Genomic DNA, 72,089 nt, shown 5'->3' on the forward strand with positions numbered 1-72,089 from the left:
CAAACCTGTTAGATTAGATAACTAAAGTAGATAACTAACTAACTAGAGATTGGCTATCATTTAAAATAAAAAAATTTAGTCACTTATAAATTAGACCTGTGTTATATATATACAATACATAAAGTAAGCACATTCCTCAGTTAGTTTCAAAATTAAAAAAACTCTTGTTCAAAAAAAGTAAAGTTCTAATACAGTGCACCCTCGCTTAACCAGTTCCTCGCTAATCTGGGTTTTAACCTAAGTGATTTATTTGCATGAAGCTTTGTTGCTTTCAACATTATGTAAATAAATTAAAAACGTTAAACTTAATTGTATTTTAAATAACTTCATAAAAATCTTAGAATATTTTTAAACTCCAGTAGTTTAGGTATTATCATGTATTAGAACAAAAAACACAACCGATGATCATTTGATATTTATTTTACTAGTTTAGATAAGATAGATATATTTTTCAAAAAAATAAGGATTTATTTTTAATTTGGCAACCAAACAATTTTTTTTAGCCAGTAACCGGATTCGACCTTAAATCGCATTTTTAGTTTCCGGACCGACATGATCTAATATATAAAAGTGTATAAACGAAACCAGATCTTAATTAAAAGAAAATATCCGATTCCGGTCGGATCTGAAACTTGTGGATCCGGTAGATTGTTGAATAAATATTAAATTAAAACAAGTAATTTTATAATTACTTAACAAAACTTTTTGTTATGTTCGACAACAACTTATTGTGTATTTCTCATGCGGAATATTACTTTTTGCAGAAAATTTAAGAGACGTAAAAACACTGTATAAAAAATTTTATATTCATGATAAAATTTCGATACATATCAGCAAATAATTTTAATATTTAAATAAATTGCAATATTTATTATTTTAATAATTGTGCAGCATAGCTTGATTTAAAGTTTTTTAGAAAAACATTGTTTTTGAACTAAAAATAATTATTAATATTAAAACTCTCTGCAGTTTCCATAGAATAGTTTTTTTTTTGTTTTAGTAAGTCTTTGTCTGTTAAACAAAGTTTTAAACTTTTTTTATTTTATTACCAATTTTTCTATTTTTGTAAAAACTTTTAAAATTTTTTAGATGTTCTCATAGGACTTTATATTATAGTGAACGTAAAAAATAAAGGATGGACTCCTTGAGAAACCATAGAAATTAGCAAAAAAAAGAAGAAAAACAGTTTTCAATGAAATTATAGCTTAAAATATCTTCTGATGAATTATTTTAGTCAAAAAAACGTTTGACCACTGCTCTGAGATTTCAGTTAAAAAGGTATTTATAAAATAAAACAAAACACTGCAAGGTAGTATATTGATTTCGTTGCCCTATAAATGCACTAGACTTTTTAGGCATAAATCTTTTAATGTATGCTTAGAAAAAAATGTCCTAAAGTCATTGTAGTTGTTTTATAGTTTTGTTTTAGTAATTAAAATTAATTTAATTTATCGTACAAATCGGATACTAAGGGAGAAGACAGTTTGGTTTCCATGGTCAATATTGGCAGTAATGGGTTTAAAAATGGTTTAAAATTTACTTGATTATTTAAATAAATGAAATTGATATAGTTTTTTATAATAAAATTAACTTAAAACAGTGTAAACAAGCAAATGGCTTGTAGCTCGATAATCAAATAATTTTTTCTCACCAATTAATCATAATTGTGAGCGTTCACACTTTTCTATATAACTTCTTTGGTGTTTTGCTATGCTTTTCTTTAACCAACAAAATGTTAACTATAGTGTTTTTAGAAACTATAAAACTAGGGTAAAGCTAGTTTTTCACATATATTTTAGTGTTTATCATAAGTCTGTAATATATACAAAAGCTGCTTATTTTTGAAAAATAAAACTGAAAATTGCTACTTTATGTTTAAAACATCTTAAAACTAGTTGTCAAATATGAACTTAATATATATTTTATACAGCTTTAAAAATAAAAGTACTTATGCTTGTCTATTTTAGTTATAAACCTGCTTTGATTGTTTTGGCTTAACAGATCCCAAAAGAGTTTTTGTTTGAACACGTGATTTTAAGTACTTTTGTTTAAGTACTTGATGTCGCGAAATATTTGACTCTAACTGAGAATCATCAGTTTAATTGTTTTTAAAAGTATAAAATTAAAAATAAATTTCAACAGTTAATAAACTTAAAGATAATTTAATAAATACTACATGTCATTTTCAAAAGGTTTAAGACCATTTCGATCATCAGGTTTCTAGCTTCCGGTAGACTGAGACCCGGGTTTCGTTTAAAACTTGTCAGTCGCAACCAAAAAGCAACTTGCAGTCGTCAATCTACAATGACGGTTTATGGTGTTCAAATTAAGCTTGTCTCACGCTACACGTAAGACCAGAGTAAAGCACAATTGAATTAAAAACAAAAATATATCCATATATAATGCTTAAACCATATATTGATTAATTTGAGTCTTTTTTTGCATTTTTCTATAAAACTAATCACTAAAATAGTTTATTTAAGTCAAATGATCGTTTTATAATTTTACTACGCTTTTTTAAGTTGGGTATCTGTTTTTTTTTTTGCTGATAAATAGACTGCTTTCTATAGAACCAATAAAAACACTTTTTCAATTATTTTAGGTATATAATCTAAATTTTACAACATTTGTATAATATTGTGTAAATATGTATTTACTAAATAAAAAATAAATGACGATATTGAGTATTTAGTCATTTATATACGTTATAATTTTCTTAAAACTTGTATCATAAACAGTTTCTCGCTAAATGTGCTCCTTAGTATAAATAATCTGAAAAAGCACTAAACTAAATGTTTTTAATAGAAGATAAAAATACGGCTAAAAATAAAAAAACTTAAAAAAAACAAGTTCTAAATAAAACAAGTAAATGAAAAAAACAAATTCTAAAACTAAAACAAAAAAAAATTAATCAACTAATGTTGTTTAAAATGTAGACTTTAATAGTTGGTTTCAACTCTTGGTTCTATTTTTAAAACAAATTAAAATAAGAGATATAAAATAAACTAATAAAAAAACAAACAACTAGATTTTCCTAACTTAAAGATATTATTTAGTGAACTACAAAAAATCAAGTGTTCAAAAGGTTTGGTCCAATGACCTGATAAATTAAAATAAACCTTTTGGTAATCGAGTCATAAACCACGAATTTATTTCAATAGATAGAGTTAGTATACAGTAACTAAAAGTTAAAAAATAAAAAACACTAGTTATAGTTTTGAAAAAAGAACTAAAAACCCGAGATAACTACAAGTTATGTGAAATTTTTCGGTTACCTATTAATACTTAATTATAGTTTATGCATTTTATCAGAAATATTCTGGAAACAAAACTGTAGTTTAGCAGAAGACTAAAAATAAAATCATTTGTAGCCGGTATAGAGACAGCTTAGGGTGATAATGTCTTCCAAAACAATACGCATCGCAAGAATAGAGTTCAGTTTTAGTGGCAATGACTAGATAAAAATAAAAACTTTTTATACTTCACCAAGGCGATTCTCCGTATTATGAAACAAGTTTTGTCTGTCAATACTGTGAGGAAAATATTTTTTTAGAAAAACTCATGCTTGATCGTTATCATCATAGTAAAATTTATGCTCTTGAAACCTCAAACAGTTGAAGCAATATAACAAATTCCGGAAAACGACCTAAGAGATGGAACAGAATAAACAAAAGATATTCCTTTGATACCAAGAAAAAAACGAAAACCCCATTATTCGTGTAAAATAAACTTAAATGAAACTTTTATTCTTTTTAAGACGGATGACAATAAAGCTTCTCAAACTGATTTGAAACAAAAATCAGCTTGTAAAGTTTGATACTGTTGACAAAGAAAGTAAAGTTTTGAAAATATTCGAAGATAACAAATGTTCTGTTTGTCTCAATAACTCCAAGGAGATTATTGAAAAAGATCTTTACATTTTAATTCCATCCTGTTGACCTCCGTTATGTAGTGAATGTTTTGATAATTTTCTTGACAGTGAAAAGAAAGAATGTCCACAATGAAGAGGAAGAACAACTGCTCAGTCACTCAATATTATGAAGTTTAATGCTGATTGAGAGATAAAAAACATAAGCAAAACATGTTATTGTAAAACCTTAAAATATATTTTAACAGAATTTGCTTAGTGTTTTACTTACTTGTAATAAAATTCTTAGAAAGAAATTTGTGTTGTTTTATCTGAGTAATATTTATCTAGAATACACTAATAAAACTCGAAAATTTACTTTTTTTCTTATGACGAAGTTTTAGTCGTTAAAGCTTCAGTTCTCAAAAAAACAAAACTGCCGGTTGCAAAGCAGAAATTTCTATTTAAGTGTTTGTTTGTTTATGAAAGACAACAACACGTTTACAACACGAGAAATCCATCATGTTGCAGATATAACTATCAGCAGTTGATTTAGTTTTTGAAATTTTATGTTAAAAGATAATTTTGAAACGTAAGAACAGTAATTTCTACAAGCACACAAAATACAAATAATTTTTGTTTTATGTACGTAAAAGTTTTATTATATTTGTATACATATGAGTATCATGTACTAAAACATTTCTAAATCAATTGTTTTATGAATTTCGTTTATGTCTAATAAAAGTATTACCAAATTATAAGGTTATTAAATCAAAGCATATACATTGAAAAAAAATATTGAAGAAATTTTTCTTTTTTAAATATACTAAAAAATAAAACACAAATTACTTGTTACTAAAAAAAAGTTTACTTCTATACCTTGCTTATTGTTAGTTTTACACTTTTACATCATGTATCGTTACAAATAAAATAAGCATTTAGTGAAAAAATTCCAGGATTCGTTTTTCTTAAAACAAATAAAGGATACATCTTTAAATTGGTGGGTTTATTTTTTTTGGTGCGGAAAGATTTATAAAGAAAGCACACAATGTATAAAAAAGACAGCGATTTTTTAAAATGTTTACTAAGTAAATAAAAACATTAAATAAAGTTTAATTAAAACGCCTAGAAACTAATATTTACTATCAAAGAAAAAAAACTGAACACTTTTTGCCAAACTATGTTTTAAAACAATATTAAATTTTCATATTTGCACTGATCTCTCTTGTTAATTTCGCGGCTGAAAACATCCAACTCTTCCCTGATGAAGAAGGGAAGTATCACCCTTGTATCCCAAATTGTGGAAGTCATCTTGGTACCAAGACTAAAGAACACTGGAGATTCCACAAATCTTCCTCAAAGCTCTTCCATATGTCCTCCGTTCGCACTCTTCTCTACTGTTTAATCAGTTTTTTACTTTATTTTAATAAAATTAAAGCTGAGTTTTCTAGTAAATGTTCACGGAACATGTTTTATTTATCTTTTTAAGAGTTGCTTACTTTTTACATTTCATTCGAAGCAAATAAAGATTAAGAAATGTATATACAAACTTGAAATAAAAGTTAAGTATTAGTTTACAACATGACATGAAACTGAATTTAACAGCTTAAAATAAATAACAAAATTATTTATTTTTAATATTACTTATTAACTCTTTTTAGTATTAGTATTAAAATCTAAGATTGTTACTTTCATCACAGTATGCAAATAACCATTGATAAAAAATTGCTGCTCACCAGTTGCGGCGATTTTGATATAAACCTAAAAAAAAAGACTTAAGGTTCAAATCAAAGTGAGCAGATTATTATCGTGAGTTGGTTGTAGTAACTTGTTGCTTAACTGTAGCAGTACGCTTCTATATTTTCTTGCTGGTGTACATTGCAGAGTAAAATCTTCTATTACAACCTTCTGACCAAGTAATGTTAGGATACTCTTTGTACGAAACACAGTTTAAAAAATATATTTATATAGCAAAGCTTCTATATTAAACGCTGGTTTTTATTAACATCTAATGCAACATTGCGTTAAAAGTTAAATAGACTCTTATACTGAAGTTGCATTTTTAAACTATGGTTTTTATACATGTATCTATAATTTTAATTGTCTTCGAAATAACTTTATTACATTACTTAAATCATGATTTTCGTTTTCTACCTTTTTCATAACCATTGTAATAAACTTAAATTAAAATAGCCCGTAGTTTAATTGGAATAATCAAAAGTCTCTCGGTATTGCCCCTATGAAGACAGTTTTGGCTACAAGGGGCAATAAATAAGAAACAAAAAAGTAAATGGTTGTTTATTAGTACAGGGCGATATCTAACAAAGTGAAAACTATTAAAATGAAGTTGAAAAATACTCTACTATCCGTTATAATAGGTTCAAGTTATTTGCAAACCTAAAATTTAGAATTGCTATGCGTTTTAATAATATGCTTTAATAGCTATTTTTTATCGTATAAAAATTAAAAAATTTACTAATATAAGCAAATATTTAAACTTAATCTGTAAAGTTATGCTGTTTTATTATTGTGCTTGTCAAACTTTAAAAACTACGCTTTATTTGTAAATTTATTTTAACATAGGCAGTAGGTATTTTTTATCAATTTAAAAATATTTTTTAAGTTTACAACTAAAAATTCATTAACTTTGCTGCCAATAATTTATTTAAATTAACTATTTTGTCTGCTTTACTCCTGAAAAGCAGCTGTACTTAATTAATTTATTTTTATTTGGAAATCGACAAATTTAATTTTCGAAGAACTTTATTCTGCACAGAACTAATTATAATAAAGTCTTTATTTACTGTTTGATTACTAGGTAGTAAATTACCATTTTAAAACTGATTTTTTTACATTATATACGTTAAAAATTTCCTAAAAAACTGGTGATCCTCATTATTTCAAACATAAAATATTTGTTGTGATTTAGTAAGCGAAAACAAGCAACATACATTTTTTAGTAAAGTAGACAAAGAAGTATTTTAATCTTAAAAAATCAATAGAATAACTACTAAGTAAGTATTAAAAACCAGTTTTTAGATCAATTTTAGAGGTAGTGTCTTAAACATAAGTTATGGCAAACACTAAAAGTTAAGTAAAAAAAACTAATTGGCTATGTTTTTCATTCGAATTTAAAATAAACAATAGTAAGCTTTTTATTTTAATTAAACCTAGCAAAACTTTATGTGAAAATTACTAGCTAATCAACATTTTATGGCTAGTATACTTAAAGGTCAGTCTGAGCTCAAAAAAAGGCTGAGTCAGCAAAAATAGAAGTCTTTTTTTCATGTTATTTTCAATTTAACTATTTAAATTTAAGATTTTGATTAATATTTAAGACGTTTGGGTAAAGTGGCTTAGGGATAAGGGTATGAATAAAGATAATAATAATAAATTTTTAAAACTGATGACCTAGCTTTTGAACTCAGACTGACTTTAAGTATAATTTCCATAGCAGATAACTTAAACTTTCTTAGAAAGAACACTTTAAAAGTTTTGCTTTCTTTCAAGCTTATTAGTAGAGGTTTAATTTGTTTAGTTGTTTTTATGACATTTTTATGTGATGTGAGTAATAGCTAGGCTTCTCTTGTTCAGTATTTAAAACTTTAGAAGATTTTCTCAATAATTGTATACTTTCAAGTTTAACAATAAGTAATTCATTTGGTGCCAAATAAAAAAAACAAATTAAATTTTTATTATTTTTCTTTGGTTTGAAATGACACAAAAAAAATTTACATACTAAAAAAAAAGTTGTAGAAATCAATCAATTTAAAAAGCACTTTACGTTTAACCAATGCAAATGACATAGAAAAGTGTGTAAAGTACAGCTAATCGGCAGACCTACGTCGTGTGACGATTGACACATAAAATTTTTTACATACAATTAACGGTTTTTTATTCAAAAATTTGCTCTTTTGGTGTAATATTAGTTTGATTTTTCGAACACAGTAGTACTTGAAACTTTAGACTCAAAATTTGTATACTTTTTTAGTATTTAAAAGAAAAACTGTACAAATTTCTAAACTTACACACTTATATTAACTTTTAAAATTATAAACTCGGCCCAAAAACAAAATTTGACTAATAAAGTTTCTTATTCTTATTGTGGAGAACAAACAATCAAATAGCCTAGCTGGATCTATGTCTGTTAATGTCTTAGATCGGGCCGCTGGACCTCAAACTGTTAAAAATAAGGGCCGGATCTTGATTTGAAAAATAATTTCGCATTTGGCTTGACCCTACTTGTGGGTTTGGTAGATAACTATTTATAAAAAATTCTGTATAAATAAACGAAGTTGTATTAGATAAAGCTTATTCTTATTGTTTAATTAAAATATCAAGCATCATTTAAAAAATATAGTTTACTACTAAAAGGTCATTTAGTTTTAAATAATCGTTTTCAACTACTAGTTAGTTGATTTATAAGTTACATTTGACTAACATTAAACATAAGTTTTACTTTTCTAATTACTGTCATCATATTAAAAACTAATAATTTCAGTTTACAAAACAAACTTGTATGATTATCTTAAGTTTTTAACTGTGTGTGTTAATAACTAATCTCAGTCTCCTAAAACTTAAAGTTTTAAAATTTTAACTTAAAAAAACTTAATTCAAAAAAGGGGTCGACTGCAGTTGTAAAGTTTTAGAACCTTTTTTATTCATAATATTAGGCAAATGAGGTAAAGTGACTATATAGCAGTTAACTATTCAAATATAAATTCAAGCGTTTCTTAACTAAAGATCCTAGCGTAACAAGTTCACCGGAATATTTAATGATAATAAGTGATCCAGTATCCACTATTATTAGACTGACATGTGTTACTGTATCTTAAAAGAGTCAACTCAACACACTTCAACTGAGCTATGAAAATGAAGAGAGTATTTCATTCATTTTTATAGCTCAGTTGAAGTGTGTTGATTATTTAGAACATCTACACCCTTTTCCCTAACCCGCGTTTTCCAAAATTTTTTAATCTATAGCATTACTCACTTTACCCAAATGTATAAAAAAAGTCGAAAAAAAGTATTAATACTTACGACTTAAAATAAAAACTAGTAAAATATCAACCAATCAGATGCGACCTTAGAACTGCAGCCAATTAAAAAAAAAGCCAATTTCTCAAACAGAAATAGAATATGAACTAGTTCTTGAATTCCTTACTTTTATAAAATTAGTAAATAAACATAAAATATTGCAAAAATATAACATATTATAAAAAGTGCATAAAATGCAGCACTGATAATAAACTAGTTGAACTGGATATTAAGATAAAAGTGTTGCAGTTTTTAAAATGTTTCAAAAAGTTCAATTAACGTTGTATATACTACTGATATAGAAAATATAGAAAATATGATATAGAAAAAGAAAAAGATTTACACAAATACTTTTTTATTTTTATTACTATAGATATTTTTTAATCAGTTTTGACTATTTAAAAATAGTTCTCCAATGTTTCACCTAAAGCACGTTTTAAAAAAATTTGGTATACCATGGCAGGCTAAACCACTTGTTTTGTAACTATTGGTAAAATGTCATGTCAGTATTGTCAGTTTAATTGCTTAAAAACTTGACCTTTTTTTTGACTTTTTTTAGTATTTTTAGTAAAATTAATACAAACAACAGTTTTTATAATTTCTAATGTACAAGAATTTCTAAAAAAATTTAAATTTTTATTGAGCAGATTATTAAACTCTGAATTAATTTCTAAAAAAGCATTTGGTTTTTTGTAGGCAATGGGTCTTTGTTTTTCAGTACAAATGTTTTAAAGTTAATGGATTTCTAAATTAGATTATTTTTTTTTTAAGTAGATTTTATTAACTTTCATATAAATAATGTGCTTTTCAATTGACAAATTCAAGCTTTTTACAAACAGGTGAGTATATTTATAAGTGATTGGGGAATATATCTATAAATAAATAGTATTAATCAGTGTTGATGCAGTTAAATTTTTATTTGAAGTTAAAGGTAAAACTGAATAATGGGTGAGCTAGCAAGCAATCTGAATGTAAAATGTTAAATATGTTTGCAGTAGATTAAAAGCAATTCAAGTTTCGATAACTGAATTTTTATAAAAGTTTCCGAGGGCAATATCCAATAAAGTATTTCGAAATTGAAACAATATAAATGAACTAAAAACTTAATATCAATAGGCTACATAGCTTAAACCAATCTATAGAATAAACTGTTTCATATGGCTATCAGCTCAACTGTGTGCCAACCAAAAGAAGTTGGAGAAAATGTCAGTCTGAATAGGTTTAATTGAGGAAAGTCAGTATAAAAGTGCAGAATCCTGCTTATTATTGTTTGTGTTAAAAACTTTTCATAACTGGCACTGTAGATAGTTTACCTTTTTTAAATAACACGTAAGTTTGTATGTTACCCCCTATAAGTGCAAGACATACCTTCAATAATTATAATCAAAATTTTGTTTATCTAACAGGTTTCCATACATCAAAGACATTTTTAGGAAATTTGAACAGTTACAAACAAAAACTGACAAGGAGCAACCTAACATACCCTAAAATGATTTTTTCATAATTTTAGTAAAATATTTTAACTACTTAATATATATTTTTTTATATTATTAAATTGCACTTTTAAACTCAGAGAGTTTTCTCCTACCCCATCAGGCCACAAATTTTTGTACATCACTTATTTGCTTAATAACGATTTTCAAAGTTTGTTTTTCAAAATATATGACATACATGTTAACTAAATTAAATCCAACAATTATTTGTTCTTGGGGCTGAAAGCGTATCTTTTAGGAATTTTTTTTTAATTGACAAAGTTTTGATATAAATACCTTGAGATATTTTAGTCAATTTTAAAAGTTAAAAAAATTTAATTAAACGTCTCTTTTTTTTTGGGCCAGGTACCTAAAATTTTCAATAATGGTTCCTTGCAATATTTAGATACCTGCTAGAACTAACTTTTTAATAATTGAAAAATAAAAGGCCTCTTATAAAAGATCTAAAAGGTATTTTTTCTGTTGAAAAATAAACTTAAATGAATAGTTTAAAAATTCTTTACCCCATTTATAAAGATTACTTAGAGTAAGTTTTAAAAATATTGCTTTATAAGTGTAGAAAAATTAAATTTTTAGTGGAATCGTTTTTGGCCATTGTAGTCTTTCATTTCAATGAACAATCTGTAGAATTATCACTCAAACTTCAGTTGCCTAAATCTAGAAGTTATTTTGAAATGTAATCAACTGTAAAAAGTAACTGGTAGCTTAGTTACTTATTGGTGGACTTTAGTTCAAATTCAAAATATATTTAAAAAACCACAATTCAAAAAGTAAATTAATTTAATAAAAATACAAATTGCACTTTCATTCTGGTTTGCAGAATAATTTTTTTTTTGAGATATAGCTAATTTAAGTTTTAAAACGTAGAAATATTTATTTATTAAAAAAAATCTTTTTTTAGACACTTCTTTTTGATTTTTTTTACTATCATAATTATTTTGATTAGACCTACATGAGCATTTTATTTTAAATATATATTAATTTATGAGTTGTGGCCACTTAGATATTTGTTTAGAATTTAATTTGTAAAAAATTGAATTGTAATGTTACTGTTATTTATATTAAAAATGTGATTTTTCTTTTCCTGCCTATCCTATTAAGCCAGCAGTTTTTAACCTTTTTGATTCCTTGCACCCCTAATTTTTTTTAATTTGTTCTCGCACCCCTTGCAGTACATTTAAAGTACATATTAGCCTTTTTTTGTTTTGCTCTTCATCCAAAACTCGATTTTGTATGATTTGAATTGCTTCTTAGCTTGAAAAATCTATAATAACATTTAAGTAAAAAATTGTTGCCAAAGTTTGATAAAAGTCTCCTTATTTATCAAACAAAATACAGAAGCCGTCTTGCAACCCTAAAAGGTGCTTGCACCCCTCACTGGGAAACCCTGTCTTAAGCAATCTATATTAGTTGAGTTAAGAATATAAAAATATTATTTATATGTACAAAAAGTTGTCTGGTATTTGAAGTCAAGTAACATAAAAACTAGATCTACGTTCTAAAAGTTGGTACTTTTTTATGTTATAATTTCATTAAAACTTGTTTAGCAATTAGCTATTTACATGAAAAATATTTAGTTTAAGTTTGCATAAAAAATAATTATAAAATAATTTTTTTGGTATCATTTTTATAGATTTAAACAAAGTTGATTTTACTTTTTTTGCTTTCTTGTTTCTTCTTCTCTTAAACCTTTTAAATGCTGTTTAGTTCTGCTAAGTTACACAAACTATTGACATTTTAAATTATGTAATTATTAAATTACATATTTTACCTATTATTGACTTACTTAAATAGCAATAAGCTTCTGAATTGTTGTTCAAAAATCAATATTTTTTTATTTTATTCTTATAAACTTACCATTGTCAAAGCTTAATATAAAATTTTTTTTCTGAAATCTAGTGAATATTTAAAGGTGCATAACTATTCAAATTCTTTAAAAAGTTTAATGGTAAGAAGCTCAAAAAGTAACAAACATTAAAAAAAAATGTGTATGTAGGTCTGATTAATACCTACAAACAGTTGTTTTTCTTTGATTGTTTTTTTAATATTTTTGGAGATATGGCTTTAAACTATAGTGTTTTATAGTATTTTTAATTTTTTGTTTAAAATGTTTAAAACATTAAACATTTAAATAAAAAAGAAAATTACATGATGAATAGTTTTATTAATTTGAATTTTCAGAATTTAACATGTCCAAATTAGAATTGTCATATAATCGTTTTTTAGTACTCTGCAATTTTTAATAGTTTTTATTGTATTAAAGATGTTGTAAAACTTGATGTAAGTTAGAAGTTATCGTTTGTACTATTTTACAAAACTAAAAATAAATAAAAACATCATTTAAGTTTTATTCCTAATTTGCTTAACTTTCAAGTGTCTGTACTGATTGTTTAGTTTCTGAATTAGCCATGTTAATGCAATAAGAAAATTTTAAAAAATCCACATAAGTCTGTTGCAGCCATTTTGAAGGAAGCTGCATAAGTTGCTACATTGTAAAGTGATGAATTTCAAGTGTTTTTTAAAAGAATAGTGAAAAACAATAATGATTAAAAGTTATATATATTATCAATTAAAGTATGCAATAGTAACTTGTGTAACAATTAAATAACATTTTTATACACTTTATTTTAACTAGTTGGATTTTTAAATGTGACTCAAAAGAAATTTTTAAATGATTTTATTTCAAATTTTTTAAATTTTAGTAAAACTGTAGTGGGTAAAAAGTTTTAAACTTAATTTTTAATAATTCTTAGTTATTTTTGAATATCTCATTATGAAAATAAGTTTTTTATAGTACTTACTATAAAATACCATCATATACTCATCAATCAAATCTTTGGTACATTTACGTCATTGCTAAAATAAATAAAAACAATGTAGACTTTAAGTTTACTTATTTACTATAAAAATTTTAGTTTATATTATTGATCATAGTCTTATTAACTTGAAAATTTAAGTATATTTTTTAGTTTTTGAATTTCAAGTTATTGTGTTGACATATTACCCTTAATTTTTTTTAATTAGATTTTGAGTTGTTGTAATTGTGTATAACTAACTAAATTTTAGACCATAATATTTCGATTTAGTATTGAAACTAAGTTGAAAATTAAAACTACATATAACTAGTAGATTTAGGCCTAGGGGTGAACAATATTTTTCTTACTAAATTAATTTAGTAAAAAAAATTCTTGTACAAGTTTAAATGAGAAACTTTTTTAGAAAATATTAAATATATGTTTTTTAGAAAGTTTTTATTAACAAATGAGGTGTAGCAATTTTTATATTATGTATTTTGTAAAAAATGAAAGTTGCCTTATATTTTTTCTGTTAAGGTTTTTAAGCTGAGGGTTGTATAATTTGAAGAAACATTTCTTGCTACGTTTAAAACAAATTTAATTAATATTTCAATAAAAAATTTTACTTGAAGTTTATCAATTTGTTTCATTCAAAAGATGGGTGCACAACAATTCAAATTCCCACAATTCAAGCCCTTTTAAAAATGTTCAAAACTTGAAAACTAATAACTGGGTTGCCACTTTACCTGGAAACCTGGAAAAACCTTGAAAAACCTGGAATTTAACAATATAGGCAAAAATAACCTGGAAAAACCTGGAATTTGAGAAATTTTGAAAAAAACATGGAAAAACCTGGAAATTTGATCATAAAACCTGGGATTTTTAATAATTTTAACATGGTCAGTAGAAAATTTTTAATTTGACACAAAAAATCTATCATATAAATAAGATTTTTTTGTCATCATCAAAAAAAAATTTTTATTAAAAAACACAATTAAAGTAACTTCACAGTATCTTTTCAATGTTTTTACACTATTTAATACAGTTTTTTATATAGAAATTAACCTAAAACTAAAAATAAACCCAAAAATATGTACTTTTAAAAACCTGAAAGAAGTTTGGAAAACCTGAAAAAATTTTTGAAAAAACGAGTGGCAACCCTGTAATAAATATAAGAAAAAGTGGTTATTAATTAATACTAAAAAAAATATTTGCACTATATTTAATGTTTTATGAGATACGGCTAAAATAAGTTTTTAAATATAGTATTTTTTAGTCTTATAAAAATTCTTTTTTAACAAGTACTACTTTATTCTTTAGTTATCATACTCTTTTAATTAAATGTACAACAACTTTTTTTTGAGTTGTTCTCCTTAAAGCGTTTTTCAAGAATTTAAACTTTCATGTAGCCAAAGCGATAATTTCACTTATTGATATGCAAAAAGTTATTTTTGAAAAATTGAGGAAGTATTTTGAAATTAGATTTCTTTTTTACATATAACAGTTGTTTTTCTCTAAAAAAGTAATTAGTAAAATTATGATAACTTACACAAAGCAATAAAAAACCTTAACCCTATTTTTGAAAAGATATAAAAAAAGAGAGAAAGTTTGCTCTTTTAAAAGCATAAGTTTAAAATAAATTATTCTTCAAACTTTTTTTTTTTATATTAAGTGAATCATACTTTTTCATGGTAGAAGATGAATTTAAGATTATTAAATCTTAGCAGGGCAGTAACATTAGGGTGTATCTGTTGCCATTCAAAAATGAAAGTTTTGGAATTTCGCAAAGTTTAATTTTTTAACGTTGGGAAATCACATAAGTAGACAGTACAAAAAAAAATTAGATTCCTAGCTTTAAGGCCTGCCGGAGCAAATTACTGTTGAAAATTTTGCTTTATATCAGTATATTTAATAAGTGGAAAAAAGACTATTTCACTAAAAAATTATTTTCTTCTATGTATTTTGAGATAACTACCTCAAACGTTTAGGAAATGTTCCATGCCATATTCAGAAAGTTCTGTCATAAGAAAATTTAATAAATAAAAAATAAATTTTTCATGTAATAATTATGAAAAGAATTTAGTTAATTTTTTTTTATATATAATAGTACACAGTATACATATTTTATTACCTTGAAGACCACTGTTCTATTGCATCTGATAAGGGTCAGCACTGAATAATTTACTTTATTAAAGATATCTGAAATTCAAAAAAGCTTTCAAAGACGTACAGACTTATAACAACACTTTTGTTTCAAGCTTATCTGACTTCCAGAACACTAGTTATAAATTAAAATGAACAACTTAAGTTCTGTGTTAGAAAATAACTACAAAACTAAAATTTTTATCAATGTCTAATTCAGTTTTTATTTATTTTCAAGTTTCTCCCATTTACTGGCTTCATATTTAATGTTATTTTATTTTGACAAATTATTTTTGTAAAAGTTATTTTTTGTATTGTAAATAATTTTCATGTTATAATCATAACACTGATAAATTTGTAATTTAAATTCGATTAAATGATATTAAAAAGTTTTTCAAGACAATTTAGTAGCTATATAAATAATAATAATTTACCCAGCATAAAACTAGTTTCTTGATTTCATTTTTAATTTTTCTACAAAATCAATACAATATTTGGATATTGTTTGCTGCTGCAAAATGGAAATCGACAACTTTTTAGACAAAAACCTCCAGTTCTGCATTGAAGCTCTACATTACCAACCCCATCTTTTTACAGCAATAGGTAAGTAATTTCTTTTTGCAGATAACAAAAAGTAAACCTACGGTTAAAATTTTTACAACAAGCTTACACAAAGTTATAACTTTTAACTTTGATAAATGTTGTTATGCTAAACCAACTTGTTGTGTAACTTTTTATATTTATAAACTTTTTATAATCAACTTAGCTTGTGCAAAGGGTGTTTTTAAATAATACCAGTTAGTAGAACATTTTCAAAGCAAATATTTATGGTCCTACTCTTTTGATTTAAAAGTAAATTTATTTTTATAATAGCTGAGAACAGTTGCTATGAGTATTCTTAATGTTTCGTGCTCATGTAACTAATTAAAGATTTGGTGCTAGGTGCATTGAAGATAATATTTAGATATTTATTTAATAATTGATATTTTACAAAATGATCTAGCGATTATAAACAAACTGTATAAGTGACATATAAAAAATAATGTTATTCAAACCTTTTGACGTTTATAAGACATTGTTAGTGAAAAAACCTCTGAATCAAATAGCATTCAAATCCTTAGTCTTAAGGTTACTTCGAATTTTGTTAAGCAGTTAAAAGAGTCATTTAGCTAAAATAAAACTGAATAAATTAAAAAGTACAACTTGTAAGTCAAGGTAGACCTCCTGTTCTTTTTAGGACATTTTTTGACATTTTTAGGACATTTGGAAACAACATTTTAGTCGATGCGCCAGATATAACAATATTGGTTACATGACAATTCAATTCAGACAATTCAAATTCCAACAATTCCAATTCTTAAAAAAAAAATTTGTAGGTCATATCTCAAAAAGTAATAAGTATTTGAAAAAAAAAGAAAAATCAGTTGTAGATCTATTTAATAAGATTATGAAATAAAAAGTTAAACTATAAATAAAAGTTATTAAAAGAGTGGTTAAAAAATTAGTTAAATTTACTATATTTTAAAGCTTATTTTATTCATATCTCAATAAATAATTAAAACTTTCCTAAATGAAAAAATGGTCTGTAGCTGTTAATAAGTTGTACACATGTGTTTTAATTTTGAAAAGTATATTTAATTTTTTTAGTGTGGCCCTTTAGTTATTTTTTAAAGAATTTGAATTGTCCGAATTTGAATTGTTGCATTCTTATTTTGCTATGATAGTGAATAAAGTAATTGTAAAAATAATATACTATTGAATATGTAAAAAAAAGTAAAAGTAATTTGAAAAATTACTTATATTTTCTTCTAACATGAGCTCAAAAATATTTTTGAATAAACAGAGTTTAGTATGTTTAATGTAATAATCACACCATGTTTAAAAATATCATAGTATTGTAGATTTCTCTTTTTTATGAGTATATATTAGCTAGTATATGGTGTGAGGTGGGAAAATATGTCTTAAAACTTCTTCCTTAATTGGTTTAGAATTATGTATCAATGTTTCTATTGTATATTAATATCAATATTTACAAATTATAACATTCGCATAAGTCATTTTCAAAATGTATGATTTTTTATGATATAATTTTTAATTTAGTACATAATACTCCTGGTTTAATAAATGTTGATAATAACTCAAATTTTAACCTTGAATTTTTTTTAACATAAAAGTATAAAGTAAATAATAACTTTTAAGACATTTTCTTGAAATTTTGCACACATATGAATTTTATTTATAACTGTTTTAGCAGGATTTATTGTTGTTTCAAGAGTTCAAACTTTACTATTTAAACCTTTACATAGTTTCAACATTTTTTGTGTATTTATGAACTAAATTGCTTTAAACAGCTGATTTTATAAATTTTCAATAAATCAAAAGTTCTCTTGTAATGAGTTAGACTGAGAAAGTTCAATAAGGTCTTCATGAAATTAAAGAACTAAAAAGCCAAAAAAATATTACTTAGTTAAAATCTGTCTTCTCAATCTTTAAGAAAATTATTAGATATTATCTGTGATAGCTGTGTTTTTTTATCAAGGTATTTTTGATTTACATATTATTTTTTCAGCTTTATATGCTTTTCCTCCGGAACAAGGGCGTAAGGTCTCTAAGAAAGAATGTTTACTCTGTAAAGCATCGTTTTTTTTAGAAGAAAAGGTTAAAAGATCAAAAAATTCATTACACTATTTAAAAGCATTTTATAAAAATAATTAGCATCAAGCATTTAATTGTACTTTTTTTTTAAATTAACAACTTATACTAAATTAAAAAACCATATTATAAAAGTTATAATACAATTTTACTTGACAAAAAAAGTTAAAATAATAATTTAATAAGCACTACTGTGGACTAGACAACGTATTTTTTGTATTAGTTAATATTATTTTTTCAGATTTTAGCAAAATGTTCTGTTAAAGGTAGAAGGGAAATAAATACGAAGGAAGGAAAAGAAAATTGTGAAAATAAACGTTTGGATTTTTTGATATGTCACAATTTATTAGGTGAGTTGAAATAAGTACACAGTCAGCATATAATAACTTATTTTATGTTGTAACACAGAGGCCCCAAATCATGCTGGTTTGGAAAAAAAAATTTTTGTAAATAATCGATAATTGCAAATCATAGAAAAAATAAATTCTATTGTAACTTGAAAATATATAATTAATTTCTCCAAATGAACTAGAAAAGTCCATGATAATAAAATTAGTTAAGCTTTTAGTATTAGCTTTATAAATGTTTTTGCTGCATGTTTTTTTATTTAAAAAATGTATACTCTTTTTAGATGAAACAATTTTAAATTATACTTTTATTAATTTTGTGTTAGCATGTTGACATTAAATAGAATAGATAAAACATTAAAAACTTTTGCGTCTAAAATGCACATTTTACTTAACTTATATATAGAAAATATCTGATAAAGTTGTTTTTAAAACTTCTGTTTTGATAACAGCAAAGCTTATTTAATGAAGACACTGCACATGTAGCCAATGTTTTTTAGTACTTTTAGAATTATAAAATCAAAGATTTTATAGATATAACAGGGTTGCCACTTCACCTAAAAACCTGGAATTTGACAATTTAGGCAAAAAAAAACCTGGAATTTTAACAATTTTCAAATGTTCAGTAGTAAAATTTTGATTTGAATCAAAAAATCTATCATATAAACAAAAAATTTTTGTCATCATCAAAAAATTTTTTAATAAAAATATATTTAAAGTAGCCTTACATTATCTTTTCAATGTTTTTATATTATTTAACACAGTTTCTTACCTTAAACTTAACTTTAATCTAAAAATACACCCAAAAGTGTGGACGTTTTAAACCTGTAAGAATTTTGGAAAACCTGGAAAAAAATTTGAAAAAACGAGTGGCAACCCTGATATAATTTTATATATAATCAAAGATTTTATATATATATACACTTATATATGGTCAACATGTGTGGTTTTTACTAACTTTTGAAAGTTTACATGTAGGGTTCAACTATGTGCAAATTTTTAATTTTTTAAAAAATGACTGAATTTTTTTTTAAATTTATATTTGATTTATATACAAGTTCTATATTGAAACTATAAATAACTCTAATTTTTATTTTGGAATCTTACAATAACTTAATATCAAAATTAAAATACTGTTGTTTTTGAATAAATAAAATATTTTATTGTAACCATAAACTATAGTTATTTACGCATATAAAAAACATGTAGTTTTACGTGCCTCCGTAAATTTTCAGTAAAATAATCTATTTTATTATAATATTTATACTGTTCTACTGGATCCAAACGCCAAGTCCGGTTGAACCTGACCATAGCTTGCCAAGCTCTTGATTTGAAAAAATTGTCTTGGTTGAACGTGAACTTAAGGCCATATGAGGGTCCAAATTTTTTTAACAAAAATTATCACTTGCTTTTATATGAAAGCTTTAATACAAGCCGGTTTTTACAGAATAAAGTTTTATGCAGCTTTTGAGATATTGTAAGTTTTGTAAAAAGTTTGTGATGTAACAAATGAACTGCATACTTTTTATTGTCAATTTTCTCTGAAGTTTGAAAGGTTCACTAAAAATATATCATCTCCTTTGTTGTTTGAGCTTGAGACCTCAAATTTTAAGTAAATATTCCTTTTGTTATCAAAAACTTTATGTTTTAATTTTAAAAATATTTAAAAATAGAAATTTGAAATAGAAATACCTCCTACCCCTATGGTCTTAAATTTAAGATCTGACCAGAACTAGATAGGACCATTTTTTCAAATCAAGAACGAGCCGTAACGCGATTAAAATCTGTTTTTGATCAAACCCACATCTTAGCAAGTAATGGCTAGATCCTGCACGATCGGGTGTTTGGATCTGATAGAACACTGAAAGTTAGTATGCAATAAAGCGTAAATACATAATTTATATTATTTATAAACTCAAGTACAGTTTTATATATGAATGAAAAATTCGAATTCTCTGCTTTTAATTCTACGTAGATCTTACACTTTATTTATTTCTTTTATTTATGTAATCATAAAGTTTTGTTTTCACCAGATATTGATACCGTTGAGGAATACAATTGCAAGAAAGTAAAAGTTTACGAAAATTTTCCTCATTTTTGGAACGAATTTTTGGTAAGAAGAAAGTCATGTTTTAACTTTCAATAATAATTATAATTTGTTTAACATATTTTTCGTCACTACAAAACTATTTTTACATGTGTACAAAAGTAATTTGGACTTGTATTGGTCTTTAAGCAACTATAAATTTGTAAGTCTAAAAAATAGTTAACAATGTTTTTTTTACTCTTTAAACCTAGTTTATTTAAGGGCATATCAGGAGAAGGGGGGTAAACCTTGATTTTTATAAGTTGGTCTTATTATTTTATAGAGTTTTATCTAAGCTATCAAACATTTTAAATGGCTTGAAAAAATTCAAATTTACTTTTGAGATATAAGCGATCAAAGTCGGTGACCTCAATAGGTTCCTAATGTAAGGCATAAACCAAAAACGCAAAAAAAAGACTTTTTCATTAAAAATATATCTTCCTCATTTTTTAACCGATCTTCTTCAAGTTTACGCAGAAAGTCAAATATTAAATTTAAAAAATATTCTGTGCAGGATTTTTTTAGTTATGAAAAAAAAAAGTATTAAATCACCTGTTTTTTTTTTTTGTTTTTTTTAATTTAAAATTTTTATTTTTATATTATTTAAAAATTGTAATATTCACAGTCTTTTAAACTCTAAAAGAAATATTTCCTGAAAGTTTGAGGTCTGTAGCTCAATAAGTTAAGGAGAAGATATATTTTTAATAATTTTTTAAATTTACATTTGTAATTTTTACATTTTTATCGGAAACTTTTTACAAAATTTACAATATCTAAAAAGTAAATAATATTTTTTAATTCTATAAAAACTTGCTTGTATTTTTTACTTAAAGCTTTCATACAAGAGCCAATGTAATTTTTAGTAAAAATAAATGTTTCACCCCCCTATGCCCTTAAGCTAATGCACTTGTTATTAATTTTCTAGCTGAATAAATAAATTATTAATTAATCCTTTCTCTATGACGTTTAAATTGAAACTAGTCGGAAATACACGGTGTAAATTTTAATAAGCAGTTACTTTCACACAAGTAACTTAAAAAGTGTCAGCTTTGTATTAGTGACGTCTTGTGCAAATATGCCTATTTGGACATGTATACTTTAATTTTTATAATTCAAAAACCCACTGTCATATTTCCTTAAATATAAATACAAGTTTTTTTAACAGCTACAACTACTTTTAATGCCAAGTTAAATGTTTATTTTTGTCTGTTGCTAGTTTACTTTGGTACTTAAGAATTATTTGAATTGTGAAAGTTAATATGTTTAACATCAATTGTTAGATCAAAATTTTATTAGTGTCGTATTTTATTCGTTACATTATAATCCTGAATAAACTAAAAATAAAAACCAATTGCAGTTTTATTGCAACATGAAGGCGAGCAAGACGGGCAGAATAATTTCCTGCCGCACGTGCTTGGTGGCGTTGACGGGAGACGCGAGCGTCAAGTACAACACGCAGTTTTACTTCCACAAAATCTACGACGTGGTTTCGGGTTGGGGCAGCGAAACTGCGCCAGCTGCCGTGCTTCCGGACGCAGCTGCTGATTTGAGCGATTTTTTGAAGGAAAATATCGATGAGATCACTGATAATATGCAGTGCAGGAACGAATTGGCAAGCAAACCGGATGTGAATGGTGACTTTGTTTGTTGCATTTATAAGAGAGCCTATAAGATATATAAGCAAAGTTTGTATGATGCTTAATTTTTTTAAAATTTTACCTTTATTTATTGTCAATAATTTTTTTATCAAGTAAAACTCAAAGGCACTATGAGTAGTTTGAACTTGATAGATTTAGTCTTGAATTTAATAAATGGAAAAGGATTAAGTTAAGTATTAATATTTCTAGTAGACTTGTTTTTTATCTTCAATTTTGCCTGAAATTTAAAAGTAAACTAAACATCTATCTTTTTTTGTAAGCTAGAGACGCTAACCTTTTATTTTATAACTTTTATATATTTTATATTTAACTTTTATTTTATTGTAAATAACAAAAAAAAATCTTAAATTAAAAAATCAAAAAAGGTTAATTTAAAAAAAAACAAAACTTTTACTAACTTATTTAAAATCAAGAAGCTCCGCAGTGAAACTTTTTTCAAGTCGTTTTAACTTTTGTGCATTATGTTTTTTGTGACAATTGCCAGTCGTGAAACACTTTTTAGCTAACAATTCCAATGTTGCATTTTTAAAATCTAGTTAACATTAGGGTTGTTTTTTTAAATACTCAGTTATATATAAAAGAGATTGATTGATGAAAAAAATAGCCTAAACAATAGCACATAGAATGTATAAATATTTTGCAGAGCTTTATAGGGAGTTTATGCAAAAAAAATCATCCCCTGCTGGCGAAATAGGAGAAAATGAAGTTCTTTACAATCATCATCTTGAAGGTTCAGATGCACTGTTGAAAAATAATTCTTATTTTTATTAGAGTTTTTTAATGTAAAAATTTTATTAAGCATCTTGTTTTTTAAAGTAAAAATATTACTTAAATATCAACTAAGGTAAACAAAACAAATTTATGAAAAAAAAAACAGTTGATTACATAGAAATATTTTTTTTGGATATTATCATTAGTTTTGCTAGTATTTATGTTTTGTGCTTTTAATTTTTAATGTAATTTATGTGTTATATAATAATGTACAATAATGTATAATAATGTAATTTTCTGGTTTTAATTAAAGTGTTATTTTTTAATGTACAGAACCCACCTTGGACCATTTACAGTTCCACGACTATATCAAGAACGTGGATAATCTAACAAGTTTGTTTAGCTGTTTTAAAAGTTACTAAGAAAAGTTCTAAATTTGTATTAGCAATATTGGCGTAGTTTTAATAAAAATAATTAGCAACATAAAAACTAGAAACTTTAAATCAGTGGTCTGTAGGCTTTTTGAAAGCTGTGCAAATAAAACTATTATAAATTTTTCTTTCTTTATTAAATACCATTCATATGTTTTGAGTTATAATATTATCAATGTGTTTAAAGCTGTTAAAATATGCTGTAATTAGTTCTTTTGAATAAAAAATTCAAAAGCTCTAAACAGTAAGCCAACTCGCAGTATGAGCTTCAAACCTTTTTTTAAAATTTGTGCGATTTAAAAATTAAACGCTTCAACTTGAATTGTTTTCGCAGGGTACTGCAAAAAAGTTAACAAGCCGCGTTCGCAATTGAAGCGGGACATTGAGCTGAGAAAAATCGTTAACAAATTGCAGCCGCAAAATGAAGGTTTCGAATATGTTGTTTTTTTACTTGCTTTTGTACTGTACTTTTACGGCTGAATGATCAAACCATTTTTTTCAAAAAAAACTATTGGGTCATCTGTTGTAGGTTGAAATGTGAAATGCGAGATGAACTTGTAAAAAACTTTAACCCTTTTGATCGTTGTTTTTGTTCTTGAAGTAGTAAAAGAAACCGTAATTTAATAAAGTTACCAGCAAAGTTTATTTAAGTTAAACTCATAATATAAGGCTTTTTTTCTAACTTATACGTGTTATTTTGCTAATTATACTAATTAATAATTGCTTTGTAAGATATTTTTAAGTGTATAAAATATCATTACAAATATTTACAAAAATAGTTTTAATTTTTATTAGACAGTATATATACTTTAATACTATACCTAAAGCTAAATAGTATTTAGAAATAAACTTTTGCTTCTATACAGAACTATGTTTTATACAGGGTTGCCACTTTACCTGGAAAAACCTGGAATTCGATAATTTAGGCGAAAATAACCTGGAAAAACCTGGAATTGGAGAAATTTTGAAAAAAAAAACCTGGAAAAATCTGGAATTTTTATTGATTTTTTTTTTCAGTAGTAAAATTTCGATTTGACACAAAAAATCTATCGTATAAATAAAAAAAGATTGTCATCATCAAAAATATTTTTATTAATAAACACATTTAAAGAAACTTTACAGTATCTTTTCAATGTTTTTTTTACTGTTTAACACAGTTTCTTATATAGAAATTAACTTAAAGCTAAAAAAAGACCCAAAAATGTGTACTTTAAAAAACTTGGAATAAATTTGAAAAACCTGGAAAAAATTAAAAAAACGAGTGGCAACCCTGTTTATATAATTAGCTCTTTTATATTTAATTTTAATATACTTCAGAAAACATGGTGCGAAATAAGTTATATAATTTAAAATTTTCAGATTCTCACACAAACCTTACTGTAATTTGAATTTTTCTTAAACAACCCAAACAGCAAACAACTGAAGTTTTGATACTAAAGGAATTCCATTTATTCAGGCTGGATTATTTGATTTATTGCCCAGTTACTGTTGTTAGGGTTGCCCAAAAACATATAAAAACCTTAAATTCGACAATTTAGGCAAAAAAAAAACTATTAAACCAGGAATTTTGAACAAAATAACTTAAAAACGTTGAATTTTAACATTTTTACATGAAAAGTAACGAAATTTTAAATTATAAAAAAAAACTATCACAAATAAAAAAAGTATTGTATAACTTTTTTCATTAAAAAACATGTTTAGAAGAGCTTTAAAGTATAATTTAAATGTTTTTTGTTATTTAAGACAGCTTTCTTACCTCAAGTCTAGTTTTATACTAAAAATGGACCTAAAAACTTGTTTTTTAAAAACCTAGAAGAAAATTACCAAAAAGTCTTGGTAATCCTGTGTTTTCAAAGTAGTGTTACCATCAATGAAGCTTCTCTAAGTCTAGCGGTTCTGACTCATACACTTTTTAGATTGCATGATTTATGGTCCCTTAAGAATAGAAATACAACCGCTAAATTTATAAAAACTTTACTTATTGCAGTTCTTACCTTGTGAAACTGCAAATAACTTAAAGTTTCAGTAAATGTGTGTTTCTGTTAATCAAATACATGCATCCAATAGTTTTAATTTATTTCTGTTAATTTTTTTAAGACAAAACTTATTATTTAATAATATTTAGAAAATTGAAGTTTGTTTAAAAGTATTTGGAGATCTTAATAGTTAATTAAGAAATGTTCTAATGCGCGTTATTTTGTACAATATTAAAGGTTTATTATTTTTTCAGTCAAATTTTATTTGTTTTGTTTAAAGGGTTTTTGACTTTTCACACTTATTGTTTCGTTAATTATATTATAATCAATTCAAATTTTTAAAATTTATTAACAAAACAATGTTTCACTTGTTTGAACTGACGACATCATCAGTAAGTAAAATCTTATTAAAATGGAAGTAAAAAGTACACAATTACATTATAATTATAAACTAAAACTGATATTGATTCGCGTATAAACTCCATTTCCACACGTTTCCGTTAGACTTACAATTGTTGAAGTTGACGTTATTTTGTAGAGCAAAACGAAAATAACGACGACCGTCTTGTTTTTGAAGAATATTTAGAAAGCAGCGAGGACGAGAGCGAGGTTCCTGCGAACCAGATGGAAGTTCCTGCGAAAGAAGACCAGATGGAGGTTCCTGCGAAAGAAGATCAGATGGAGGTTCCTGCGCAAGAAGACCAGATGGAGGTTCCTGCGCAAGAAGACCAGATGGAGGCTGCGACCGGGGAGGTCGTGACTGTGAATGTGGACGGTGTGATCAGACAACCTGAAACGGGTGTGGTTGAACCTGCAAGTGCGGAGGTTGAACCTGCAAGTGCGGAGGTTGAACCTGCAAGTGCGGAGGTTGAACCTGCAAGTGCGGAGGTTGAACCTGCAAGTGCGGAGGTTGAACCTGCAAGTGCGGAGGTTGAACCTGCAAGTGCGGAGGTTGAACCTGCAAGTGCGGAGGTTGAACCTGCAAGTGCGGAGGTTGAACCTGCAAGTGCGGAGGTTGAACCTGCAAGTGCGGAGGTTGAACCTGCAAGTGCGGAGGTTGAACCTGCAAGTGCGGAGGTTGAACCCGCAAGTGCGGAGGTTGAAACTGAAACCATAGAGGTTGGACCTGTGAACAGGGAGATTGGACCTGTGAACAGGGAGGCTGGACCTGTGATCAGGGAAATAAAATCTGAAGCGGAGAACAGTCCTGAAGTAAGAGCAATTGAACCTGAGATGGAGTATGAAGATGAGGAAGGTGGAAATTTCATGGACGAATCCACTTCGGACTACGTTGACGATTACTCGGAAGGATCGCCCAGTGCCAACGACGTATCCCAGCCAAGAGGTTTCAAAACATTTATTTTTCTGTTTGTTTGATCAAACATTAATAATGCGTTTCTAATGTATTTTTTAAACTTTACAAGGTGTTTTTTTAAAGTTGATGTTGTAAGTGATAGTTTTTACTTGTCCCAAAACTATTTTTAATTATTTTTAGTTCAAGTTGGCATAAATCTTAAAAGGCAAAGCAAATTAATATTTTTAGTAAAGTAAAAATGAAGTGAATTAATCAATGTTTGCTTTAAAGTAATCTTTAATTAATAAATACTTTTAGATAGATACGTCAGTGCAAACCCCATCACAAGGTATCCACCTACTTCAACCGGTCAGTATGTTTTATGTTATGATCTAGTGCTATGTTTAAAGTTGTATTCAGGTTAAACTGTAAAGTGAGCGCAACTGCGTTTTGAATTTCTTACTTTTAAACGTTGCGTAGTTGCCTAAGACCTAAACACAACAAAAAAAATAGAACTCATCATATTTTCAGCCTGAAACGTCAAACAAAATATCTTTAAAATTTTAAAGTTTTATTTTTTTTATATATCAAACCCCTAACCCACCCAAACATAAAAAATAAAAAAACAAATCAAAAACAAAATGTTATTACTAAAACCAAAAAACGGCTGAATCAGCAAATATGCAAATTTTTTGCATAATTTTCAAGCCACTCAAAGAAAACAGTACCACCCGAAACCATACAGTTTCAAATTCACAGGTCCGATCTACGCGCAGCTGCTGAGCGACGAGCACAAGGGCGACGTGACGTCGGCGGGCAGGCTGGTCGACTTGCGGCGCCACAAGAACGATCCCCGGACTTCCCCTGAACAGTGGGAGGAGGTGCTGATCGGCGACCTGATCTACTGCAGGCACCAGGGAGAGTTCCGCCTGGCCCTCGTCATTGAGAAACCAAGTTTCGGTGAGTTGAACGTTTGTGGGGTTACCTTGTTTACTAGTCCTAAAAAAATGAGTTCAATTATAAGAAGTATGAGATAAAAATTACAAAAAAGTTCAAGGAGTAGTTGTTTCATAAAGGTCGCAGAATTATATTTAAGCTCTTTTACTATGAAAAAATTTTACGCCTTTGCATCGCTTTAAGTAATCAAATTTCCAGGCACCATAAAAGAAAAAGCACTTACTGAAAAAACAAAAACAACTGCTACAAAAAGAAAGTCAACTTCAGGAAGTAATTCAGGTTTTAATTATTTTATTGATAAATTTTATCAACTATGAACTATCAGTTTATTTCTAAATTATTGATTAATAGTTAAAGTTGAAATTAAATAAGCTTAAATAAAAAAAATTAGCAGGTAACTGATAAACGATTAACTTTCTAGCAAAGAGCTTAAAAGAACTTATGTTACTTATTCCCCAATTCTTTATTCATTATAAACTTATTAAATTATCAACTGGTTCAAACTTCTTGTGAATTATCATAGATCAAATAATTAAGAAAAAGATTTTGTAACACAATGTTCTTCTTAGACCCAGAGAAAAGAAAAAGTCCTTCTGACACTGCAAGCGATCAAGGTAAACAAGTTCCCTGTAAATATTTTTATTTAAAAAATAAAGTTGACAGCCTATCTAATATGAGAATTTTCTCTGCCTCATGATTTTAAAAGGCTCCTTTAAGTGATTTTATTTTGTTTTGTTTAATTTGTTAAAGGTTAACTGATTTAAAAAATAAAGCATGTTTTAACTTAATGTGTTCTAAACTTGGACAAATGTTTCATGTTTACTTGTAAAAAATTAATTCAGTTATTTTCGTAGGCCCGAGTCAAGAGAAAAGAAGGAAGACTTCAGATACTGCAAGCGAGTCAAGTAGTGAGTTTTTACTATACTTTTAAATTTTACAAGCACAATTTGTTTTATGTAAACTTTTTATCATGATTTCAGTCTTTTTTCACATACAGTTAAATATATTTATCTCACGTTCGTCAAAGTAAACACTTAATTTACTTAAAACAAAATATTTTTTACTCACTTCTCTCCATGTATGCTAATTTCTAATTTAGGTATGAAAAATTACGCTTGGTATACTTTGGTATACTTGAGTATGTCCATGGTACACAATTACTAAATAAATTACTTGAACTTAATTTACTTAAAACCATAAGGGCTCACTCTTAAGTATATAAAGATTAAAATTGAAGCCTTGCATTGCCTCTTCGCCAAAAAGCTTGCGTGGTTAGTATATGTTGCTTAAAAGCTGATGCGAATTTCGGTTGGATAACTAATTTCATTTTTTTTAGATGACCCTTTGCCTAAGTTGAGCAACAATAGTTTTTCAAACAATAAAATTCAATAAAAACTTTAGTTGAATTATTTAACGTAAAATGACATAAGTTATTTCTATTCTTTTTTAAAAATGTCCAATTAAAATAAGGTAATTTTTGAAAACTTTGTTAAGAGCTTACTGTTGATTTGTTTTATAAACAACTTAAGTTTGATCCATAATATCTTAAAGTTTAAACTGTATCAAAAATACTCGGATGTTTTCTTAGTCAGTAAAATCTTTTAGAAAACTATTTCAAAACTAATTTGTAATTTTTAACAATGTTAATCATAAAAAATTATTGAATAGTAAAATTTAAATTACTTAAAAAAATAATGTAAATAATTTTTCTCAAGCAATGAAGTGTTTTTAATAAGATAACTTCATAATCTTTTAAAATGAAATTTTTTTTTCTATAAAAAAATTATGCTTGCACAATATATTTTTACATTTATTATTTGTTCCTTATTTTGTTATCACTCAATAGAATTTCAGTTTTTCACACTTCACGACAAACTCATGTGGTAACTTTGGTTTGTGGTAAGACAACGGAGGCCCTCAATGAACTCACTTGTGTTTTATGACTGCATCAAAATCAAAATTAGTCTGTTTAAAACTTATATTGTGGGGACAGCTATTCTCAAAACCATGCAACCAAAAGTTCTATTATATTACTCAAGTCAAAAAAAAGTTTTATAAACTTGTTTGTACTGCGTTACAGAAATAAAAATAATTACATTTAGGGAATAAACGCATGTAAATTAATATCAGTTCAGTTATAATAAAGAAAAAATATTTACAGCAAAACAAAATCAATTACAGTCGGTTAATTTTAACCTTTTAAAACCAACATAACTTTTTCATGAATATTAACAAAAAGAAACAAACATATATTTTACAAATATAAAAGCATCAAGCATATTAATCGCTCGAAAACGAACAGTTCACAACTCTTATGATACTAACGAAATAAAAACAGTGTAAGACCTTATGACAACATTTCAAAAACGACCAAACAAACATATTTAAAACTCAATGTACTTTGCTCCCATCGGCGTTTGAAAAGCAAGTAATTTCGCAGCACGAGGCGACTGTGACGTCAAAGTCGAGACAATTGAAGCACGAGGGAGCGTGTTCATCAGGTTCAAGCAGGACGGCGAGGAGGCGGAGGTGACCAACCTCGAGTACCTGCGCTCGCACCCCGACGAGAACAAGCTGGCCAGCTTCGAGCAGCTGAAGGCGGGCGACGACGTGATCGCCTACCACAGCAGGAACATGATCAAGTACGAGGCGGTCGTCATTCCCCAGCTCACTCCTACAGGTATTGAAAAAAATCGCATTTTGAAATATGCAAGTTTTTTAACTCGCGCTTTTGTAACTGTTTGGTTTAATACGTCTGCAGAGAGCAACTGCCAATCATAGCAAGTTTTAAGATCAACACCACTTGAGTTTCAATCGCAAGTCATGAGTATTATTTGCGCGCATTTTAGTAGCAAATAAAAAGAAAAGCTAAAATCATATTAGCACGTGCATATAAATGTTTTAAGAATTTTTTTAACTGGTTCAGTTTTTAAGTGTCGAAATTTTTAAAGGAACTTAACAAATTATTTTAAATTTAGTATTTGAAATGCCATCAAGAAAACAAAACACTTTTTTTAAGTACGAATATGAACTCTAAAAATAAACTAAAAACGTACATCAGTAAAACTGTTCTTCATATAAAACTTGTTTTAGTAAATGTCATAATTAATTACTTAGTTCGGCGCCTGCAGGACCCAATGTAAGTTTTGGTGATTTATGATGCATTGACTTTGAGTTTGATCACTTGCACTTTTTAAGTTGTTTCTTTAATTTGCACTAAAATCTGTTTATTTAATTATTGCTACTCACAAAACTAATCATGCATTTTCCTTTTTTGCAGTACACTTGTTTTCCCATTTTGGGTTTCATGTGAATTTAAATTCTTTATAGAGTATTAAGCGTTTCTATTTTGTGAGCTTTTCTTTGTTCAAAATAAAATATTAGTACAATTTTTCTATTTAAGTCTTGCATTTTGTTTGTCAGTACTCCGTATTAAATTTCGTAGTTACACTAATTCAAAATGCATTATTACAACTCATTATTTTGAGTTATCTAATAAAATCTTGATGCTTTAATTTTTAATATTTTTTTCGATTGTTTTGTGATAAATTTTGTTATTCCTCGCACGCGTGCCGATTTAAAGTTCATAAAGTTTTTTTTACTTAATGTTGTTTGTATAGATATTTTTTCCATTCTTTTACTTATGAACAAAATTTGATTTTTAGTGTTGAACTTCATACTTTAAGTCTTTATTGATTGTTGGACTTGAATGTAAACTTATTTTAGTTCTAGTCTTGACCCATCATGGTTTTAAAAAAGTTTACAAATACATTTTTTATTCAAATTTCAGTCATTTAGTATTGGCTTTGTTGGGTTATTTTGATATTTTCCTGTTTGTTTCATTGCTTGATATTATTTTGAAATTTAGGAGATGATCGGATAGAATTCAGCAAAACTCAATAGTTTTTCGAGTAAGTTTAATTGTATTGCGTTCGTTCTTTTCACATTCCAGCTGGCTATTTATTGGTTCTCTAGCACTATTTTTTTTAATTTTTACCATTGACAAATTTATTTTTTCTATTTTTTAGGTTGCTATAAAATGTGCATGTTAACTATCACATTAATTTGATACTTAATTACATTAGACCTTAAAAGAGCTCCCGAATTTTTTTTAAATTTTATTTAATAAACTAAGATGAATTGTTTGTTGTTAAACATATTATATTTTAAAAACTTACACTGTTTGCTAATAAATTTCATGTAAATGTCACACAGGGAGAGGAATGCGCCGCAGAACTTCTCCTTTGAATTTCGACGAATCGTTCTTGTATTTGAAATGAGAAAATATCAACTCTTCACTTGTGTTGTGGAGTGTGAACACAAACATTTCTGCTTGAATAGAAATAATTTTAGACAAACTCGTTTGTTGCTACTTAATATGATTTCCTCTTATGTAACGTTGGTACTGTTTTCTTTATTGTAAAAAACTCGTTGATTACAATACTTTTCAAGTTTTTATTCATCGAAAAAAATTAGAATACTGGAAATAACTAAACATTCCAAAACTTAAAGAACTATTATAAAATTTCTAATCGTTTACATCAAAATTTGTTGTACGAATTATGTTTTTTAAGCTCTATCATGGTTTTTTTTGAAATACAATTATTATCATATTTGTTAGTTTTGGCAAATTTTTTTTTTTTCTCATTTATAGATTATTTAACAGTATAATTCGATAACTTTTCTAATAACTTGAAGCGTCTTATTTCTTTTTTGCACAATGTTTACTTATCACTTATTAGCACAATTCTTTTAGTATTATTTTTCTTGTTAGAAAATAGTTAGACGTTTCTTTCAGAATAAAACATTCAAAATCGAGTGAATCTATGAATTTTAGTTGAGTTAAAACATTTTAATTATATTTAAAGAATTATGATGTATGAAGGAAGACGTTTGTTAAAGTATTCAGTAGCGCGATTTTTTTATATTTTCAAAACAAGTATTTTATTAAAAAAGGTCCAGTACATTTTAAACATTTTCAACTTTAATGTTAAGAACATCTTTAGAGCCGACATGACTTATTTTTAGAACTAGATTTATAGATACTTACAATACTTCACGATTAAATTAACCACTTTTAGTTGCTTTCTAATTGATCGCATATTACACTGCCAAAGTGTGCATAAAAATTAGGGAGCATTTATTTTCCGAAAAGCGAAACAGCTTAATTTATTGCTAGCAACTTAGTTCAAAATGAATAACCTTTATTATTATTTCAATTTAAGCTTATTTGTAAACTCTTTGAAACTGATGCAGCATACATCATGTTTATAATTTAAGAAAAAAACTAAGTCTTCATTGCAGTTGACTTCAGCTGATTGATAATTGTAGCAAATATTGTAACCTTTATTTTAAGTATAGTAATTTTTTGTTATATAAATTCTTTCCTTGGCATTTAAAGTTCCATTAGCAGCACGATTAGTTTGACTAGATAAGGATTTCCCAAACTTTTTTTTTCAAAAGGCCCCTTTTAAAGAAATTATAAAAGATATGGCCCCTTGCAACAAGGTTACTCAAAAAACTACCATTAAAACCACACAAGACCTTTTTTTGCTCTTCATTATTAACTCCGGAATATCTAGTGTACGTTTCAAATTATGACCTCATGGCCCCCGAGGGGGCCACTTGACCTACTTTAGGAAGACCTGGGCTAGAGATCCTAATTATTTTTACAGAAATATTAGCAATTAACTAATTTTTTACGATGGTTAATATATTCAGTGATACATTATCAATAAAATATAGTTTTGGTAACCTGTCGCTTAACAGCACGTATGAATATATTTAATATTTTTATAATGTAGTTTATACTTAAGTAAAAAAGCATAAAATGTTTTAAATTCGAGTAACAACATCATTTTACGTCTTGCTACCTAAGACTGAAAATAATAAAGTATAAGAGCTTTAAATAAGGATTTCCCAAAGTGGAGCAATTTCGTCTATCAGGGCAATAACATATGAACCCGAAAAAGTAAATAATTTTAATTTATACCATGACCGCGATTATAAAAATAAGTTTGTGAAATAAACTCCACATAAAGTAAATGGCAAGCAGGCTTGTTGTACAACAGTTTTAACGTGACACGGTTTTTCGCAACTACATTCGATGTGTCTTGGAATTTTTTGTTCAACAAGCAACGTTTCTTTTCTAGAAACAACTATAAAAAATGCAACATGTAATTTTTTATTATTATTTAATTACAATGCTTGCTAAGCTTATAATTAAAAATAATTGTGAACTTAGTAAAATTTTTTTTTTTAACATTAAAACATAAGTCTACTATATTTTTTACCTATATAAAGAACAATCAATGTTTTACCACAAAAGTTTTAATATATTTTCACTGCGACTCTTCAGGAACTTACTGGAGAAGTTTGAAATAGAACAATAGCTTTTAAAGGAAAAACAATAACTCTAGAAAACTACTTAAGTAATTAGATTGCTGTAAAAAAAACAATCAACAAAATCAGTTAATGTAAAATAGTAATTAAAACAAAAAACAAACATTTTAAATTACAAAACAAAATATTAAACACAAACAAAGACACTTTCAAGTAAATAAAATAACAAAGGAAAATTTAAACAAATTAACCAAAGACACTTTTAAACAAATAAGGAAACCTTATAGTCAAACTCTTTCTGCTTACATAGTTCTGGTTTATTTAAAAATATGGAGATTGCTTCTAATCTGACCAAATCAACATAATTTGTACAGTTGTAAATAACCTTAAATCTTAAAAAAATCATAGTTATTTGTACAATTAATGTTGTTAATCAGGTGTTCTACTATCGAAGATCTTTTTGTGGCACTTAAAGCAGCTTTCGTCTTGTTATTAGTTAATTTTATTTTTTGCAGAGTAGGCGAGAGTCAAAGGCGTCTAAAATTTTATTGGATCATTATGTAAAACTTTTAATTTTTTTCCATAGCCATATTAATTCAAGTCAGTCTTTGATTTTATGAAGTTTTTTTATAAGATATCTTTAGTAAACATTTCTCAGCTCAAACACCAGACATATACCTCAAACAAACTTGTAAAAACTTTCCACTAATTGCAACTTACAAGTTTGATATAGTTTAGAAAATTTTTTTTCAAGCTTTTCTGACACTAGAATACGTCACTTGTTTGTAAAGATTATGAATTCAGTGTATAATATAGTTTCGTAAATATTTAAAAAAAATAGTAATAAGCAAAGCGCAAATACACTTAGAAAAATTTTAGAGTCAGCTGTAAGAATGACTTTTAATTCTTTTTTTTTACTTATTTAGTTTTCCTGAGCATTATTAATTTAAATAAATTAAACAAAAAATAGGAAAAACACAAAAAAGCGATAAAATAGCCACTAATTAGTTGTCTTATGGAACAATAACCTAAACACTTTTGATAGGAAAAATAAATATTTTTTTTTCAGGTAAGTATGACAACAAAGTATAATAAAACAAAACTTTCAACAATGATTAGTCGTTGAATAGTAAGTATTCCACGGGGTTTTTAAGATTTTATTTCAACTTGTTTTCAAAAGTTTAGCAATGTGTATCGCTTAAAACTAGTTTGTGGGAGACTCTAATCAAAATTTAATATAATTGATAGTTTTACACAAGTTATTTAAAACAGCTTGATAAATGTATTTATATTTTGAGTTGATTGTATTTAAAATCAGTGCTTATAATAATTTTTGCTTTTTAGCATACAAATAGGGGATACAACTTTGTAGAAGTTAAACAGCAGTTTCAATTTCCTATGCATAAAACTGCTGATGATAATTTTAAAGACGAAGTTCAAACTAAAGCCTTGCTATACAGCTTTCAATCTTTCAGCCATACTTTGAGCACGAGCGTCGATTTATTTATTGTGTTCAAAAAATTTACTTGCTTAAAAGTTAAAAATTTTTCACTCTTGATAAATAGTAATATTATCAATAACAAATAGTATCACTCTTGAGAAAAAATTACTCACTTAGGTCTAAACTATAAACTAAATTTGTTATATGCGCTTTTTTCTTATACTACAAAAAGTTGCAATCTTAACTTTTGTGAGAGATTGGTGTAAATTTTTTTAAGTGGCAAACAAAAAAGGAATAGACTAAAAAGTAATAGCTAAAATATTTACCAAGTAGTTTATTTATTGACTATTTTATGTATGATTTACTTACTAATAACACTTATAAACTCTTCGCTTATAATAAGCAATTAATTAATTGTAATAATAAGTTGTAAGAATAAGTAAAAACAGCTTATGAAAAAATTTAAAGTTTAGTTTCAATAAGCAGAATAACTATAATGAAAAGTTAACTATAAATTATTAAAAAGGTATATTGAAATTTTGTATAAAGTTAACACAGCTTATGTAATGTTTTCAATTTAATTTTTGCTAAAACTTCCTTTTAAATTATCTCTAAACTATATTTTTATCTTTATAAAGTTTCTCTTTTAAAATCGTGTATTAAAGTCTTGGAGAAAAGTTACGTTTGTAATACTTACATTTTTATTTTATATGAAAGGAAGTAACGTAGAAAAGTGTTTAAGTGCAAAATCTTCATATACGCATGCTAAAGCTATTTAAGTATTTTATATTAACTGTGCATACAAGAAAACTATAAGTATGAGATTTGAACTTTTCTAAATTAACTTTCTAAATTACATAGTTAAGAACTAGTTTGTTTACAGTAGAAAGATTTTATTTATTTATAAAAAAATTAAAAAAGTCAAGAAAAAACTACAGTTTTAAATAGTGCATTAAAATACTTTTATTAAGAAATGAAACTATTGAATTTAGAAGCATATGTTACATACATAAGTTAGTTGAAAATTAGAAACATTGTTACAAGTTGACATAAATAAACATGTTACGAAATCATATGTACTTTAAAATACTTAACTAATCATTCTTATTACATGGTGTTATTACTATATAGTATGTAGTACTAAATCAACAACTGTATGTTTAAACAACTACTTTGATTTTTTCTTAATAAACACTTGTAACCAACATGGCTGAAAAATTGTTTCATAAATGTTTCACTTTGTTTTACTTTCAATTTAATCTAGCTCTTTCAGTTTTACTTCTCACTGTCGAGTGTCTTGGATGGAAGAGACACCGAAGTCGCCCTCTTGGCTCGGCTATTGACGAATTTAGTGCAAAACTTATCAACAAGTTATCGTCGAGTTATCATCAACAAAACTTTGTTTTTTCACCATTTTCTATTTACTCAGCACTGAGCGTTGTCGGAAGAGGTAGTTTTGTTTTTGAACTAAAGTGATGACTTTTTTTAAACTTTAGTTTTTGAAATATAAATTAGGAGCTGCTTCAGAAACTCTTGAACAGATTGTTCAAGTTTTAGACACCAAAGATTTTGAAAAAGTTCAAAAGATGAGTAAAGAGTTAGGTACAAAAAACAATGGTTACAACATAAGTTTTGCTCAAAGGATATTCGTTGCAAAAGATACAAAACTGAAAAAGACTTTTAAAAATTTTATAAATGAGTAAGTTTTGGTTTATTTTCTCTGATAATTATTATACAAAGGCTTTTTTTTATTGTTCATTAATTTTTTTTTTTAATTTAAAATTTATTAGTCATCATGCTGTTGATACACGTTTAGTCGAATAACTCAAAAAAACAATTTTGTAAAACAAAAAACAGAAAACTAATGAATTAAAAACAGTATATAATTTTTACTATAAGTTTACTATAACTTTTTATTTTTCGTTTTAACAGTATATTAACTTTAGAACTGGTCAGCAGTTTGTGAAGAAATTAAATTTTGGAAACAACCCACGAGGTTCAATTAAAAGAATAAATAAATGGGTAGCAAAAAACACAGATGATTTAATAAAGAAACTTGTAAAACCAAATCAAGTAACCTCTAATACGAAAGTTGTCTTTGTTAATGCATTGCTTCTAAAGGTAGTTGTGAAATGCACTGCTTATATTTAAAACAACTTTTGAGCTAGTATTTAAGTTAAAAAATTTATAAATATAAGATTGTAAGTTAGCATGTAAAAAACTCTAAGTAAAGTTTTAAACTGATTTTGATACAAAACTTATAAACTTGTACAAAAATGTTAATCTTTATTACTACTGGTATATAAAATACTGGTTGCCTTTCTAAAGGTTGTACATATTTTTAAAGTCAAATAATGAGTAGAAAAGTGTAAACTTAAGTTTATTTCAAGTTTAAATTTACATTTAAGAAGAAAATTATCTGAATGTACCGTTTTAATAAAATAACCTAGTTAGAAAGCAAAACAAATGCTAAGTAATGTTAAAAATAAATTCAGGCAAAATGGTTAATCCCATTTAGTTGGACGGAAGAAGAACCTTTTATGACGTTTGAAAATAAAATGGTGCAAACAAACATGTTAAAAGGAATTGTTAAATGTATGATACATGAAGAGCACCCTGAATATTGGTTACGAAAGCTGAAGGATCTTGGACAGTTTGTGGTAGTGAGACTGCCATTTGAAGGTTTGCTTTGACAACTTAAAATTATTAAAAAAATATTTTATGTGTTTTTTCTATAAGAAAAAATTAAAATCAACTTAAAATTATAGTTTAAATTAATTCAATATTTAGTTCCAAATTTAACAAATTAAAAGCATTTTTCGCATTCATAACTAGCTAACAAATTACTATAAATTTTCAAGTTTCAATAATATACACCTTTTTTACAGGTAGAAACTTAGTTTACACAGTAGTCATGCCAACAGAACTAAGAAGCTTTCGTAAAATGAAATTCCAACACAACATGAACAGTCTTCTGGACTATATCAGTTCCATTGGACAGAATGAAGGCGGGTATTTTTCCAATTGTGACGTAACAATGCCGAAGTTCAATTTGGAGTTCGATTACGACGTGCTCAAAAAACATCTTCTTAGTCTAGGTTTTAATTACACCTCTAAACATTGAAATTCAAAAGTTGCATGGAAACTTCCATCGTAACTCACAAGCTATTTTTTTCTAAAAAAGGTATTTAAATACTTGAAAAAATAACTTTTCACCTGAAAGGTGTGCGGGACGCGTTCACTGGTATGGCCGACTTCTCGCGAATGTGCACGAACATCGGAAAGGGGGATTTCATGCTGAGCGACCTCGCCCACAAAGCCGCCTTCCAATTGGACGAGAACGGTGTTGCCGCGGCAGCTGCCACCGCGGCGTTCATCGGCAGCAGGATGATGCCATCTAGTGTCACAATCGACAGGCCGTTCTACTTCTTCGTGCACAAAACCGACGCAAAGGCCGTTCTGTTCGCCGGAAGATTCTTGGCGCCACAATGATTATTGTTGTTGCGATTTTTTCTCGTTTTGTTCGTTATTTTTTATCATTTTTTTTTCAACTCTAACCTAGCTCTTTTTAAAGTTAATACTTTTGGTTGCAATTTGAGATAAATTTTAAGTATTTAGAAACTATTTTTAGTTATAACTTTAAGTTTCTACGTATTTAAAAAAATTTAATAAAAAAAGGAAAAAGTTAATTTTTATTTCATATTGTTAACATATTTCTAATCTAGTTGAACTATAGAATTCCTAGATGATTTAAAAATCAAAATAAAAACAAACATATACATCATATAACAAAAAATAAAGCAATTAACTTACTTAAAAAAAATTGGTTATAACTATCTTTTAAACATCTTTTTATTATTTTTTAATACTTTTTCAATTTAAAATTTTATTTTAAAAGATTAATTGCATGTGATATGCACTTACTAATTATATACAAAAGTTCATTAAAAAGTTCGAACCAGAAAGATGTGGTTAGCATAAACAAACAAGTTGATTTTATTTAAGTTTTTAAAACAAGTTTATGCGAAAAAATCAATTTGAAGAAGTTACATGGTCACACACAATTAAATTTAATATTAACGTATATCTTTTATCTTTTTAATTTCTACTGTTTAGTTTTTATTAGTCATTAAAAAATTAATTTTAAGCTTATAAAGCAGAGTTCGACAGCACTTCACAAGTTGTATGGCCAATTTTTATAGCAGAAGTTTCTCGCAGGCCACAGTTACAAATACAATTGTTCAATTATTTTCCAAACTAAAAGTATGATCAGATAAGCAAATTTAGAGTACCAGTAATTACAAAACTGTGATAGGATCAGTTAAGTTTTTATTAGACCTTTTTTTATATGTTTTTTAGTAATAGAGCTGGGATAGATAACTAAATACATAGTGCCTCGCGGGCCGCAGTTTACTGACATTTGTTATAAAGCAATGGAGTAAAATTTTATAATCATGTAATACTTTAATTGTTTAAATATATTTTAAAAACTAGCAAGTGTGAAGAACCAGTTTTATGTGTCTATCAACATTTTTTTTAAATAATTTTTGAAACTGTATAAACAAAACCAAAAGTTTTCAGTTAAATACTTCTTATATTTCAAATTAACAAGTTATTTTAAAAGATTTTGAATTATTACTTTTTTAAATGTTTTTTTTTGTAACAAGCTCACATAAACAAGTATAAAGTAAAACTTAAAAAAAAAATTGATTTAGTCTTAGAGTAGTATTCTAATTTTAATGTCAGTTTCATTGAAAGTCAAAAAAGCAAAACAAAAAATAAAAGTTTGCCATGTTTAGTATCAATCTTGAATTAAAAAGACTGTTGATGGTAAACATTTTATTAACTCTATTAGAACGTTTAAAAGTTTTTTCAAGTTTGATAAGCTTTCAAGCTCAAATAAAAATGTAATCACAGCTTATTTGTATAAAATGTTATTGTATCTATAAAATATTTACTTAACCTGATATCTCCAGTAAACATAACTTAAAAATATGCTTAGCAGTTAAAAAAAACTATAATCTAGACTTGATAAGTAAAAATTTTTAAACCATACATAGCAATAAAAATAGTATTTAAAAGTATGTAGTTAGTATATATTTCTGTGATTTTAAAGCGATTTTATTTATTTAAGCAAAATATAGAGTTTTCACAAAACTAACTTTAATCTCAAATTTTTATGCTGATAAAAAATTAATTATTGTAGATGTAAATATTTAATTTTGATAAAATCTATGTTTTGCTTAATTAATTAAACTAATTAAAAAATTAAACAAAAAGAAACTGTTTAAAATAAAAACTTTTACACGAACTACTATAAGTCAACTTGATTGCTAATTAGCCACTACAAACCTTAAAATCAGCAAAACATATTTTTTATCCTAAATAGATCGTGTTAACAAAAAAACTTATAAAATTTATGTTATATAAAACTATAACAGATATTTGGTCAGTTAAGTTAGTACAAAGTTACCTTTTTTTATAATTATTCAGCATAAACTATTTTTTTTGTTTATACAAATTATTGCAGCTTTCAAAAACTTTTATAAAAAATGATATTGTTGACCATAAGTTTATATTTAAAAATTAAAAGTTTTTTATCTCTTAAAGTTAATAATGGTTTACATCTTAACTTGTAGTTTTTTATTGAAACTGGGTTATTTTACAATTAGAATATGGTTTGTATTAAGTTATTAAATACTTTTACTCATAACTATTTTATTTTCTTTTAAAATAAATATTCTTTATAAAAGAAAAAAAAAAAGACTTGTTATAGCTAAAAGAAAACAAAAAGTTTGTATATTAAAAATAAACTAAACTGGCAGCCTCTGGATTTTCACGTTATGTTACAGCATGGTTGCCATGCCTTGTGGTTGTCAGCATATCGCCACGGCTGAATTTGTTTTTAAACAGCACCATTGTAGAAAAAATACCTTAAGTCTAGCAGTTAAAAAAAATTTAATTCTCTTATTAAATTGTTATTTAATTATTTGTGGTGAATAAAAAAAACAGCTTTATTTGATGAGCATAAAGGCTTATTAAACAATAATATGAAATTTAGCTATTATAATTAATATGTAATTAGATTATTAAAAATAAGTTTATAAAGTTTGAATGAGCTGCAAAAAAAAACAATTGCAATAAGTAAACTTTTAGAAACTCTATCTATATGGTATTATTGCAACCCTTAGTGGTAGTATAACGACTATTTTACATGGATAAAATACCTAGACTAGACTTATTAAATTAAATTATGTAAATACTTCTTTGTTGTTGTCGAATTTTTATGCTTGAAAATTTTTTGTTTTGATATTTGTGCTTTGAGCAAAACAGTCCCTAGTGATTAAAATACAAATAATTTTAGCTTAAATTATAAACAGATTATTTAATCGGATTTAATATATCAATTTATATTTTTTGTCGAATATATAAAGAAAGACAAAAATTATTTAAAAATTTGTTGTTGTATTACAATTTTGCACTTTTAAGCTCTTGAATATAGGTTTTATTTTACTACTTTTCCTTTTTAAAACTATTAATCGTGGTAAAATTATTATTTTGATATTTTTAAATGTAGAATTTTAGAGGTTGCAGTGTTCACTGAAGCGTTTAGATAAGTACCTTATTCAAAAACAATCGGCTACAGAAAACAAAGTCAAAAAAGTTATCCCTGGGATTGTAGAAGCTACACATAAATAAGACATGACCACATTTAATTAATTGCATGGAGTCAATGTGGGTTTCAAACTGATATAGCAGTAATTTGGAATTATCAGTGCATTTACTTTATATTGGATATTTATTAAATTTAACAAAACTAATTTTAAAACTGCAAATTCTTATCATTTTATTGTTTAGTTTGTGATTTTAGTCACTAGTCTACACAGAAAAACCCTGGATAAAATACAAAATATAACAAAAAACATAACTTTTTATTTTTGCTAAATAACAGACCATTAATTTTTTTGTTGTAGAAAATCAACAGACTCACTCTTCCCAATAAACTTTTTTTGAAGGTCAAGCAAGCAATTTGTCATTACCTCTAATTGTACCTCCCCCTTTAAAATTAACACTAAACTATCCAAAAATAAAAAAAAACTATATGTTTTGCAAATACTATTTGGCAAATGATCACAAGAAATTAAGAAAAATGCGAACACTCACAACTATAGTCAATGGATTAGTGTGGAGAAAGACCTTTCAGTCATCAAGCCTCACATTATATATTTTGTAAGTAACTTTGATAAGTTTTAATTGAAACTTAAATAAAATTTAACTTTAACATCAATATATATAAATGTTGTTTTTTTACTTAAATTAAATAAAGAAATTAATTCTAAAAAAAATGGTATGCAGTTTTAAACCAATTACTGCCAATATTTACTATAAGAACCATAATGGGCACCACATTGTCTCCTTGTAAAAAAAATGATTTTTATGATCATTTACGTTCACATTTTTCTTGTTGCCCTCTCTATAAGAGCAACCCTGTAAAATGCAATAAAAAGGTCTATAATAAAATAAAAAGGAATAAATGGTAAAATTTCTATAACTCACATATTTATCTTTTATATATATAAAAACAAACATGAGTATAAGCATTAACTGTAGAGCATAACCTGTTCTAATAAAATCTAAAGATCTATGTGCTTAGAAGTACAAAAAGCAAAACAATTCAATATTTTCTTTTTTAATATGTGAATTATTCAGTTACAATAACTAGTTATCACACTAATAAATACCAGATACTTATAAGAGATTAAAAATAAATAAATCACACTTATAATTGTATAACTAAATGTTGAAAAATAAAAAATAAGATAAAAAATTAACAACTACCTAAGTAACTAATAAATAAATTAGTAAATAAATCTCACTTAAAGGTAAAAATAAACAAAATAAATTTCAACTACACGTGTTCAAAACTTTTGTTATTTTAAAATTAACCTTAACAATTATTTACTAAAAATTTTAAATAAATAAAATGTTAATCATACTTAATTACAAAACTCACATGAAAAAAATAAAGAAATAACATAAGTTAGTAAACAAAAACTGCATTTTCAAAACAAGATTTAGATATCAACACTAAAAACCAAAAAGTGTTGGAAAATCATGAAGCTCAAATCACAAAGCAAGTATCTGCTGATGCTACAAGAAAAACACATCAATAATCCAATCATGTGATGAAAACTACCAATGTGAACTCACAATTAGCTGTTGCAAACTTAAATAAACCAATATATTATTGAAAGTATTAAGTTCTATAGAAAAAATCAAATTAAAGAAATACTGTAAGTAGGAAAAAAATAATACTATTTGTATTTAAAATATGTATATATCAAAAGACAATAAGTATAATATAAATTTTTAGTATTAACTTGATATAAAACTCAAAAAGTAATAAAATATAAATAATGATAATAACAAAATGTGTATTAATGTTATACTTTTAACTCTAATTTCTAACAAAAAATAATGATAAACTAAATAATGATAAAGAGAACTATCTTTCGGGCATAAGGGGGTAGGGGGGGTAAGCGCTTTTTTTTGGTTTTTGATCTTATTTTATATATTTTTTACTAAGCTACAAAATGCTTTTTACAAATTTAAAAAATTCAAATTAATCTTGAGATATAGCTGGTCTAAGTTGGAGGCAACAATAGTTTTCTTATGGCAGGTGCAAACAAAATGGCAAAAATAGACTATTTCACTAAAAATATATCTTCTCCTACGTTTTTTAAGATAACTACCTCAAATTTTCAGGAAATGTTCCTTGATATATTTAAAAATTCTGTCAGAACAAATTGAAAAAAAAATAAATAATAATATTTTAATTAAAAAATAAACATTTGGTTTAAAATGTCTACAAGGTTACATTTTTTTGTTTATTATTTTATAAAGCTTTAATTTTTTAACTTTGTATTAATTCTTTCCGACAGAATTTTCTAAATATTGCAAGGAACATTTCTTAAAAGTTTGAGGTCTTTTCTTCAAAAAACGTAGGGAAGATAGATTTTTAGTGAAATAGTCTTTTTTTGCCGTTTTAGTTTGTGTCTCCATAAAAAACCTATTGTTGTCTCCAACTTTAAGCTTTTATATCTCAAAAAGTAGTTTGAACTTTTAAATCTGAAAAAGCATCTGGTATCTTAGTTAAAACTCTATAAGTTAAGATCAAAAAGTAAAAAAAAGTGATAACCCCTCTATACTCATGGTTACATAAGATTATCCACAAGTTTTGTTTTTAATCTCCTTTGATTTAAACTTTTAATGTTTAATCTTTGAAAACAATATTACTCATAAGTTTAGTAAACATCTAATGCAGAAGCAAACACAATATACATACAACCTACCTTTTATTTATTTAGGAAATATAGACATGAGGTATAAGTAGTATTCACCAGAGGCTAAACTTTTTTAAGGATTTGAAGAAAAAAATCAGGATGACGCAGGGCAGTTTTTTGTCACTCAGGACAGTTTTTTCAACTCAAAGGGTGGGAACACTGAATATAAAGGTTAAGTGTCAAAAAAGCACAAAGGGACACTTTTGCACAACAACACTTTTTAACAAAAGGTCAGTTCTGCACAAAGGGTCTTTTTTGCACAAAGACACTTTTGCAGGATCACAAAGGGTCACTTTTGCATGGGTTGAAACTTATATTGTTATTGATTTTTTTTCTTTACTATCACTGTTACCACTAACTCTTACCCTTGGCTGGTAACTTTATTTTCTTTTTCTTCTTAATATTCACATTCATAAATATTCTCTTTTTTTACTATTACTGTTACCCTTAACCCAGTGGTTTTTTTAAGTTTCTTATTTAATTTTTTGTTTTTTGTTTAGTTTTAGTTTTGTTGTTTTTTTTTTATACTATCACTGTTACCCCTAATCCTTACCCTTAATAATTGTAGATTTGAAGTTAAGTGTTTAGTTGCCTTTTTAAGTTATATTATTAAGGTTATTAAAAAATTTTATTTTGGGCTAAAGTAAAAGAAAAATGAACATGTTTTTGAAAATACAATTAAGTTGATTAAAGTTTTATTAAGGTTTTTTGTTTCATTGATTTTTTATGTCAAATTAAAATTTTTAGAATTAGTATTGTAATCAAAATATACAATATATGTTCATGATTATATACAAAAATGGGAACCAAATGTATGCAAAGTGGGACCAAAAAAGTTTGAAGAAAACAAATTAGATTTGGTTCGATGCTTGATGGCAAGCAATGACGCTAAAGACCATCAGCTTGGACTATTTTGTTCAGCTTAATAATGGAAAGTTCAGGGTGTTGAGAAAACCATGAAATTCTATCTTATATAGTTTTCATTTACCTCAAGCTTGAAGATTATTCGAGGGCCGTGGTATGCTTGAACGACTGGGTGATAATTGAGCCTGACAACAAAGAAACATACGAGGTATATTTGGCGGTAAAAAACAAACATTTAAAGCTTGCTAAAAAGCAGGAAGACTTCGAAAATCTTAAGAGAAAACTTAAAATTCTTGAAAAAGAAAAAGCTTCAATGTCTAGTTATTTTACAATAAAAAACTTTTTGATTCTAGGACTAGAAATGGGTGTTTTTAGTCTTTTAAGAAATACTAAATAGTTGTTTATCTGATTTTGGTTTTGTATAACCTAACTATAATTTAATTAATTTGTTGTTTTTTAAGGAATAGTTTTTTATAGTGACTGCTATTTAGAGAATAATATTATATACTTATATAATCTTACTTAATACTTATAATAAATATTAATATATTTTTCTGCAATTCAATCAAAATAATTTTGTACAATTTAGAAGCTATACATAAAATAATTAAAAATGAATATTAAACTTACTTTGATATATTAGTTTATAAGTTTATACCATTTAGGTTTTAAAGACCTCAGATTTAAGCATTATTGTACAGGTATTATTGAAAGACTGTTCTTAAAAAAAACTGATATTATCATGAATTAATTATTTTTATCTTTTAATTAAATCAACAGTCATTTGTTTTCATTCCATTCATCTGCTATTTTAATTATCATCAAGTTATTATAATCAAATCCTTAAACAGATTAACTCTGACTGTTTAAAAGTTCATATATTAATTTATTATATATTTTTTTGTTCTTTTGTTACTATATTCTTCAAGTTTTTAAAACAACCAAGTAAATACTCTAATATTAAAAAAATCATGCTTTCATAATTAATTTCAATTAAAAAATATTACTATATGACATTTGTACTAGTTATGTGTTTTTAATTTTTATGCAAAAAAGAAATCCAATTGACAAACAATTAGTAGCTAATACCTATATGAAATAATAATTTGCTGCTTTACTTTCCGTTATAAAATTCAAGCACCCTACAATTATAAGACTTCGTATATAACTTATAACAATCACAGGGTTGTCACACACTCAGGATGTTTAGTATATTTAGTGTAAATCAGAAAATGTAGAAATAGTTTAACTTTTGGAATCTATAACTGAAGTTTATCTTTGGTTTGTATAAAGGTGTAACTCCAATTAAAAAAAGCTGATTTAGAACATCAATAAAGTTTTTAAAATTCAAATGAGGTTGAACGATTTCTCAATTTAACAACTAGAGTTGTTTATATAATAGAGAATAGACACAGTAAATAGTTAGGTAAAAAAAAATTTGATGACAATAAATATATCAGATTTTACCTGAAAGTAATAAAGTAGTAATAAAGTAGGAAACAAGTAATAAAGTAGGAAACAAATTGTATGATTAAACTAAATTACATTCTTGAATTTTTCATGTTTTAGTCAATGATTCATAATGAGTAAAAATTAAGTATAAATCTTCTACTAGTGTTTTTTATTTAGCATAGGATGATTTAATGTAGTGAAAGATTTTAAGTGTATAAATAAAAAAATCACTATGTGCTTAAAATGAAATTACAATTCTTAATTGTTTACCACTATTTATTGAGATAAAGTATTATGAAGTAGAAATATTGTAATTTTTTGATTTGTTTTGGTTCAAAACATAATATGGTGTTTTTACAGAAAGGTTTTTTTATTACCTTAGAGAATCCAATTTTAACTAAATAACATTGTTCTGTATTGTAACAGCTTAATAAAATAAATGTTGTTATTTGTATTTTGTTCAATTTAGTAAAAATACCAAACATAGTAAGCAATCACCACACTTAAAAATCTCAATATTAACTTTAAATACTTTGTACTTTGAACAGTTTTTTATTCAGATACGTAAGAAAACTCTATAGACAAACCATAAAAATGACCAAAAAGAAAGGCCTCAAGATGAAGTTCAATTCCGCTGAGAGGCGCTCCATAGTCAAGTTCAGCAGCGGAATGCCCAACCCCAACACCAAGTTTGTGGTGCAGCAGTATGTGAAGAACGACGACCATACAAGCAAGCTCATGCACATTCAGAGGCCTCACGTCGGCTACTTTGGCTACAGCGAGGACCAACAGCAAGGCTACAAGCTGCTTGTTGTGGAGCGTGACGAAGAGAACAACACCGCAGAGTTCTTCGAAGCTGACAGCTTCGAAATGAAGCCTCTGCTGCCCGAACACCTGCCCAAGCACTTGCAGGCGAGCAAAGCTGGCAAGAAGAAGCAGGAAAAGAAAAAGAAGGGAAAGTCTGAAGGTTGGTCTTTTTTATTGCCTTAGTTTTTAAAAGTTACTTTTGAAATGCATTTGCTGTAATTTAGTTGTATAACATTAAACATAAGATATAATGTGTTAATATGTTAGATCATACATATCAAAGCAACCAGTGTACCATTGACTTTATGAACAGTAAAATGTTTAAGTCCATAAAGTATATGCGTACAAACTTTATAAACGTTAAATATTAATAGTTGTCAAAATTTTACTTGGGTAACTATTTTCAGAAAAGTTAAACAAGCCAGCCACTGTGGTGATTGAAAGCATCAACGGGCAGAAGCTCTCACAAGAAATACCAGTCAATGACATTTCAAACGGGGAGGAAACCCTACTGCCATGCAACACGAAAGCTACAAGCTTGAAGGACGTCTACGGAGGTTCGCAGCTGATCCCCGAAGAAGTGCTGGCGTCTCTTGCCCAAAAGTACGGGGACAAGCTCGTCACAAAGTGCGAAATTGACAAGACAGCTGTGAGAGAAGAGAAGTTTGAGGATTACGTCACAAACATCCTGCTGAACCCTCCGTGTCACGTGAAGGAGGGAGGCGAGCGAGAGATGCGCGCCTACGCGGCCAGCTGCAAGCTCATCAGCCTCATGATCAAGCTGTACAACATCCGCTCGGCAGACTTGAAGAAACCAACTTGCTTCGAGTCCGAACCTGAAGAGGTGCGGAAATGGCTTCTCTCCACTTTTTTCACCGGCGAGGGCAAGCACAGGCAGATGCCGAACAAGTGCAGGCACAGGGCGCTGGGCACGGCTATGGTGGTAATGTGGACCCACGCGAACTACAGGTTTCCCGCCAACGACATGAGGGCGGCGTTCGAGGTGGGCGAGAAGCTGTTCAACAAGACGTGCAGGAGGCTGCTGGGAAAAGTGCAGACGCTGAAGGTGGACGGCGAAATGACCAGGCTGTGCATACTCTCGCTTCCCCTGCCTAAAAACGTGCCGCCGTCCACTCCAAGCAAGAAGTAAGACTGTTTTGTGAAGCAAGAGTAATCTTACTATTTAGTAGTTACGTTTTGGTTAATATAAAAGTTTTTTAAAAATATTGTTTGGTAACTTTATTTACGGGTAAGTAGCTACAGTAGTTTTTTTTCACATTCAATTGTTGCAAAAATTTATTTTTAAATTTTAAAAGTATATTTATATTCAACTATGTTTTAAAAATATATACTTGCGTTTCATTTTAAAAGTAGCATTATTTTTAGTCTTTTGTTCGTATCATTTTTAAACGATATACTTACATGAATTAGAGTTATTTTCAAATTTTTTGTATTAACTTAGTTTTATGCTGTACATTTAAAAACTATTTCGAAATGTACTATCTTTAGGTAATTCTATTTAGACTTTTATTATAATGTCAGTTGTGTGTATTTTATTGTACAAATGTGCCTTCTTTTTGTTGTAATAAATAGTTTCAAACGCTGTTATGCTTTTGTAGTCACCATACTAGTTATTTTTAGATTCAATTTTGTATTTGAAAATTTAATCGCAACCTCAAATTTTGTGTTTGAGGAATTTTTATTAATTTCTAGTATATAGTAATTTGGTATCTTGTAAAATTTGTTTTTAACTTAAACAATATTTTTAGTTTGTTATACACAGAGATTACATATTTATATATTGATAAGCTTAAATAATATTGCAATATAAAGTTATCAGTTATAATTTTAGAGAATTTTTAACTAAAGCCAAAATTCAATTTTTAGTCCGTAACATTTTTTACACTTTAGACTTAGGTACAATACAAATTACTGCTGGACTGCTAGTTATAACATTATTAATCTGTGTCTTTATCAAAATATGTGATAAGTGTTAAAACTGCCAGTTATATTGTTATGTTGTACATTAACAAATAAAATTAGTTACAGGGTTGTCACCCACTCGAGTTTACTTTTGATATTAAAAAATCAAGATAATTTTTTTGAATCTTTTTAAAAACCTTAATTTCAAAAGACTAGTTTGAGTTTTATTACAGTGCTTATTCACTTATCCGGACACGTTGAGCAAGATTTTTCTGTAAACATGTCCGGATAACCAAAAATCCGGATAAGTACAAAAAAGTAAATTTTTTATATAATAATATAGCTGCCCCATATAATGCAATGCATACTAAAAGTGTTCTAATAAAATCAAATACATAGTAGTTGTAAGTAACATTTAATAAAATGATAAATTATAAAAGCTAAATTTTAGACTAACTAATTTATTTTTTTAGAATAGAAAAACTTCAGACTTACTAACCCTCTGCAACGATATACGTTTTTTGAGGGTCAAGCAAGTAAAATTTATCATTTGTAATCCTAACTGCCCTAACTATTAATTTTCAAAAAAGATAATTTTTTGTTTAAGAGAAATAAATATAAATAAAAAAAATTAATTGATTATCTAAAAATTTCTAAACTAAATTACTTTACACGCTTACAGATTTTAAAAATCTAAGCTAGTTTTGAACAAAGATAGAATGTAATCTTTAGTAGTATATGAACAAAACTGTAGAATTTTTAAAATTATTTTTAAATTTTCTTACAGCATAAGAGCTTAAATATTTGTATCATACAAAAATGTTAGAGTTTAATATTAAAATTATTTTGAACATATTTCTGACTGAAACTGTCCGGATAAGTGAGCGTCCGCATAAGTGAAATCCGGACAAGTGAATAAGCACTGTATTGTTAATATCTATCAAGTTATACTTTAATGGTTGACACTGACTATCATTTACAATAAGTTTCTTTTGTATCATTACAGGGTTGTCACTTTACCTGAAAACCTGGAGTTGGACAATTTAGGCAAAAAAGACCAGGAAAAACCTGGAGTTTCAAACAAAAATCACTAAAAAAAACCTAAAATTTTAACAATTTTCACATGTTCAGTAGTAAAATATCAATTTGACTCAAAAAATCTATTATATAGTTAAAAATAATTTGTCATCATCAATTTTTTTTTATTAAAAACATATTTAAATTAGCTTTACAGTATCTTTTCAATGTTTATATACTATTTAACACAGTTTACACCTTAAACTTAACTTTAAACTAAAAATAGAACCAAAAATGTGAACTTTTTAAAACCTTGAAAAAATAAGTGGCAATCCTGAATATTATAATTATATATATATTATAACACTTTTAAAGTAGTATTAAAGTTTCTTTTCATTTTTTTTTCTTTTTTAAAGCAGGTTTTTACCCTAGTTTTAATTTTGTACTAAAGCTTAAAAAAAAAACGTGTACCTTCAAAAGTTTAGGAAAAAAAATATTGGCAACTATGCACCAAGCAGGGTTGCCAAAAAACCTGGATTTTTAAATATTTTCAGTAGTAAAATTTCGATTTGACACAAAAAATTTATCATATAGATATTTTTTTTGGCATCATCAATTTTTTTTTAAACATATTTAAAGTAGCTTTACAATGTTGTTTCAATTTTTTTATGCTGTTTAGCACAATTTCTTAAAAACAAATCTTAAAACTTCAAACTAAATCCTTAAACTTAACTTTAAACTAAAAAGAGACCCAATAATGTGTACTTTAAAAAACATGGAGGAAATTTTGAAAACCTTGAAAAATATTTCAAAAAACCTTTGGCAACTCTTCACTAAATTAATCTTCTCTTCAAACCTCATCATAATCTTTTAGTTTGATGCTTTTGTGATGTATTTTTTATTGAACGCTATTTATAACATGATTATTGGTTGCTTATAGAAAAAAAAAAGAGATTTTTAAGGTTTGTTTGCTATACAATTGACTTGCAAAAATAGCAAGTAAACTCAATGTTTTTAATTATATTTATACAGCGATATATATATACGAGTCTTCTTATGTTAAAGCATTTATTAATGGTTAATTAATGTTTCAAAGTTTTAACTTTTTTTCTATGACGATTTTTATCTTAATTAGTTGTTATTTTCACAGTTAATTTTCCACTTGTAACTTAAATTAATTTTACCATTTTATTTTCCTAGTTAATGTTTCAAAAACCCAGGCTATTTTATTTTTTATTAAATAAAAGGTTTACCTAATATTATTTTCAATCTACACATTAAATAAAACAGGTAACAATAAAACAGGTTATAAAAGCGAAAAATTTATTAACACTTTGTTTATTGATATCCTCAACAGTTTCCTGGTGCTAATTTAAAAAAGAATTTCACAGCGTTTTAATTACGTATTTATAGAGATTAATTTTACTTTAGTATTTTTCTTATTTTTATTGTAATCTTTTCAGTTTTACTTTATAAAACATTTAAGGAGCTGTTAAAAGATATCACTTTCCTAGAAACTATAATGTTTAGAAAATGCCTTTTTAAATCCCAGTTTTAAATAAACCAAATTCTATCATTTTTTTATTCAGATTTTTTTAGCTGTATTCAAACCATACGATTACAAATGCTTCATGATTTTAACTGCAAAATTAGCTATACAAGAGTTTTCAATAGGACAGCTAGTTTTCGTGTACATTGGTGTAGTTAAAATTTTGTATTTGGCAAACTAATTCTGTAAAAATAGTTTTTTTAAGTATCTAGTGAAGCAGAGCTTGGCATATTTTTTGTCAGTTAATCATGTCAGTTTAGGAAAGGTAGCAATTTTCGGGCTAGATTTGTAGAGAAAAAGCTTTTCGTGGGTCAACGTAAAAATAAGTGTACACTAAACAAAAAACTAGACATTTAAAAACTAAAGTTGTGATAAAACAATCACCCAATAAGAGCCAACAACAACAACAAAATTTTATTACACAAAAATTTTTTTGAAGTTTTACAAAATGTATTTTATAATTAAAAAGTACGACGCGGGACAGAAACTTACGTTTTGAAAGTCTGTACTTTACTTACCCCTGTGTTAATGTAAATATATTTTTGAAGTTTTAGTTTTACATATTGAATAAACAAAAAATAAAAACTATTTGCATAAGTATCAATATAGTTACAGAACTGATTTCATAGTAAATTATTTTAAAAATTTACTTGTTTCACTTGAAATGTAAGAGCTAACACTTAAAAAATAAAACAGTTACCTTATCTTTTATCATCTAAAGTTTTAAAATCAAGAAGTATATAAACAAAATTTACCAAAAAAACATTACTTTCATTGAAATGAAAAACACTTGTCAAAATATCTAACCTTCGATTGACAATACATAAAACATAGTTTTTATACTATTTTAATCAGTAAAAGTTTTTGTAAAAAGCCGTTAAACTTTGTAGAAGCTTTTTTCTATGTAGAATATAATATTTTAGTTTAAAATAAAATAGATTATGTGGTTAGAAGTTCATTTTTCTTCATTTTTTTATAAAACTAAATTATCATATGCTTATTGAAAAAAAAGTACAAAATTCTGTACAAGTCATGTAAGTTAAAGACTTGCTTTTTTTTACTTTTAGTACAAGTTTTGTAAAAATTATCTTAAAACGATAACTTAAGTTTAATTTTAACTCACTGTCCTACCAGCATAGTTGCCAGAATTTTTCGGCTATTTTTGCCCTCATTCAACATGTATAGGAAAATTGACATATATAGATTTTAACCGTTAAGTATCGCCCAAGAGCTAAGTTTGGCTTTCTTTGAATTTCAGTAAATGAATTAGTCTTCAACTAAAACACTATACTATAGTGCTATTCTTATTAACTTTCAGTTTACGGAAAATAACTTCTTTATACTAAAATACTAAAAGAATAGTTCTTGCAAACTAAAAGTACAAATTCCGGTATCATTCTTTAGCTGATTTAAAAGTTGCTTGCAGTTTTTCGTTCATTATTAAAATTTTCAAATGCAGAAGTCTATCAGATAGGTTCGTGTTTTTTGAGTTCTCACAGTCGTTTAAATTTGCAAATATTGAGTTCGCACTGCTGTTTAAGTATGGATTTTAAATTTAAAATATTTGCTTAGTATGTAACTTTTTCAATTTTAAGTTAAGTGAAATTGAGTTTAACATAAGCTTCAAAATATTATTTTTAATTGAGTGTAATTTTTTTCTAAAGTATTTAAATAAATATATAAAAACTTTAGAAAAAAAACGAAACGTAAAACTTTTAAATGTACTTTAGGTTCTAATCAAGGAAATAAATTTAATTCAAAACTTAAATTTTATAATTCTGTAAACTCTATCTCAAAATAACAGTAATAAACACTTTTATTTGAAAATAAGTAAATTATAAGATTGTTTTTGAATTTTTACTAAAAGACGATTCTTTTAAAAACTTTAAATTAAATTCTACTTAATGTTTAGACTATGATTTTTTTTAATAATTTACAGTAACTTCAAAACATGTAACCTTTCTGTAATAAATGTTGGTTTAAATTTTAACGATAATAATGGATAAAAGTATTTTTTTATTATTAATAGATAATATTCATAAAATACAGTAATTAAGTATTTAACTCTAATATTTATATAGTTTTAGACTTTTATACTGAACACTAAGTGAAATTTAGTAAGTGTACTTAATGCAAAGGTTATTTATCAGTTTTGTAATAAATATTATAAAAAAAATTTTTGGTTTATTTAGTTTGCATATATTCCTACAGTGAACAGTCTAAAATCCAGCAAAACTATTTACATAACTAAAAAACACCTTAAAAAACTTCTTATAAACAGTAAAACTTATTTTACAATAACTTTACAATATAAAACACCTAGAAGAACTTATTTCAAATTTTATGCTGGTCTTTTAATCTTTTTTGTTCATCATAATAATGAAAAACAAATGGATTAAAGCTATTAGAATTAAATTGCTTCTATTGGTACTTCTTAAAACTAAATTATAAAAATAATAGGTAATAATTTAAGCTTTATAACTATCTGTTTTATGTCATTATTTTAGGTTTTAATTTGAAAATTTAATACGAAAAAGGTCAAAAAACATCAAATAATCTACTTTGAAATTAAAAAGACTAATCAAATAGATTTAAGATATTTTCTACACTATTTTTTCTTAAAAGTAGTTTTCACATAAAAAGTAGAGCTTACTTTTGTAGTTTCAAAATTTTATTTCTATAAAAGCTTTTGTGAGTTATAAAAGTTATAAAATTAATAAAATACGCAGCTTCAACATGATTTATACATAGTAGTTTTGCTTTCTTTTTCCAGTGATATATAAATTAGAGCCATACTTATTTATTTTTGTCCATTTTTAATGTTTTAAGTTTTAATAATTTTTTGTTAATAAGTCAATTAAACTTTGAATATGTTTTTTAATTTATGTAACAGGTTTGGAATATTCTCTAGTCGATCGGTTAGTTATGGTACTCTTTTGTAAATAACGGACCCGATTTATTCGACATAAACTTTTGCCGGTCGCTTTACTCTATTAAAATTATACATAAAAACTTTAGTCTTTCTAAGCACTAAATTTAAACAATATAACCATGGAGCTATAATAATTCTTATGTAAACATTTTTACAATTTGTTTGTAAAGTAAAAATTTTACAGTTAAGAAGTATTCACAATAAATTTTACACGCTGAAACTTATAATTTTATAGATACCAACTTTTGTATACATTTTTTACTATCAAAATAAACAAAAAATAATAATTTGCGGTAAATTAATTTAAAATAAAGTAAGAAAACCTTCTGCAATTTCTAGCGATACTACAAGTAGAACGTTACAATTTTGATTTATAAGTAACTTTATGAAGTTTTTCAGCCATTATACTATACATTAACACATGTACAAAAAGTAACTTTTAGCTGTTTAAAAATTCATTTCAATACGTACAGTTTTGTTGATTTTCAAAAATATTAAACTTTTTTTACTAGAACATTTTTGCTTTGTCACAGTTAGATTGTTACTTACAATAGCTAAAGCTGTTGATTGCACAATACACATAAAAAAAAGTTGTTTTTAAGTTATTTGCTCTTTTACTTTGTACCTCTTACATAATAAGTCTAAGGTATTTGACAAGCGTTATGAGTTTGAAAAACCAAGTCATACCTACTTTTCGAAAACACTTTTTGTTTCGAGAACACTTTTTGTTTATGCTATAAGTAAAGGAAAAAAAAGTGAATTTTTATTTACACTTGTATAATGCTTTAAATCATAAAATATAACTGGATAAAACTGACCAAAACATTGTCATTTTAAATAAGCACTATCAAATTATTATCTTAAAAATAAAATACTTATCTAATTTTTAATTTATTTTTATGGAAAACTTTAAGACTGTTAGGCTACTAATAGTTTTGTTTTTTAAGTTATAACTAAATTTTTTCTTTAGTTGTTGCACATAGTTTTTAAATTAAAATTATAATAACTTCCTTAGATAGTTTTTGTGTATAGCTATTTATTTCGCAATCTACTCATAAAGTTTGTCATAAACTACTTTGTAATATATTGCTCTGCCAAAACTCTACTTAAATGTATTAAAAGTGAGCTTCAAATTTATAATTATTCATAAGTTTTATTTGAAAAAATAGTTTATAAGGGAAGAATATCAAGCACTTCGCAGAAAAATCTTAGCATTATAAAGCTTACTGAAATAATGCATAGAAAAATTATGTTTGATTATATAAAAAAGTTTTGATTTGAAAATGTAACTTATAAAAAGTTAGGCCTTATTTATGTATACGTAAAAAAAATAATTTTTTAAAGCTGTACTTTTATCGGAAATAGAAATTAGATAGTCATTACTAAGGGTACTACGTTTACTTTGTCATTATAATCGGCTAATATAGTTTATTGAACGACGAGAATATTGCTCAAAATATTTGGTCGTCGGACTTGGTGCACGAAAAAACCTTTTGTTTATCGAGTCGCGCACCACTTGGAAAACTTAAACAACTTGTCTAATAGTATCTATATGTAAAACTTATGATGATAATTATGCATTAGCTTCTCAATTTAACTTGATAATTATTTAACAGATAAAATATATATTTGTTATTAAATTAACTTCCCAAAGTAGTTCAATAATTACTTGATAATAAAAACTGATTAAACTATGACTAAAGAAAAATAACTAAACTCTAGTAACAAAGTAAAAATGCACTACGTACAAATCTTGAACGAGCAAACACAACTTTAAAAATTTGTTATATATTGAAACAAGATGAAAGCCAAAATTATTTAAACAATAAAAATGAATAAAAATTTATCATTCGAAGATAAAACTACTTAAGAGTGTTTTAAATCTCTACTTAAAACAATTCAGCCGTTAAAAAATGTGGCCGAAATCCTTACTACCATAGTAAGTATCATCCAATTCATTTGATTTCTCCACAACAGCAATGTACTTCATAGGAAGCACTGGGCTCCAAGGGTGTCCGTAGTAGCTGATCGCGTAAAAGAAGTCGTAAGTTTTAGAAAGCTTTTCTTCTCCCAATACCTTGGCGAATTCTGACATCTGGTAATTCCAATCGCCGTTTGCAGTGTTCGGAATGTACCTGTAACAAGTAGAATTAAACTTTTATTTAGGAAGTGTATAGTTTTGATTTGAAAGATAAAGTAACAGTTTTTATACTTAAATATTTTTAAAATAAATTGAGTTGTTATGATAATTAGCATTTTAAGCTGGCTTGAAAGGTTCTAAAAAGTTGGTTGTTATAATTATGGAATTACATATTTAAATTAAAAGTTCTACATGCAAGTAAAACAACTAGTTGTCGTTTTTTCCCATTAATTTAGTAAAAATTATTTGTGTATAACGTTAAATAAAATTATTATTAGTATTGTCTCCAGAAAATTTTTGTCGGTTATTTTTGTCTTAAAATTATACTCTTAACAGATTATAAACTAAATAAAACCTTTTAAAATGTGTATATCCTTTTTTATAACAATCTTTTGTAAAAGTCAACACTTTTAAGCCCATTAACTAAATAACTAAACTAAACAAAACTTTTTTTAATAAAAAATCATTAAAAGTAAAAAAAGATCTAAAATTTGAGTAACTTTGTAAATACTACAAGTATCTGCAAGTTAATCTATTATAAAATGTTTGATTGAATGATAAATATTTGAAGTAAAGAGTATTAAAAAGAAGCGAAATAAAAAATAATAAAACGACTAAAAAAGCTTTTTAAAAACATACTTTAAATTTTTCATGTTTTTTAAGGTCTTTTTACTAGCTTAGTATTTCTTCTACATAACTTTTGATTGAGTCTAAGATAAATTTTTAATTTAACTCTAATATCGGTACTTTTGTTTTTGGTGGAAAAAAATAAATTAAACAGATATACGTAAACATTTTAAAAGAATTTATTAAACTACAAATAGACAGAAAAATGTAAAATGTGTGAAGATGTTTTCATATGTTGTGTTATACTTCTTAAAAGTTTGTACACTAACATGCATAACTTTTATAAACTTTATTATGAAACCTTTTTGGTTTTAGTAATTGACTATTAAAGCTATATGATCAAATTATTTTAAATAAATTAGTAATATCCATTATAGACTTATTTTTAACTATATACGTAAAAAAATTTTTAAAACAAAAACTTAGATGCTAAAAAGCTTTTTTTTAATTTACAAGATTAATATTGGGTATATATCAGTACAACCTAATTCAAAGCAAATGAGTTTTTAAAGTAATCTGACTAAAATACTTAACTATACGTTTCTTAATTGCCTACCCATCCATCTTTTATTCATTTAAGTTAAACTAGATAAAAAATTTGGAGAACTTTTACCATCTAAATAAAGTTAGTTGTGTTTTTTAACGTTAATTTATAAATATTTTTTAACAATAAGATGTGAATTAGCTTAATTTATTTTGATTGACTTAGTTAAAATTTTTTTTAAAATCCTTAAAGTAGTTTATCATTTGTTAATGATTATCATTTATCTTAATATATATTCATACATAAAAAATCAATCAATTCAGTTCAATCTTTCAAAGACATTAAACTTGACTGTCAACAAAAAATAACATATGTTAGCGTAGTAGTTAAATACGTAATGCAGCTTTTTTTTTGTACTGATTATAATCTTTATTTACATCGTAATTTATAAATAATAGTTTTTATGGTTTTTCAGTACCACTATTTTAACCAAAATATTTGCAAAATTGACAAATTCTCTCTGCTATGTTTTGAAATTATTTTACTTAACTAAGTATTGTAAAAGGCAAAAACTTTTATACATATAAAATTTTAGTTAATACAATTAAAAAAATAATATTTTCTACGACAGGCTTAAAAGTATTGATTAAATACTCAATAAATGAAATGCTTTAAATGCTTTCTAAGTAATACTATTTTTTAACAAATTAGGGTTATATTTTTAAAATAATTTTATAAGCAATTTTAAATTGCAAGTTTCATTTATTTAATAAAAATGTAAGTTATGTGCAAACAACTTATACATACTTGTACAAATTTTGATTTCTTAAAACATTTTACAAGCAATTTAACTTCGAAAGTAATAAGTAATAAGTTTTGCATCTGTTATTAGCTCATTAAACTTAGATTTCGATCCTATCAAACTAGTTTGTGAATTATCTAACTATTTCGAAAACAAAACTTATTCATAGTTGTAGAACAACCTTGTTTTATTGTACTGTAAGCTCTATTTTCTAAGTTTACTTTACCATTTGGAATACTTTCAAATTAAGCTTAAGCGCAAACCATAAATTAAGTTTTAGTAAAACGCGATTACAGAGTATATTATTTAAGTTGACCTTACAAATAACGATTATCAAAACTGGATCAGATTTTTAGTTTTTATAAATTAAACTCTAATTTATTCTAACTGTTTATAAAATAGAAAGACTTCTAAGTTCGCAATAATTATGAATTTTCCCTACCTTATTTTTGAGTCATTATCTAAAATGTTATCAACTCCCTAAACTTCTATCTGGCTATAAATTGATTAAAACAAAAAGTATGATTTGTTTTAAATCTTTTATAAACAATCTGCAGCTCTTTTTTTCTTATGAAACGAAAATAAAATCCAAAACTTTTAATATTTTTACTACTTTTTTGTTTTAAATTATAGATACTACATTAAATTCTTTATTAAACAAAACAAACCAAGTGTAACCGGTCTGGGCTGTCATTGGTACGAAGAATATGAGAGAGGAGTGAGGTTTTGGCGGGTTGTTTTTGTGCTTGTTGCCGAGGAACATGCAAACTCTGTAATTTCTTCTGCAGTTCTTCACGCATGAGCGCTTCGGGTGAATCACGTTGAACGGGTTCCCCTTACTTACTTTTATACCTTGAGAAATTTACATTATAAGTAAATATAAAAGTTTCAAGTTTTATTTTGATAAAAACCAAAGCTTAGTTATTTAGAATTTAGCTAACAATAATACTTCTTGCAAAACAGCACTTTAATAGACAGTTTAACATAGTTATTTTTATTTTAAAAATACAACAACAATTAATACTAAAGTTAGATATGATAGGGTTCCATGATTTTTCATACCTATAAGCAATCACTAAAACAAAACTATTACGTTTAGTAGAAATATATGCCTACATAGCAAAACATATTTATTAAGATTTAAAAACATAGTTAATTTGTATTCAAAGGTATATGTTTGTTTATAGAACCTCTTACCTTCCTTATTTTTTCCTTTGAAGTACCTTTGAAGCCTTCTTTTTCCAACTGACGTAGCAATTACGTCATTTTTTGCGCGGGTAACTGTACAAGCCATTTTCTCTCCTCCCAGAAATTTCCTCACTTGGTACATACCATTCTGGTTTTTATTAGAGTTTAATTTTTAGATATTTTAATTTTAACAGTAAAGGCACGTTCTGTTTTGATTTTCATAATGTAATGTTGAGAGTATTAAGCTTTTAACGAGGTATTGTTTCACAGTCTTAAATAAAAGTATAAATTTAAATGAGTATATAAATGTATGTTAAGTTAATTCTAAAAAATAAATTTGCTTAAGCAAAGCTATTTTAAATACTTTAAAATTGTATACCAACAAACTTTAAAAGTTAAGTATAAATATAATAAAATAGAGTTTAGATAATTATTAGTAGGAAAGCTTAAAAACTTCAAAAATGTTTTTGTATTATGCTAAAAAAAATAAAACATAGTTATAATTCTAAATATTTTATAAATATTTTGTTAACGAATTTTAAATTATCATTCTTATAAAAACATTGCATTGTTTATTTTTGTTTAAAGTTTAATTAAGGTTTCTTCTACGTAATTGAAATTAATGACACCTATAACCGATAATTGAGTAAGTCAGATAATTATGTAAAGCTGCCTTTATTTATTTAGTAAGTTAGTCGCAATGATAAGATAATTTTCAAGTTTTTTTTTTCAAAAATTTGAAACAAATAAATGTATTAAAATTTTCATAGACTTGTTTAGATATCAGAAGAACTTTTTGTCATAAAAAACTATTTTATCTAAAGTTCTTTCATTTAAAAAAACATCTCACCTCTGGTTGGTTCTCAGTAAATTCGTAGGCGATTTTTTCATATTCATCCGCGAAAGCTGCTGACACGAAGATCAACAAAACTGCTGTTAACCTCATTTTACCTGCAGTTAGGTTACTAGCTTGCAAGGCTTCTGATAAAATGAACTGCTAGCATAAGGTGTCGAGTTTACAAATTGAGGTCAAAAGAATGGAATTTGCGAGAAGAACTTCGCATTGTTTTTTTAGTATGGTTGTTTAGCCGAAATAAATTAGTCATTGCTGAAGGCTAAAACACGCGGCGCAGAAACAATATGATTTTTAAATTAAAGTTTGAACTTAATGGATGTTTAAGTAGCACCAAACCAAAATTCCAAACTTTTTTCTTGTGCGTATAGTGAAATTATAAAACATAAAACAAGAAGTATTTAAATGTAAACTTTGCTTAACGATCAAGTTAAAATATTACGATTTTAAAATTAATTAAGCAACTTTGATAACATTCAATATTAGTGTAAAGATACATAAAATATTTTTTGGTCACTTTTTCTTTTAGATAGAAAACGTTTTTCTAAAATTAAATTTTGTTTAATTTAAAAATAAATCTTAAATTCCTTTACAACTTTTATTCATTTCAATATTTATATAAACATTTTATGAAATAGTGTATATACATATAAAAAAACTTTCTGAAAGCTTAAATCTTTGTTATCTTTATTTATTTAATTAAGTTAAAATCCTAAGAGTGCGTGCTTAAGGAATTAGAAATTATTAAATTATGGCTGAAAACTAACGTTTCCATAGATTCTTAGTGGTTTTAATCTTAAAGAAGTCAGGTTTCAACTAATTTATCATACTTACGCTTTGAATGCAGCACTGGATGATTCTTTATGATGTCACAAGCAGTGACTGTTTGTTGATGCGGAATTTTTAAATACGTATAAATAAGTTAAAGTCGTATACAATACTGTTTCAGTTTGATATTTTTATAACGTTTTTAAACTTGATTAATACTATTTATATTTTTACTTTTATATTTAAAAAATATTAGTATATAAATATATTACTATTTTTATTAATACAATAACTCACAATAAAATATTTGAGTGTTTCTTTAAATTTAAATTATTCTTTAAAAACACTAACTTTTGTTCAAAAACAAATATTTGCACTTTCAACTTAACTTTTAAAACAGACAAATTGAGCTAACGCTTTCTTTAATGATAAATAACTAAAAAAAACTTTATCAGGAAAACTATATATTCTAAACAATAATTATTATAAAAAGTGTTGGTATAAATAGAAAGCTGAAGTTAAACGAACTGATTAGTATTAACACATTTAGTATCAAAACTACCTCTCTGCAGTTTAAAAATTAAATATTACGAAAAAAAAACATTTTAAAACATTAATTTCTCAATCTTTCTTAATACTAAAACTCATCTCTAAACTTTTAATTTATAGCAGTATAAAAGCTAGAATTTTTTGTCATAAGTTTAGAGTAAGACCAACAAAAAATAAATCACAACAACTCTTTAAGATATAAAACTTGACTAGGTAAATGCAATAATTAAAATTTTTTAACTGACATGTTAATATTTAAATATTTTCATTTAAAAATAAACAAGATATTTTTGTTTTTGTAAAAGTAGTTTTACTCATATTTCTTTCACTTATATAGTACAAATTAGTGTTAAAAAACAATTTAATTTCTGTTTATATAAAAGTATCAATGTTTTATAACACAACTAAAATGCGGTTTTTTGGTTAAGATAGCCAAAAAACAACTAGTTAAGTTATTTAAACTAAAATAACTTATAAGTGTAAAGTTTTTATTTCTTTTAAAAGTTAAGAGCAACTTATGCTTGAAAAAATCTATTTTTGTTTAAAACCTGCTACAACCATTAATTTTTATAAATATTGTTAATTATACACGAAATAACATTTATGAGTGTTAAGAATAGGAACAAAAGAAAAACGACGCTCAAAATAAGTATGACCTTTGTAAAAAATTAATTTTCCATTCATGTTATGTGTATTAACTTCGGTCAATTATATTAGTTTAGTTGTTTTATGTAGTATTATAACTTAAAAAATAAATTATACTGTTGATCAGCAAATTACGTTTAACTTGTTTGGTAATTTTTGAAATTATTAACTGGTTTTGTTTACTTAACATCATAACTAAACCTGGGTGTCTAACATTTTCGTAGTCTTTTGGTACTTTCAATTAGAAATATGATCAATGAAACTTTTATTTTATGTGAAATAAAAAGTTTTTAAAATATATACCATAAGTTAAAAGTAATACTAGTTGTTTGATCAAACCTACAAAATAAAGTTTTAGATTTTAACATTTAGCATTTGTAAATTTTTATAATTGTAGATACAACCATACCAGATAAGTCAATAAAAATATTCATAAAAGTTATTTATTTGTGCTGTACTTTAAAATACAGAAAAGTCTTTAGGACCATGACCAGGTTTTCTAGTTATATTTGAAAGCTGAAAACTTAAAAAGATAAGTATTAGTTAGAAAACTTTGAATATACCAAATAAATTAAAACAATTTTTTTTTAATTTTCATAAATCATTTACTTAGTTGATTAGTATTAGCACGAAAATGTGTTTTGAACTAAATCGTTGTAATAAATTTCATAAAAAATTTTAACTTACAAATGTTTATCTGATTGAAAAAAATTGTTTGAAACAAAAGCCTTGAAATATAAAAACATATATTATTTATACAAAGATTTTTTAAACACACGTAAAAGATAATTCTCATATACTAAGTTTTTTTTTAAATATTTATAGCAAATGTACTTTAAATTTGTAACGTTAAGTAGAAATTTTGTACCCAAAACAAAAATTTTAGTTTCAAAACAAAGAAATAAACATTTAAAGTCGTTCTAAACTTATTTAGGAATAAAAAAGTACAGTAACCTCTCGCATCTTTACGCACTCGTGACGTTACGCACTCTTGTTTACTTACGCGTTTTAGAATTCTAAAAATTTCAAAAAAAAAAAAAAAAAATTGATATTGCACAAATTACGTTTATTGTATATTTTTTATTTAAAATATGTTTTTAAATGCTAACTCACCTCTCTATATCTTTAGACTTTGTAAACTTATGTTCCTTGACTAATTAATAAACATTTAGTTATACCTCAGTATATCAGAAATTTTGTTAACAATAAGAGATTAAATTAAAATTATGAAAGAAATATGACTGTGTTAAATAATGAAAATATAATGAAATAATGAGAGTTTAAAACACAAATAAATAACACAGCACTCTTGCCCTATATATTTATACTTTAAATAAATAAAAAAATTCAATTTCTCAAATTCTTATGGCATGAAATTTCATTTTTACTCAAAAAATCCATTAATATATCTTTTATAAAATGCAAGACAAGTTTATCCTTATGTGGGCAAAGGTCAAATTAAAAAAAGTTGTAGTAACATAAACAATTTTTATTAAACATTTTTCTTATATTTTTGTTTAAAAGAAGAAATCCATTACAGCACTAAATGCATATTTTTATAAAAGGCTATAGAAACAAATTTTAATATAGATACCACACTATTACTTACAACAACTTAATTATATATTGAATTTGCTAAGTAGAATAGAAATGTTAAGTATCAAGTAAGTCACATATAAATAAAGATAAAATCTAATTATTATCGAAATTAGTAAAAATTTTGTACAGGTGTTATTATTTTATATAAATTTAAACATTTTTTGTATAGTGTTATCCTTTGTTTTCATATTTATAAATAAAGTGAACAAATTGTTAAAAGTGGAAAAGTACCCAGTCTGCTTTTAACTAGAAGCAATATCAAAAAATAGCCATTAAAGTAAGTATATTTGGTACCTCTTGTATCTTTACGCATTTTTTCTGTGGACACAATGTGCGTAAATAAGCAAGAGGTTACTGTATTTCTTATGTTTTGTTTAAAGTACTTCAAAAGTTTTACTTATTTTAGAACAACATTTTTTAAACCAAAGGGGCTTGTAAAAGATCCTTACTAATTAACAAGTCGGGTGTAAGATCCTTTATAGTGAATCTGACCATTTACTTATATAAGGCTGCCGTCTTCTTAGTAAGAGAAAAAAAAACTTAATTTCAAAATTTTTAGAACTAAACCAATAAAAAAAGATACTTTAAAACAGATAATAAAAGTGAAATACCAATTTTTCAAAGAAAATTATGCTTAAAGTTATAAGTCAATTTTCTAGTATCATAAAACTTTTGAAAGGTTTTATCTGAAGTTCAAAACAATATTTTACCAAAAAATTTATGACCAATCTAACTTGGTATTAAGAATATAGATCTTAAAAGTATAAAATACTTAACTTTAATTGCTTTTTACATTTATACAAAACTTTTTAAGGAATTTATATTACAATTTGTAGAAGAGTTTTATTACGCAACAGATAAATAACATTTAAAATAAAAAATATTTAAATTATCTAGGCTTAAAAAGATCTTAAATAATTAAGCACATTGTAAGCAACCCGTTATTTGTAAAAATCTTATCATTATTTGGTTACTGATCTAATTTAACGTTACTTACATAAAGTTAAGAAATTAAAAATAATTTGTTTCGTAATATAAAAAAAAAAGTCAAATTATGAATCTTTTTTTTTAATTAACTTTATTCTATTTATAAAAATTGATTACATTGGGTGGTTGGTTTTACAGTCAACTTTTATGCAAGTAAAAACCTACTTAATTATGCTCTTAAGAAAGGTGTATAACTTAAAATACATTTGATATTATATTAAGGAATTGATGAAACATAATTAGTTTTTAAGTCTCTGATATCTTTTAGAAAATCTTTAAAAAAAAACTGTGTGCTTTTATTTATACTTTTTGTCTTTAACGTTAGATATAAAAATAATATAAATACTTTAAAATTTCTTAATAATGTTTATTTTCACTTTGTATATTTCTTTTAGGTTAGCAAGGTTTAATGCCTACGTTAGGTTTTTATATTGTGTCAAACTTTTAAAAAGTATTATGAACTAATTAAAACAAAATAAGAAAAAAAAAGTTTTTGTTGGTTGTAAAACACCAAACTAAGATGGAAGGTTAACCTCAAAAGTTAGCAGATTATTAAAAGATTAATATCAGGGTAAACAAATATATTGGATTCAAAAAGTATACTGCTTTAAATTTAAGGTATCAAAAAATAAACAAGTTAAGTTTTTTAAGTATTATTATTACTTATGTACTATCTTAAATAAATAATAAAATTGAAATACTAAAAAGTAACACTAAACTATAAAAGGCATAGAAAGCAGGACTAAAATTAAAAAAAAATACTACATTAAAAATATTTACAGTTTAAATTTTAGAAAAATAAATAAAATCATAAAATTTTTCACTAGATAAATGAAAATAACATGTTTAATTTTTATAAATATCAATTTAATACTGAAAATCAAAAAAAAAAATCAGATTGGAACGTACATTTAAGAAATGTGCACTTAAGAAAAAATAAGTTAAGAAAAAATATATAATAACTACTTTTTTTGAGCGTTTTGCACAAGTTTAAATAGTTCTTGATATTTTTCAGTATTTTCTAAATCAACTCCACAAGTTTTCATCTGTAAAACGTTTAAAATCTTTATTAGTTATTTAGAAGACAAACTTAAAACAACTTAAAACTAAATAATCCTAAAGAAACGTATTAAATTGGACTTGTCTATGGAGAGAAATATACTAGTGACTGTAAAAAACATTATGTTTATTAGAACAAGCTAGTTTCCTAAAACAAATAAAGTAGTATCAAAGTTATCTTAAATTTTTTTATATCAAAATTGACTGATATAACCTGATATTTAAGTTGTAAAACTTTCAAGTTTGTATTTAAAATTTATTACCAGTAATATTGTAAGATATACAGTAGTAAGAAATATTACTAATTTGCAACAAATCTTACATTTTCTCCAAACTTTTCCACATCAATGAAAAGTTGCCTCCTAATTTTGTCGTCATCTGTTTCTTTTCCCTCATTAGGGGAATTTTGCTGGTTTTTCCCGCCCTTTCTCACCCTTTTCAGCCTCATCAGAGACTCCTCCATCTTCCTGATTTGCGTCAAAGTTTCAGATACCACCGTGAAGTACCTGAGAAAAAGAATAAAAAGATAATGTCAAATGTGGAAATAATAATTTTGGATTAATAAAAAATAAATAAAATTTACATGAAAAATACATAATTACATTTAATAAAATTGTAAGATAGTTTTGACTAAGTTTAAGTAATGAAACTTTGTTGCTTAAATATAAAGATTCCACATGAACCTCAACTTGAAATAGTTTTTAAGAAAAAAACAAACTGACTTATCACTGATACTTTGCACGTATCCAGACATCCATGTACCTAACAGTTGATTGTCCATGTACTGAGCTTGAGTGAAGTGAAAATTCAGTGGGTCTTTCACTATCTGGCTCACATAACTCGAAGCTTCTGTGGGTGTGGCTCTGTTAATTAAAAAATAAAAATAAATTATTAAAATTTTTTGAAACTTCTTATGCACAGCTTGTATATTTTTGAGATATAAAGTTTGCTAACAATTTATAATGCAAAAAATACGTACAATTAAGGTATTTTTTTAATTATTTTAATTCAAGAATTTATTATTATTAATTAACTACTATCAAATATTCACTATAAATAAAACTTAAAAGTTAAAGCTAACTTGTAATAGTATCAATACATAAGAATTTTTGTATAAAGATATATACATTTTATTTTAAAAGTTTAATTTAAATGAATTTTTATAATAGCGAGCAAATTGTACTATTTTATAACCAGAAAAAAGATAAACAACTAAACCGGCTAAGCAAAGCTTGTTTAACTTTATTACTAAAACTGTACAAAATTTTTACTACATTTGATTTAAAACCTATGAATGTACTTATACTAGCCTGTTTGTATTTCTGTAGAGTCTAGGAACATCTTTGGCTTGTTTCAAGTAAGCTACAGAACTTTCAACTAGGTTATTCACTATTCTTTCAGTTAAATCTGTCTTTATTGAATGAAGACTGCCCAGCTGAGATTCCAAAGCATCTAAACAATTTGCAACTCATTTAATAAAGCTTATAAAAAAATTAAAAGAAAACTATAATGTGAAAATTTTTATTATAGACTTAATTACTTTCTTTTTGTAAACTTTAAACGTAGAATTTAAGACCACATGACAATTATAATAATTTATGTGCAAAATATTAAAAAAAAAAACGTCTGAACAAAAATGTGAGAATTAGAATCACTTATATAAAGATAGTAAATAATAAAACCACAACAAAGTTGTAAAATATTTAAGAAAACTCTCTGTTACGCAAAAAAAGGGTTACAATAAGCAAAGTGCATGCAATCTTTTCAAAGTAACTTAGTTAATATACGTTTGTAGTTTTAATCCTAAAAAATACTTTGTAGTTACCAAACAAATAAGATATAGATAGCTACTTTAAAAAATATTTTTTGTTGTTAAATCATTTAAAACTAGTTTAACAAAATATTTTTTTATATACAATGTAGACTCTGTTTTTAAAATCTTAATGATTAATCGAACTAATAAACTTGACAAAGATGCTATCATCCCCATTGTTACTAAAACAGATCAGTAAACATATTTAGATGTCAATTTTAACAGCATTTAAAGAAAACTACCTGTATCTACTAATTTATAAAGAAGCTGGTGTGTGTTTTGCATTGAAAACTATTTTTTCCTTAAGACTGTTTAAAACAAAATTTTGTACAATATGTTTTACCTAAGTATATTAGGAACTTGTGGTCTTTTTATGTAAGCTGACTAGAAATAAACTAATATTGTATGTACATTGTACATCTTTGTCGTTTTGCAAGAAAAACATTATCCGCTATGTATACTATAAATAATATACGTATACATATAAGTTGTAAAAAAATACACACAAACAACAGCTAACTTTTTAGCAGATCAATGTCTTTAAACTTCTGCCTGCTGATATTTGCAGTGATGACGTCTTCGAACATCTTGTTCATCTTCTCACTCAAAACCGTGAAGTCGTGAATCAACGCCGCTATGTCGTCTATTTTCAATGCTTGGTTGTTTGTAGAGTCGGTAACCTGCGGGTTTGTGACGTAATTTGTTTTAAATAAGTTTTGGATAAGTTCTGTAATCTTTAATTTTTTTAAAAGGAATTTAAGTTGTACACTTATGCAAAGTGCAATTTACAGGTTTAGTTTAAAGAAAACATTCAAAATGCTTTTTTAACATTTTAAATTGAGTTTTTTACCATCAAAACTACCAAATTTAAAGTTCCAACAATACGTACACTTTTAACCCAGGTGTTGTACCGGGATATGAGCTGCAGGTTCAGTTTCCAGAATCTGTCTAGGAGCGGCAACAGGAAGTTGTCTTCATTCCAGCAATTTTGTATGCACTTCCACAATGTGCTCGTCATTTGCAGTCTACAAAATAATACTCAGTTACTTTCGCGAGATGTTTTTAGCAAGCATCTAAACTCAATTGGCATGCTCAGAAAACACGCAAAATGTTTTAAAATAATAATACTTAAAATAAAAGGTAAGAAAACCACTTTTAAAAAAGCTTAAGCTCATTGGTTGTATCTTTAATTAACAAACCATTTTTGTTCTTTATGACTTCAATAAAAAAATACCTGAAAGCAGAATTTTCTTCTTTAGTCTGGGCTGTGGGGTCTTTCAAACCAGAAATAAATAGTCGACCTATTTTTTCGAACCTGTTTGAATAAGATATATGTTTATGGTTGCTCTTAAAACTACTGCATAATTAAAAAAAAGTCAAAGTAAAATTTGTCTGACTTAGATTTTATAGAAAGTTTATCAAAATCTATGTAATAAAATGTACTTTGATATCTGATGATTGGCTTTTATAATTAAAGTTTTCTCATTAGACATAAGTAACTTTCTAAGTTTTTTATAAACAAAAAAAACTTCCACAATCTTCATAAGATTTCTTAGAACATTAACCACTATTAACTAACGCGATCTACTTACGAACACTAAGACACAAGTAAATTATCAAAAGTAAAGTTATCCATTAGCATTAAAACAATTTTTAAATCAAATAAGGTTTTCAAAAAAACAAAATCAAACATAAGAAATAACCTCAACTGAAAGTAAATTGGAAGGTTCCATTTGGACAGCGCTTCTTCGTACTGATTGCAACTTCTCAGCCGCGATATGCTGGCCTGAGAACCGCACATTCTCTCGAAACTGCACAAGAATTCCATGAAGCACTGGTACCTCTGTTGTTTGTTCCAATAAATTTTCAAGTTAACATTTAGAAGCACTTTTTTATTCACGGGACACGTTCAAAATCTACCCAGTCGAATTCGAGAACCGCTTACCGATCGAGGGTAAGGATTAAGTGTAACAGTGATAGTAAAAAAAATAATATAAATTAAATAAATTAATAAATAAAGAAAGAAAAAAAAACGGGTGATTTTGATCTGGTAGATTTTGAACGCGGGTGAATTTTGATAGTATACTCTTATTCACATGCTATGTTGGTTTGTTTAGCAGAAAATGTATTTTGTTTAGTTTTTATGATTTCAGCTCAGTTTCCCGACTGGGCTTTTAAAACGCTAAAAACACTGTGTTACAGAGCGAAGTAATTGCTATTGCGTAAATCAAAACTAAAACCTTGTTTAAACCAAATTGTACTAGAGAAGATTGTACAAAATTGTAAAAACTTATCAGTTTAGCACTCATCGAGACTATAAAATAATGCTTCTGGTATTTATTTTTACATAAAAACGATATGCTTTACTGGTATTAAACTATTTATACGACAAGAGACTATTAAAGAAACGAAGATATATAAGCGGAAGGGTAATAGTCATAAAACTAGTAAAAAACCTCACGGACATAATGTATATATTAAGGTCAAAACGAAACTTATCATACATAAAAGTAAGTTTTATAGTTGGTGAAGACAATGAAAATATTAAAACAGTTATTAGTTTTTTTTTTGATAAGCTCTACTTTAGTTGTTATATTTTCAAAAGTAAAAGAATATGTAACATGTGTAAATATATGCAGATAATTTAAATATATGCTTTAAACTATCAAAAAGACTAAAGTACAACATAATTAACACCACAAACAGGGTTAACTTTCACTGATGAAACAAAAAGATTATAAATTACACTAAACTAGCCTGACTTTATGAAAATAAAATTTTTATCAGAATAAACAACTAAAAAAATACTCTTAACTAAGCTAGAATACTAAAACTAATCATAAACAAAACTTTGAGTTGAGAAAAAAAATCAAATTTGTTGTAATCAGTCTCAGATTTAGGAAAATTCTAAAATTGCCTGAGTTCCGGATCTAAAAAAGGATTCAGCTGAACCCAAAAGATCACTAACTTGAAATGATCCGGCCCGCTGAGGACTATATTTTTCTGGATCCGGCCCGTCAACTATTTAAGTTGCCCACCCCTACTTTAGATCATCATTATTAAAAAGCTTACAAAAACTGCTTGTTTAATTTGGGTAGTTGTTCAATATGTTAATAGAAACATTTTGCAGTTTTATAATAAATATTTTATTAATTATACCAGATGAAGGCATTGGAAATAAAATAATCTTGTAAACTTCTAAAAAAAATTTGCTATTTTAATCTGACTTTAAAGGATTTTTAATTAACTTTTTACCATCTGAATACTTTTAAAAAATAAGGAATTTTGTAAATTTAAACTGACAAAATTTGACCTTTTATAACTTGTCAAATTTCCAGACTTTTTTTCAAAAACCCCCGTTTTTTACTTACTTTTGTCATTTTTTTAGTTTTTTTCTGACTTTTCCTGACCTTGTGGCGACCTTGCTATTAAAGAAACAAAGACATATCAGAATTAAGTTAATAGAACTAGTAAAAAA

The 72,089-nt window shown here is 26.0% G+C and overlaps 4 protein-coding genes across 4 annotated transcripts in view; 3 read left to right on the plus strand and 1 right to left on the minus strand.

Annotated features, from left to right (window-relative positions):
• The first annotated feature begins 15,797 nt into the window (after positions 1-15,797).
• LOC145832217 (uncharacterized) lies at positions 15,798-31,921 on the plus strand. The gene is made up of 16 exons (XM_082939539.1): positions 15,798-15,917; positions 17,884-17,972; positions 18,208-18,316; positions 20,347-20,426; positions 21,757-22,033; positions 22,701-22,787; positions 23,102-23,161; positions 23,534-23,626; positions 25,714-26,520; positions 26,788-26,838; positions 27,229-27,429; positions 27,625-27,705; positions 27,996-28,040; positions 28,281-28,334; positions 29,867-30,106; positions 31,642-31,921. The coding sequence occupies exons 1-16, from the start codon at positions 15,833-15,835 to the stop codon at positions 31,704-31,706; spliced, it is 2,424 nt and encodes an 807-aa protein (XP_082795665.1). The 5' UTR covers positions 15,798-15,832; the 3' UTR covers positions 31,707-31,921.
• Positions 31,922-36,020: 4,099 nt separating this feature from the next.
• On the plus strand, positions 36,021-38,867 carry LOC145831787 (serpin B3-like). Its single transcript, XM_082939122.1, has 7 exons — positions 36,021-36,222; positions 36,483-36,659; positions 36,725-36,908; positions 37,156-37,330; positions 37,705-37,891; positions 38,098-38,307; positions 38,433-38,867. The coding sequence occupies exons 1-7, from the start codon at positions 36,183-36,185 to the stop codon at positions 38,699-38,701; spliced, it is 1,242 nt and encodes a 413-aa protein (XP_082795248.1). The 5' UTR covers positions 36,021-36,182; the 3' UTR covers positions 38,702-38,867.
• An 8,574-nt stretch (positions 38,868-47,441) lies between these two features.
• Positions 47,442-48,835, plus strand: LOC145831802 (uncharacterized). Its single transcript, XM_082939144.1, has 2 exons — positions 47,442-47,836; positions 48,084-48,835. The coding sequence occupies exons 1-2, from the start codon at positions 47,464-47,466 to the stop codon at positions 48,824-48,826; spliced, it is 1,116 nt and encodes a 371-aa protein (XP_082795270.1). The 5' UTR covers positions 47,442-47,463; the 3' UTR covers positions 48,827-48,835.
• Positions 48,836-66,315: 17,480 nt separating this feature from the next.
• The window catches only part of LOC145831508 (conserved oligomeric Golgi complex subunit 2-like), a 10,980-nt gene continuing 5,206 nt past the window's right edge, over positions 66,316-72,089 (minus strand). Inside the window, exons 9-16 of the mRNA XM_082938785.1 lie at positions 70,315-70,454; positions 69,846-69,926; positions 69,501-69,636; positions 69,132-69,291; positions 68,109-68,250; positions 67,521-67,661; positions 67,121-67,304; positions 66,316-66,785 (exon numbers count right to left, since the gene is read on the minus strand). Coding sequence (XP_082794911.1) covers positions 66,702-66,785; positions 67,121-67,304; positions 67,521-67,661; positions 68,109-68,250; positions 69,132-69,291; positions 69,501-69,636; positions 69,846-69,926; positions 70,315-70,454 — 1,068 coding nt within the window. The 3' untranslated portion in view covers positions 66,316-66,701. The remainder of the gene's footprint in view (positions 66,786-67,120; positions 67,305-67,520; positions 67,662-68,108; positions 68,251-69,131; positions 69,292-69,500; positions 69,637-69,845; positions 69,927-70,314; positions 70,455-72,089) is intronic.

The sequence above is a fragment of the Thalia democratica genome, chromosome 3 (assembly GCF_965202585.1).
Source record: "Thalia democratica chromosome 3, ktThaDemo2.hap1.1, whole genome shotgun sequence".
Classification (NCBI taxonomy): Eukaryota; Metazoa; Chordata; class Thaliacea; order Salpida; family Salpidae; genus Thalia; species Thalia democratica.

Coding starts and splice junctions, on each gene's coding strand:
- LOC145832217 (XM_082939539.1), top strand. CDS start 15,833: ATGGAAATCGACAACTTTTTAGACAAAAACCTCCAGTTCTGCATTGAA. Junction 23,627..25,713: donor ATTGCAGCCGCAAAATGAAG/GTTTCGAATATG, acceptor GTTATTTTGTAG/AGCAAAACGAAAATAACGAC. Junction 30,107..31,641: donor TCCCCAGCTCACTCCTACAG/GTATTGAAAAAA, acceptor AATGTCACACAG/GGAGAGGAATGCGCCGCAGA.
- LOC145831787 (XM_082939122.1), top strand. CDS start 36,183: ATGAAACTATTGAATTTAGAAGCATATGTTACATACATAA. Junction 37,331..37,704: donor TTAATGCATTGCTTCTAAAG/GTAGTTGTGAAA, acceptor AAATAAATTCAG/GCAAAATGGTTAATCCCATT. Junction 37,892..38,097: donor AGTGAGACTGCCATTTGAAG/GTTTGCTTTGAC, acceptor CCTTTTTTACAG/GTAGAAACTTAGTTTACACA.
- LOC145831802 (XM_082939144.1), top strand. CDS start 47,464: ATGACCAAAAAGAAAGGCCTCAAGATGAAGTTCAATTCCGCTGAGAGG. Junction 47,837..48,083: donor AAAGAAGGGAAAGTCTGAAG/GTTGGTCTTTTT, acceptor AACTATTTTCAG/AAAAGTTAAACAAGCCAGCC.